Source organism: Muscardinus avellanarius (assembly GCF_963383645.1).
Source record: "Muscardinus avellanarius genome assembly, chromosome: 15".
NCBI classification, from domain to species: domain Eukaryota; kingdom Metazoa; phylum Chordata; class Mammalia; order Rodentia; family Gliridae; genus Muscardinus; species Muscardinus avellanarius.
In genome coordinates this window covers 15,052,446-15,103,023 of record NC_137801.1, presented here as the reverse complement: position 1 = coordinate 15,103,023, position 50,578 = coordinate 15,052,446, and the positions used below count along the sequence as shown (strand labels likewise).

Sequence of the window (50,578 nt, the reverse complement as noted above, 5' to 3'; positions counted from 1 at the left end):
CGGGGATTACAAGCGTGCGCCACCACGCCCGGCTATTTATTTATTTTTGTGGTATTGGGGATGGAATCCAGGGGCATTCTACCTCCGAGCTCCACCCCCAGCCCTATTTTTTATTCTTTATTTTGAAACAGGGTCTCACTGAGTTGCAAAGGGCCTCACTAAGTAGCTGAGGCTGGTCTCGAACCGCGATCCTCCTGTCTCAGCCTCCCAAGTGCTGGGATTACAAGTGTGCACCACTACGCTCGGCTTGACATTCTTTACTTTAAACACACACATATACATACACTACATATATGTTTTTAATAAACATATATGTGCATATACATCTCTTTTTCTCTCTATATATAGATATATAATAATATATATAGTATATAATATGTTAATAACTTATTTATTATACCATATATATATAATTTTGCTCTTTTTCACCTAAAAACGGGTTTTGGAAAAGTCTTGCCATAGCCAGGCGTGGTGGTGCATGCTTGTAATCCCAGCATTTGGGAGGCTGAGACAGGAGGATCGCGTGCGGTTCGAAGCCAGCCTCAGCTACTACTTAGTGAGGCCCTTTGCAACTCAGTGAGACCCTGTTTCAAAATAAAGAATAAAAAATAGGGCTGGGGGTGTACCTCGGAGGTAGCATGCCCCTGGCTTCCATGATCAGTACCACACACACACACACACACACCACACACACACACACACACACACACACACACACACACACACACAAAGTCTTGCCATGCCAGGACTTACCGTCCTCACTGACAAGGACTGTATGGTATTCCAGTGTGAGCACACTCGTTCCCTTATTCTCTAAGGATGGGAGTTCAGCTATGCCTCTTTGGATACTGTGGAAATGCTGGTGAGAAGAAAACGCGCCAGCACTCCTGGGTGAAAGGGCCTGTGCGGTCCAGCTCCATGGAAGCCGCCGACCTGCCCAGGGAACGCGGATGCCGGGGCAGGTGCCTGTCGCCTGGGCGGGCAGCCCCATACTTCTTTCTCCCTTCCCACCCTCTCTCCCCTGGCTGCCACCCTGGTCAAGAGCAGGCTTTTCTCCCAGAGTAAAGCCTGGTGTGTTCACAGGAATAATAGAAGAAAGGAGAGGAGGAGACTGGCTGTGCCTTCCAGTAAATTTCTTTCTCTCATTGGGAAGATAATACAGGGCTCCACCAGGACGAGATGGGAGTCTTTAATACCCCATGGCGAGGACACAAATGAGAGTGCAGCCTGCACGGAGGGGGCTGGCGGCTGGCTGCTGAGCCAGGCATTCACCCCTTTGGTGGCGAGGCCATGGGAGGGCTCAGGGTCTCTAGACAGAACTGGTGTGTCCAGACAGGAGGGCCAGTGCAGCACACGGGCACTGGAGGAGGTAGGCGGAGACAGGTCCCTGGGCTCCCCAGGCCTCAAATAGGAGACCGGAGGGAAAGCCTTTCTTGTACACATGGATAAATGGGCAGGGGTCTCTGGGCCAAAGGCAAGCCTGACCCTCTTCTCTTTTTCTCTAGATATCTGTAGGACCCCACCTCTTTGCAGCCTGCCCAGAAAACAGATTTATTGACCCGGGCAAATTTATTCAGCTTAAAAGAAACACCAAACTGGTGATGTGTGTGTGTGTGTGTGTGTGTGTGTGTGTGTGTGTGTGTGTTACTAGGGGTGGAACCCAGAGGCTTTCTACCACTGGGCTATACTCCCAGACCTATTTTATATTTTATTTGGAAACAGGGTCTCACTAAGTTGCTGAGAGCCTCACTAAGTAGCTGAGGCTGGCTTCGAACCTGTGTGATCTTCCTGTCTCAGCCTCCCAAGCGCAGGGATTACAAGCATGCGCCACCACACCCAGCTCAATTTTTAAAATATGAAAAGACCCCATCAAACCCATTCTCCTCAGTGTTGGGTTGAAAAGGCTGAAGAACTGATGTCAGACCCCTGGAGCCACCCTTGAGAGATATACTCAGGGCCTGCTCATTTTTTTTGTGGTTCTGGAGATTTAACCCCCAAGGAAGCCTTCTACTTCTGAGCTACACCTCTGTTTTTATTTTTTATGTTTTTTAATTTAATTTAATTTATTATTATTATTTTTTTTTTTTGGTGGTACTGGGGTTCCTGGAAGCCCTTCTACCTCTGGGCTACACTCCCAGACCTATTTTTACATTTTTATATTTGGAAACAGGGTCTCCTAAGCCAGCGCGCGTGGCTGGCTTCGATCCTCCTGTCTCTGCCTCCCAAGTGCGGGGATTACAAGCGTGCGCCACCACGTCCGGCTATTTTTTATTTTGAAATACGGTTTTACTAAGTTGTTGAGGTTGGCCTTGAACCTGTGATCCTCTGATCTCAGCCTCCCAAGTACTGGGATGAGAGGATGAGAGCCTGTGCCACCACACCCAGCTTTGTTTCTAAAGGAGATTACACACACACACACACACACACACACACACACACACACACACACACATACCACCCAGGGAAACTGAGGCCAGAGAGAAGAGAGGACAAGAAAGAATAGGATAGGGGAGAGAGAGAGAGAGAGAGAGAGAGAGAGAGAGAGAGAGAGAGAGCCTGCCTGATCACGTAGGTATGCTGGAGAAGGGGCAGGAGCAGGGTGCTGTGCGGTGGCCATCATCTCTGCGCACTCTGATGGAGGAGTGTGGCAGGTGGCAGGATGCAGGAGGCTGCCCGGCTCCAGGAACACTTGCTCAGTGGGTGCAGGGGCAACCAGGGCCCAGAGTTAATTCTCCTTCCAGCATGACCCAGGACTCAGGAAAGTTTAACCCTTTACCAAAGAGATCCCCTGGAGACTGCCTGAGAAGCCAAGGAGTCTTAGAGCTTCTAGGCTCTCAGTCCAGGTGGCCAAAGGCGGCCATTGCCCTCTGCCCAGGGAAGATGACCGAGGAAGCAGCCATCTTTGGTCTCCGGGTCCAGGGGCGAAGGTCCTTTGGCACAGGCAGACAGACCGTGGGCAGGGCGGGCCTGGTTCTTTCCCTTTGCTCTTAGGGTCATTGGCCCTACACCCGCAGACTCTCGGTGGCCTTTCTGGATTGAAATATCTGGTGGATGGATAGAAAGCCCGAGCTCTTGGACTCCCGCAAGGAATGGCAAAGGAGCAGGCAGTCCACCGGTGCTTCATTATGGGCATGTCCGAATCCATCTGGGAACAAAGCAGCTATTTTTCTTTTTAGCTCGAAGTATGGAGAGGGCACTGTCTCCTATAGAACGACGCTGAAAACTCCTTAAAAAAAAAAAAAGCAGTTCTGAGAGTCCAGCTGTTTAAGGTCCTGAGTTGCCAGCACTTTGTGGATGCTGGGGACGTGAACGCACGTGAGGACCGGTCCTGGCGGGAGCAGGGGGTCCTGTCCGCAGCCCCAGACATGGTGTGGGCGTGCGCGTCTGGAGTACGTCCAGCGGTTTGAGGTTCCATCCCCTCGGGGGTCTCCGGATGGACCCAGGACGCGTTCATCCCACCGGGATCTGGGAGTCCTATGCACCTGGGGGGCGCCCCGCGTCCAAGCCCAGAGGGCGCTGCACACTCGCGCCCACAGAGGACCAACTCCCGCCCCCTTCGCCCTTCTCCCGGGCAGCACCTCAGTACCCTGGGCCGAGGAGGTCGGGTGTGCTTCTCGGCCCCCATCAACTCCTGAGTGGCCCATCCACACAGTCGGGAGCCACAGATTCCAGGGGCGGGAGACTCGGGAGGCGAGCGCGGCTGTGCTGAGCCGAGCAGGATGGGGCGGGCTCGGACCCCGGGGCGGGGCCAGGCCCCGGGGGTGGGGCGCTCTGGGGGCCGGGCCGAGCAGCTCAGGGGGCGGGGTCCTGGGGGTGGGGACTGGGGCTGGCCCGGAGACCTGGCGGAGCTGGGGGTGGGGGGCCAGTTCTTGCAACGGCTAAGGGCCTGTGGGTTTATTATAAGGCGGAGCTCGGCGGGAGCGGCGAGGGCAGGAGCCGAGCGGAGCGCAGAGGAACCCGGCCATCCGGAGCGGGCTCCAGCCGGCGAACCCGCAGCCTTCGCTGGGACGGCGGCGCGCTGGGCAGGCGCCCGAGGAGCGGCGCGGAGCACTCTGCGGAGCCGGCCCGGAGCCCCGCGCACCCGCAGCCCGCCCCGCGCAGCCCGCCGAGCGCCCCGCAGGTCTGGGCAGCATGAGGCGCGCGGCGCTCTGCCTCTGGCTGTGCGCGCTGGCGCTGCGCCTGCAGCCGACGCTCCCGGTGAGTGCGGCCGGGAGGCGGCGGGAAGCGGGGATCGCCGAGGCCGGCCGCCGCACGTGGAGGGGGAGGGGAGCGAGGGCTCCTTCCCGCGCTGGCCAGGCGGGCCCGGGGGCGGCGGACCCCCCAACCCGGGCTCCCGCCCCCATTCTCTCCGCCGTCCCCGGGCGCGCACGGGTCCGCGGGCTTGCCGGGTGCCGGGCCCGGGGGCACCCCGCGGGGCAGAGCCTTCGCGGGGCCCCGCGCTGTTATGTAAAACGTCTCCGAAGGTCTCGGAGCCCGCCTGCCGTGGCGGCCCGGGGGGCGTCGCTCCCACCCCCGCGCCCCGGGCATCCCTCCGCCGGTGACCCAGAGGGATGCAGGGATCGAGGGTACCACGTCCCTCCCGCAGACTCTGATTCGAAGCAGACCGCGGGCGTGCGCCCCGAGCCCGAGCTGGGGGCCCTTTGCGCCCGCAAGTTTGGAGGCAGCGGCGTGGGCGCGGGCGCGCTGGCCCCGGAGCCGGCCCGGGCTGCGCGGGGACCCTGGCGGGAGGCCCGAGGCCCCGGGCTCTGCCCCGGCTGCCCGAGGTGAGCCGGCGGAGCTGGCAGCCCGAGGTTCCGGGAAGTTGGCCTCGGGACTCTAGAGACCCGGAGGAGCCCAACTTTTTTGGTTGTTGAAGTTGTGCCGCCCCCGCCAGGGCGCGATCCGGTGCCCGGCGCCGCAGAGGGTCGCCGGCGACTTCCACGCGAGTGGACCCCGGAACGGCTCTCCCCCTCCCCCGGCCCGGCTTTGTGCTGAAGCCGCGCGGAGGGAAGGCGGGTCCCTTGGCCCGCCCAGGACAAATGTGGACCTCGCGGCTGGGGGAGGCCTCTGGGTAGGATGCCCCATCCACCTCTGGCGGGGCTCGGGCTCCTCCACAGAGGGACGTGGCCGACAAAGAGCACGCGAGGGTCCCCAGAAAGTGGCTCTCCCGCCCCAGCCGCCGTCCGCTAGCCCGCCTTCCCCAATGGGGGCGCTTTGTTCTCGGCCCCGTAACCCTTGCTGGGAACCGCCCCGCAGCGCCGGCTCCTGGCGTGGGCTGGGTCCTGGGCAGCCGCCAGGTGTCAGTCTGGCCGCCGGGTGCCCACGCCCCCAGTCCCCGCACGGGGTCCGGGGTCCCGGGGGGCTCCCCAGGCCAGCCGGCTGCGCCTTCCCCTGGGAGGCAGAGGGGAGGGAGGTGCGGAGCCAGGGGCTCTTCCCCTTCCGGAAGTGGCGGTCTCTCGCCACCACATCTGGACAGCTCGACTTCCCTAGCTCGGGCTAAGGGAGGCACGTGGGCAGGGAAGGATTGCCGGGCTCGGGTGGGCACCTGGGTGCTGAACTTCTCCTGTGGCATCTGTTCAAGGCCCTGAGCAGCGCTGGTCCCCTGCGGACGTTCCCCTTTGTAATAATAGTGGCCACCGGTTATGGAGAGCTGGGGGTGGGGGGGGGTGAGGTACAGTTTTGAGGCTGATGTGTAAAAGCGCTTTTGCTGGCTCCCAGGACTTGAGCTTCCAGGCACGCTGAAGTCCCGATACCTAGTGAATTGCAGATGGTTGGACTGTGTTGGCGCTCCATCTAGGGCGAGATATGGTTTCTCCGCTGGATTTTTCTAGCGCACTCCTGGCTCTCAGGTCCAAGACGTCGCTCTTAAGGGTTGTGGTTTCTGTGGGACTCAGTACTCTGGGATTCATAGTTACCACTCCCGAGAAGAGAGTGGAGTCACTTGGCCCAGCTCCCTGACCCGCCTGGCATTACATCCCACCCCACTCTGGTCTCTCCAGGCTCAGGATGGGGCCCCAGCAGGGGCTGCAGAGGTGGAGTGCTACAACAGGATCCAGAGGGCTGCGGAGGTTCCTTTCCTCCTGCCTTGGGTGAGGCAGACATTCCTAAAAACTGGGATCCCGGGGCACCCATTAAAGGGGAGGCAGCTGGAAAGGGTGACTCTATGGGCTATGTTTCCTGGAGTTCTCTGTGTGCTGGGTAGAGCAGATGCTGCAGTTGCACCCATTGTTTCTGCTCCACAAACTTCCCAATTGTAGGTAGATCTAAGGCCCAGGGGGGCAGGAATCGCAGTGGGTAAAAAAGGGAAGGAAAGTTCTCAGAGCTGCAGTGCTTGGAAGGGCCTCCAGGAGGTGAGCCGAGTCTGCACACAGCCTGAGCTTTGGGGTCCGTCACACTCTAGCTTGAGCCCAAGCTTAGTGTTTGCTTTTTCTTATTTTGTGAAGTTTAGCTGGCATCCTCTTTCTCTGGCCTGCTGCCCCTCTCCCTTTCCCAGCGAATGTTTGTGTTTGGTTCATAGTGGGTACATTACGTGGCATAAGGTACCTTCCCCTAGCCCCCCTCTTCCTTTTTCCTAAAAGAAATAAGGGCGTTGGGGATTGGCTTCACATGGGGTGAGGTGTCCACAGGTTGCTGAGATCTGACCCTCTCTAAAGGGAAGCTCACTTTGGCTCCCGTGGGAAGCAGGTCAGAACCCCCCTGGGGACCTGGGAGGTCGGGAGTGACTGCTGGGTGCCCGGTTTTCAATGGACAGGGGAGACTGCTGGGCAAGAGTTTGCTCAAAGCCACTCCCCAGAGACCCAAACAGGTTTGTCTAAAAAGTCTGTGTGTGTGTGTCTGTGTGTGTGTGCGCGCGCGTGCGTGTTCTGTGGTCTTTTGTTTTCTGTCATGTCAGAAAAATGACTTGCTCTGAACCAGTTATTTGCTATTTTTCTCTTTCTTTTTTTTCTCCTTCTTGAAGGGCATAAAATCCCTTTTGCCTTAATTATGGAGACTAGTAGAGACATTTCCCCAGCCCAGGGAAGGGGGGCGGGCGGCCTCTGCCTGGGCTCAGCCTTCTAAGGGTGATCTCACCGCTGGCTTTAGCTCCCCAGGGAGGGTGGAGCCAGTCTTAAGTCTCTACCTGTGGCCCTTGATGGGGTCCAATAAAACCACTAACTCACATTGGTAGGGAGGGGGTGAGAACGGGGAGGGGTCTGGAAAGAATGACGGAAAAGACCGAGGAGTGTAGCATTTTATACAGCAGTCTATTTTCTGTGGCAGCAGATTTTTGGATTCCTGAAATCCTTGGAGAAGGAGGTATCCTTGGTATCCAGGCTTTTCTAAGAATCTGTATTACCCTACAAAGTAGTCTTACTTTGGGCAGGACTCGCTGAAATATTTATGTCCCTTCCTTTATCAACAGCAAAATGCTGACATAATTTAATCTCCGCTGGATGCCAGGGCCCTCCTCCTCATCCCTGCGGCAGCGCCTGGCATCGTGTGCGGGGCCTGTTGGGTTCCGCAGGGCACTGTGCCTGGTCGCTGCCGGCCCCAGTTGCTCTGTTTTAAATTCCGATCGGCTCTTTTTCCTCTTCCATCCCGGTCTGCTAGGCAGAAGTAACATTTGTGGGCTGCCAGACAGACAGTAGCAGCTTCTCTGTTCAATTACTTTTTTGTTTGTTTGTTTATTTATTTATTTTTGTGGCACCGGCGATTGAACCCAGAGGCATTTACCTCTGAGCTAAACACCCAGCCCGATTTTATTTCTTATTTGGAAACAGGGTCTCACTAAGTTGCGGAGGGCCTTCGAACCTGCAATCCTCCTGTCTCAGCCTCCCACGTACTGGGATTACAAGTGTGCGTGCGCCACTACGCCGGACTCTTTAATTTTGAGTTGTTACTTTTTCTCGGACAGGACTGAGAAACCAGTCATATGAGTTAGAATTATTTCCAAAGCCAGAGTCCTAGGCTCTGAGTAAAGGCTCTCACCTGTGAATGACCCTCGTGAGACCTGGATTTGGTGTCCCTCACAGGACCTCAGCCCAGTGGGGGGACGTCTTCATCCCATCCCCCTGCCTCGCCCCTGGGACCTAGAATAACAAAGAGATGCCGATTGGGTGAGATGCCTGGGGGCCTCCCTCAGTAAGGAGACTGAAGGTCTCCTGGGAGAAGCACCCCAGGAGCCCATCTTCCCAGGTCCTCAGCCTGGTTTGATCCGCAAGTAACCTGTAGTCTGGGCTGGGTAGGCAGCTCCCAGGAGCAGAGGTCCTCACACTTTTGTTTTGCCTGTGACTCTAGGCTTCAGTCCTGTCTCCCTTTCTTCTTCACTCTTTGTTCTAGTTGAGTTTTGGTTCACTTTTCTCTATAATCTGTGCCCATACCCCGGGGCGGGCCAGAAACAACTTTGGATTAAGGAGAGCCCCGGTGCGGAGCCTCAACTCTGCCACGAATTTACTGCGTAATCTTGGGCAAGTCACTTTCCTTCTTCTTCTGTATCATGAACATCAAAATACCTCCCTGCCCTCATTCTGTCACTGTCCGCCTTCATTTCATAATGGATGTGTGACAGGCCTTTGTACTGAAAGCGCCCAAGGAAAGCTAGCTGTCGATACCATTAAGGTTACCTTTTACTGAGTACTGACCGTGGAATGCTTGGGGTGTGTGTGTGTGTGTGTGTGTGTGTGTGTGTGTGTGTGTGTGTGTTACTAGGGATTGAATTTAAGGACATTCTACCTCCAAGCTTCATCCTCAGCCCTGTCTTTGGTTGATGAGAGTCTCACTACTTGCTGAGGCTGACTTCGAACCTGTGATCCTCCTGTCTCAGCCTCTCAAGTACTGGGATCACAGGCATGTGCCTCCATACACATCTTTCCCTATGTTCTTATTTAATCTTTACCAGAAACTTTTATGATATATATCATTGCCCCATATTTTAAATTTTTTATTATTTATTTATTTACTTATTTATTTATTTTTATAGTACTGGGGATGAAACCCACAGGCATTCTACCTCTGAGCTACATCCCCAGCCCTATTTGTGTGTGTTTGTGTGTGTGTGTGTGTGTGTGTGTGTGTGTGTGTGTGTTACTGGGAATGAAACCCAGGGCCATTCTATCTCCGGGGTACACTCCCAGACCTATTTTATATTTTATTCAGAAACAGGGTCTCACTAAGTTGCCGAGAGCCTCTCTAAGTAGCTGAGGCTGGCTTCGAACCTGTGCGATCCTCCTGACTCAGCCTCCCATGTACTGAGGTTACAAGCGTGCACCACCACGGCCGGCTCCCAGCCCTATTTTTTTATTCTTTATTTTGAAACAGGGTCTCACTAAGTAGCTGAGGCTGTCCGCGAACCTGCGATCCTCCTGTCTCAGCTTCCCAAGTACTGGGATTACAAGCGTGTGCCACCACGCCCGGCTCACCCCATTATTTTGATTTGGTTTGGATGAGGAAGCAAAGGCCTAAGGAGGTGAGCCCTTCCAAGAAACTCAAGTGGCAGAGCCAGGATTGTGATGTATGCGCTGTGTGTCTGTAACATGAACATATTTGTAGGCTGTCAAGTATCCTGGAGAAGCCCAGCCCATGTGGGCTGGCTGAACCCTTCAGAGCCCTCCCTGGTGGGTGTTTGCTGGTCTACTCCTGAGGCCCCTGGGCCTGGGGATTTTATTATTATTATTATTATTATTATTATTATTATTATTTTTTATTTTTTGGTGGTACTGGGGTTCCTGGAAGCCCTTCTACCTCCGGGCTACACTCCCAGACCTATTTTTTACATTTTTATTTGGAAACAGGGTTTCTTAAGCCAGCGCGCGTGGCTGGCTTCGAACCTGCGCGATCCTCCTGTCTCTGCCTACCAAGCGCGGGGATTACAAGCGTGCACCGCCACGCCCGGTTTGGGCCTGGGGATTTTAGATGGAGGGGACATTGGGCTGGCCTGCACCATGCGTTTGGGTAAACCCTGAGCCTTGGGCTTCAGTTGTGTGTACCTGACGTTGCTCAGGAACAGGCAAGGTCTGGAAACAGCGGGACAGGGAGCAGCTGGGAGATGTGGGTGCTGGGGCTGGTGCCTCCATCGGCTCCTGGGTGGTTGGCTAGGTATGTATGGAGCAGCCTTTGTGCACAGGGCCCTGTGTGCATCCCAGACAGCTCACAACATGCGCTCTCTATTCACCCTGGGTTCTAGGAAAACAATTGCAGAATTAATAGATCCTTTCATCAGCCTGGGAGGCGGGCAGCATGGCACATCTGGGTGACCAGAACCTGGGATTGCTGGCCCCTGTGCCACATTACCCTCCTGGTCCCCTCCAACGCCAGTCCCACTAGGGGAGCAGCCTCGTGGGCGTTGGTCATGGAATGATTTCCTAGTCCAAGTGCGCAAAGCAGTTTCTGGATATCATCCACCCCTGAACTTTTTTTTTTTTTTTTTTTAGTTTTCTTTTGAAACAGGGTCTCACCAAGTGGCTGGGGGTCTTGCTGAATTGTTGAGGCTGTCCTCAAACTTGCAATCTTCCTACTCCCAATAAGTGGTAGGATTGTAGGCATGCACCACCACACCCAGTGAAGCCCTCTGGTGTCAGGATGCTGTACCCTGGAACAAAGTTGGCACAGTGTCATTTCCCTCCTAGCTGTTGAGCAGAGGTTTGGTTTGGGGTGGGAGTGTGCCTTCTAGAACCTTCCACTCAGTGTTACTTAGTGTTCTGACTCATGTCCGAGGGAGGACAGGCCTGTGTATATCCCTCACCCCAAGGAGATAAGTTGGTGTGCAGACCATGGTTCTGAGGCTTCAGAGGCAAGCCCCTGGGCCCAGGGCCACTTCGGCAGCTGTGCAGTTTCCCACTCCAGGCGGGCCTGGGAGGCCCCCACACGGCCTTCCCGGGAGGCCCGGGAGGCCTGCCCTCAGGAGGCTCACAGGCGGATCCCCAGAGCCAACACAGGCACAGCAGGTCACCCGCTGTGGTCAGTGCTGGGGGCGTCCACAGGAGGGTGTCCTGTTGCCTGTCACGCCCTGAATGTTAGAGGTCTGGCGGAGCCTGCAAATGTAGAGGCAAGCTTAACAGGTCCTGGGGAGTGTGGTAGGAAATCTGGGCACCCCTGAGTCAGGAGAGGGAAAGGGGCGGTGGCGGGCCTGGTCCTCCTCCCAGCCATTTGTCCCGTGAGCATTCCTGTTGATTCATGAACTTGGCGGAGGCTTCAGATGTGCCCCCTCCTACACCGGGGGGCTCCTCGAGGGGCTCCAACCTTCTGCCCTTGGTAGCTCCCTGGGCCGCCTAAGTATACGGAGATGCTCTCCTCTGGCCTTTGCCATGGGAAAAAATCCTTAGCCCAGAGACACACCTGAGCTCGTGGGGCCCTGTGTGTGGCGGGTGGGCCGCAGCCCTCTGGCCCTGGCCTGGGGAGTCCTGACACTTTCCCTTTGGGGTTCCGACATGTGAGAATATCGCCCTAATTTCTGGGGAAACTGGTCGCTACCTGTCTGCGTCCTCCCCAGCAGCCAAGAGGCTTGCTTCCCTCTGTTTCCCTTTCTGGCTGGTTTTCCTCATCCTGAATGCAGCTCAGACACTCTTGTGTCCCTGGCTAAGGAGTCTGGGAGTTTTGCCTGCAGAGGCCAGCAGCTAGAATACTTGTTCTTCCTAGAGTTCTCTTTGCAGCTTGGGCAGGCCATTGCCCCTCTAGGTGGCCTCCTCCTCCTCTTCCCCTCCTCCCTCCTCCTCCTCCCTCTTCTTCCTCCTCCTCCTCCTCCTCCTCCTCTTCCTCCTCCTCTTCTTTATCTCCTCCTCCTCCTCCTCTTCTTTTTCTCCTTCTCCTCCTTCTCCTCCTCCTCCTTCTTCTTCTTCTGTACTGGGGATGGAACCCAGGGACATTCTACCTCTGAGTGACACTCCCAGCCCTATTTTTTATTCTTTATTTTGAAACAAAAAGTCTCACTGCATTGCAAAGGGTCTCACTAAGTAGCTGAGGCTGGCCGCAAACCGCAGTCCTCCTGTCTCAGCCTCCCAGATGCTGAGATTACAAGCATGCACCACCACACCCGGCTTTTTATTCTTTATTTTGGAACAGGGTCTCACTGAGTTGCAAAGAGCCTCACTAAGTAGTAGCTGAGGCTGTCCTTGAACTGTGATCCTCCTGTCTCAGACTCCCAAATGCTGGGATTACAAGTGTGTGGCACTGTGCCCGGCCTTTCGCTCCTTGTCTTCTTGAGGGGCCTTCTTTTCCTCTTTTGATCCCAAGGGCTACGTGGTGGCAGAGAGACCTTGTCCTGGGAAGGGGAAGGAGACACTGAAGATCTCTACCTAATTCTTCCTTCCCCCGGGTACCCGAGAGAACTAGCTGCCCCGGGTCTTGGGAGGATGGACCGTGCCAGCAGAGGCTGCCTGGAGGGGTGGACTTGGCGCTCAGTGTGGGAACCGGGTGGACGGAGGCCCCTGGGCAAGGTCAGGCTGGGGCTGGGGCTGGGCGGCGTTCTCTGCACACACACCCAGGCCTCCTGGCACCTGCCTGAGGTCCGCTCATCAGCAGGAACGAAAGCCGGGCCGGGCAGGTTGGGGCAGCGGGAGGCGGGTGTGTTTATCGCTCCATTCATCAGCTGAGTCATGGTGCCAGGCCCACGGGTCCTCCCTGGAGACTCACCCAACCAGCCTTGACCCACTGGAGCCCGCTGTGTGCTGGGTACGGGGTGGGTTAGCACAGCGAGGCGCAGTTGAGGCCCCAGGGCCTGGCTCCCAGCCCCTGCTGCTGAATGACATTGGACTCGGGCTTTTCCTCAGTGAGTCTGTGAAGTGGGGAATAGGGCCGAGAGGTAGAGGGGAGGCCATGATTTTGGTGTTGATGGCCTCCTGTGGCTGCATCACGTGACTGGGTGTCTGGGGGCTGCTTCTGCTGCTCCAGGATGATTCTGCCTCAGTCCTGGGAGAATCTTGAGCCCTGCTTGGCTGGGCTAGATCCAGAATCTTGCACCTGCTGGGCGTGCAGCCCTGTGCAGGGGGCGGGTCCACACCTGGCCCCCGGAGAATGTCCTAAGAGAGGGAGCCCATCAGTGGAACCACACCAGAGAGTTTTGGCCCCTGCACACAGCCCAGGGGCCAGTGGCGGCAAGTGACATTCGTGATTCAGCCCTGACCCGTCTCTCCAACCAGAGGAAGGGTTTGTCCCAGAGTGGCACCAGATAGCAGTTTCCACTGGGGGCTTGGGCGCTAAGGCAGGTTGTTTGCTGAACCTCAGACACATAGACTATTTTTTGGATGTGGGAAGTGTTTGGGCAGGGGTCTCCCTAGTGGAGGCGGCCAGGCCTGCCCTGGGACTAATCCTGGGAACACTGGTCTCCACAGATGGTAAGAGAACCCTCCCAGCTCAATGACATTTACCAGAATGGTAACCAGAATTGGTTATCTTATCTGTGTGGGGTCACGGGTGCCTTCTTTCTTTCCCATATAAGGGCAGCTACCTGGGCGAGGATGCCTGGGTCTGCCCACATTTGGGGACCCAGTCTGGGGTCCTGAAGCCTTGGGACTGGGCAGGGGAGGGGGGACCCAGACCTGGCAGGTTGAAGAGACAGGGTTCTGGCACCAGGCCGAGAGCAGGTGGTGGGATGAGGACCACATTCTCCTGGGATGGGATGTGGGATGGGGAGGGACTTGTGGAGAGCAGGGTGCTCGTGTCCATCCCTGGCATCTGGCATGTGCTGGTACCAAGAGGTCCCAGAAAGGCCATTGGGACTTGGGCTCCGGACTTGCTTTTTCATACCACCCATACCAGTGGTGGCTGAGCAGTGCCCCGGCAGGGCCACAGAGGGGCAGCGGCTCTTTCCCTTACCAGCAGCTTCTTGGCACCCTGCTGCCTGGGATGCTCTGGGCCTTGGAGGCCCTGTCTCCTGGGAGTGTTCCGGACACACATGGCGGTCAGGTTGGGGCTCGTAAGGCCTGAGGCTCTGGCTGACGTCACTTCAGCGTCTCCTGCAGAAAACCGCGGGGGCCACATCTCCTCCAGGATGGGGTGTGGGGTAGGGCTCCTTGTGTGCAGACTTCCTGGTGGTCAAGGCCTGCCAAGCTGTGGGCCCCCTGCGGTTTGCCCCTTGGGCTCTGTCTCCAGCCCCTGCCCCAGCCCTGCAGGCTGCTGAGGGGACCTGCAGGTGGGGCCGACCTGGGTGATGCAGAGTCCTGGAAGCTGGTACCTGAGGCCCCTGTGGGTACATCTGAGGCGGGACTGGAGTCCTGGGTGCATGGAATCATGTGAGGAGCAGACCCCACACACAGCCTGTCCAAGGGCACACGGACAACCTGCTATCTCTGTGGAAGGGCCGCCTGGGCCCGGATGCCTGGGGCTGCCTACCTCTGGGGATCCCAGTTTGGTGCCCAGAAGGCCTGGGGCTGGGCAGGTGAGGGGGATCCAGAACTAGCTGGCTAGGCTGTCTTGGCTAGTGCAGACCTGGGCTGGACCGAGAGAGATGTTGGTGAGGCCTGTCCTACCTGGATCACATCTGGGTCTCCATTTCCTGTGTAAGTTTGGGTACCATTCTTTACCTCTAAATCTTGGGGACTATAAAGTGGAGTTTCTCATTTCTTGCCCGAGGAGACTTTTGAAAAGATATTTTTCTTTTTTTTAAGTACTGGGGATAGAAGCCAGGGGCATTCTACCTCCGAGCAACACCCCAGCCCTATTCTTTTATTTATTTTATTTATTTATTTATTTATTTATTTATTTATTTATTTATTTATTTTTGCGGGTCTGGGGACGGGGCCCACGAGCATTCGACCTCCGAGCTACACCCCCTGCCCTACTTTTTATTCTTTATTTTGAAACAGGGTCTCGCTGAGTTGCAAATGGGCCTCACTGAGTAGCCAAGTCTGTCCGCAAACCGTGATCCTCCTGTCTCAGCCTCCCCAGTGCTGAGATTACAAGGGTGCGACACCGCTCCTGGCCCTTAAAACGATTTAAGGAAGCAGCAGGTGACTGGGAAGCCATCTTGGGGAGCATTGAATCTGCCTGGCTGCGGGAGAGCCATGTGGCCGGGGCAGGGGTGATCACCACCTGTGAATGGCCAGCTACAGATGTTAACAGGGTTTGCAAACCTGGCTCTTCCCCCTCTGGGAAGCCTGAGCGCTCACTGGCCGGCCATCCCAGGTCTCCTCCTGAGCCTGTGCTGGGGCTGGCTCCTGACCTGGCTCCTGGGTGGGCAGGTGGGGAAGAGGCCAGGTAAATCCCAATACGGGGGCACCTGGGTGGGGCTCACGCCAGCCTAGCTGGACCCCAGTTGTGGGGCACCGTGGCCTGTGCAGAGGAAACAGGTTCTCTATGGCACTGAATTGCTGGGACAGGCTGCAGGGCAAGGAGGACCCTCTCCTCCTGATGGCTGCTTTCAGGAATGCCCATGGATTCACTGTGACTCGCCAGCCGGGCCTCTCTCCCTCAGTGGTGGGGTCCCCGGACAAGTGACTGTCCCTTTGCCTCAGCTTCATATATAAAATGGGCATGGTCGAAGGTGGGTGAGGAGAGAATTAATTCAGCGAAAGTACTTAGGCTAGTTCCGGGCACATTGTATGCAGCTAACATGAACTGTGATTACTTCTGTGAGTGTGGCCCTGGGAACTGAACCCAGGGCTGCTCTACCTCTGTGCTTTACACTCCAGAATTTTTTTTTTTTTAACTTTTGAAACAGGGAGGGTCTTGCTAAGCTAGCACGCGCTGGCCTTCAATTCTCCTGTCTCAGCTTCCCAAGTACTGGGACTACCGGCATGAGCCCCAGTGATGGACTTTAAACACCATAGGATCTTCTCTCGCCCTGGACTGGTCCAGAGTCCTGGACAAGCTATTATGACTGCCTGGCTTTCCTGGAGTCTCTGAGCTGCCCAGACTGGGGTTTCTTCCACAGCCTCCTTTTCAGCAGAGGCCACAGGGGCTTACTTAGGAGGTCAGCCCTGGGCATCCAATTGAGCTGTTAGTACAAGGACCTGGATACCTTGCTTCGATTGGGCTGGGGTCCGTCCAATAGTCCGGGGCCTCTATAGAAGATCCCGTCTCTGCTACTCAGGCCAGAAGGTGTCAGCCCCTCCCTGCGGGACCCCTTCAAGAATACTGTACCTTCTCTAGGCTTCCCAGGGGCCTCAGTACTGACTCAGTTTGAATTGTTCTTTATCTGAGACACAGATCCCCAGACTGGCCTTGGAGAAGCCAGAATCTGTGGCTTAAAGGGAGAGCAAAGGGAATTTAGTTTGTTTTGCCTGGGTGTGGCTGGCATCCACAGTCTGATAAAGGTTAAAACATTTTTTTTTTACATCTTCCAGTCTCCGTTTTGTAATCCTTCCCTATCTTCTGTAGTTCCTACCCAACCCGTGTCCCAGTTCCATAATTAGGCTCTCTCCCATAGGGAGGGTCCTGAGGCCCCTAGGGAGCTCATTTATGCTATAGGGTGAATGACTAGCACCCCGTAGCTCTCCCGGAGGCATTCTTGTTTTCAAAGGGATATTGTGCAACCGTAGGGACACTGGGAAGAGAGATTTGGGTGATAAAAGTTGGAACAGGCCCCCACCTCTGTCCACGCACACCTGAAACCCTGGCTGGCTGCAGGTGTGTCAAGAACAGTAGTTTCTGCCTCTGTGAAACTTGATGATACTTTATTTAGCCAGTGCAGGGGAAGAATGTCACTAGAAGTTCATACGTCACCCCGTCAGTCCCCCAAGCCTGGTAGAGTCTGGGGAATGATCAGCTAGATAGCAGTTCTAGGGGCCCTAGGTGGGGATCCCTGGGGCTGGGCCTGTAGGATAGGCTGAATGGTCTTAGAATAGCCAGGGCTGGGGAACAATAATGTTCTGGATGTCTTGGAAGCCCTTCCCTTTATCCCCAGAGGTGCTAGTTGTCACCCTCGGGGTCCCCTGGATTTGGGACATTTCCAGCATCCTTCCTGGATGGACCATGACCTTCCTTGATTTCCAGCATCCTTCCTGGATGGACCATGACCTTCCTTGATTTCCAGCATCCTTCCTGGATGGACCATGACCTTCCTTGATTTCCAGCATCCTTCCTGGACCATGACCTTCCTTGGGAGGCTGAGAGGGAGGATACAGAGTCCTTGTCCTCCACGTGCCTGCCGTGGTCTTGTCACTGCTGAGCACCCCGTGTGCAGCTTGCAGCCTGGACTCCCACTCGGATAGCAGGAGAGCAAAGGACAGGCTCACCTGGGGCCTCTTCTTTCAGTGGGCCAAACCCACATCCGGTCAATGGGCCACGCGAGCAGCCTTGTTCCAAGGTCACGCACAGAACAAGCCACGTGTTCCCCGGGCCAGGCCTGATCATCTTCCCCCAGCCTTCCCCCGGTGGTGGTCAGTTTCTGAGGAGGGCTGCTGGCCTGGGCCAGGCGCCTTGCTCTCCACTGAGTGAAATCTTGCCCTGCTTGGCTCTGCTGGCTCCTGGCAGGTGCGGAGCCGCAGAAGAACTGGCCTTCCAGCTCGGCAGCAGCTCCACCCCGTTCTCAGCTGAGCCTGGGCTGAGACTAGTCCTGGCATGTGGGGGTAGCAAGGCAGGCGCCAGCCCCGCGGAGGGGTGGGGCTGGGGCACCGCTGACCTGTCGTGGCACTGGGGCTGCCAGGGTCCCCTCCCTCCACAGGTACCCCTTCAGAGCAGGCAATGTGGTGCGGGGAAGGGGCCCAGGGCTGAGAGTTTGGATCTGTGACTTTGACCTCAGGTGCCCCACGTGATATTCGAAAGGAAAATGCCATAGGAAAGGGGTCTTTTAAAAAGAGGGGTGTACCCAGGCGTGGGGTGCACGCTTGTAATCCCCGCGCTTGGGAGGCGGAGACAGGAGGATTGCGCAGGTTCAAAGCCAGCCGCGCTGGCTTAAGAGACCCTGTTTCCAAAAATAAAAATAGGTCTGGGAGTGTAACCCGGAAGGAGAAGGGCTTCCAGGAACCCCAGTAACACCAAAAAAAAAAAAAAAAAAAAAAAAAATTAAAAAAAAAATAAAATAAAAAGAGGGGTGTAGCCGGGCGTGGTGACGCACGCTTGTAATCCCTGAGCTTGGGAGGCTGAGACAGGAGGAATGCACAGGTTCGAAGCCAGCCTCAGCTACTTAGTGAGGCTCTCAGCAACTTAGTGAGACGCTATTTCCAAAAAATATATAAAATAGGTCTGGGAGTATAGGGTGAAAGTAGAAAGCCTCTGGGTTCCACTCCTAGTACCACCAAAAAATAAATAAATAAATACATTTTAAAAGGAGGGGTGTAAGCCGGGCGTGGTGGCGCAGGCTTGTAATCCCAGCATTTGGGAGGCTGAGACCTGAGGATCGCGGTTCGCGGACAGCCTCAGCTACTTAGTGAGGCCCTCCGCAACTTATTGAGACTCTGTTTCAAAATAAAGAATAAAAAATAGGGCAGGTGGTGTAGCTCGGAGGTCTAATGCCCCTGGGTTCCATCCCCAGACCCACACAAAAATAAATAAAAATAAAAAGAGGGGTGTAAAACCCATTAGGAATACTGTCCCTTCACCTCTAGCTCTTCCAGGAGTCTCCTAGGACAGCCAGGTACCTGTCTCTATAAGCGGTACCCTAGGGAGTGCTGAGGAAGGAGTGTGACCCCAGGGGTCCCTGGATAGGTGATCTTCTTAATGGAAGTGCTGCCGGGGTGGGGTCTCATAGGATCCTCAGGGTCTGCTGTTCTTCACAGAGCCGTTGCCACCACCTGCCCGGTCCCTGGCCCCCACCCTGGGCCGGGCCCATCACTCCCTGCCCGTCATCCTAGGCAGGTCCCAGCTTGACTCTTGGTGGAGAGACAGTGGGCTGATAAATCACTGGGCACGCCATTCGTCAGCCGGAAATGCTGCAGCTGGGGCCCTCCCTCCTGGGCGCAGCTTCACGGGGAGATCTCAGGGTCCTGAGGCCCAGGGCTGGAGACCATGGCCTCCGCCGCCAGCCTCCCTGGCAGGCTGTAGCTGTCCCATTCCCAGGCCAGGGGGCCAGACTTCTGCCACAGCATCAGGGGCCAGCTGGGAGTCCTATGTGTCCAGGCCTTGGGCTGTGTCCCGCCCCAGGCAGTCTGTGGCCTTCTTTTAGCAGCACATGCTGCCCTGCTTAGCCCGTGAGAGCCATAAAGCAATTCAGGATAATCCAGCCAAACCACTTCCATTTCCCACCTGGACCAGAGGTCTAGACAGACAGGGCTGCCCAGGGAACTCAGCAGGGAGGGGTGGGGCCAGAGCTGGCGCTTTCCCTGAGAATTTGCCCAAGATGCTTTGGAACAGATGTACCCTGCCTGGCCACGCTCTAGCCATAGCTGAAGAGAGGGCGCAGTGATTCCCCATGGAGGGAGAACGGTGGCAAGCCCCAAGCTTCAGGATGCCGGGGTCTGAGGCCACAGGGACTGGCTTTCTGCAGCTTCTCCCCTTTTGCCTCCCATGCTCCTAAAAGACCTCCCCTGGCCTGCAGCGGCGCTCTGGCCCGCCTGGGCCTCTTAGCTCCAGCTGGGCTTGGCTCTGGTGTCAGCCAGGTCATGATGGCAAGGAGCTGGCCAGGGAGACCGCTGCCCAGGAAGCAGGGCTGTCCCGGTTCAGCCCCTGGAGGGAAGGCGTCTCTGCCCAACTTGGGCCAAGTTGAGGGTTCGCAGTGCTCATGGCTGGGGACATTGGGCCGCCACGCTAGTGTACCATCTGCCAAGAGTGAACGCACAGAAAGTATGGAGAGAATTATGCACTCGGCCCCAGGGCTTGTTCATGAGTCTCTGTTGCTATTTGGTGCTTTTTGTTTGTTTTTATGGCACTGGGGATAGAACCCAGGGGCATTCTACCGCTGAGCTATACCCTAGCTCTAATTTATTTATTTATCTTCTTTGAAACAAGGGCTCACTGAGTTGCTGAGGCTGGCCATGAGCCCGCGATCCTCCCGTCTCAGCCTCCCAAGTCCTGGGATTACAAATGTGGGCCACCACGCCCGGCTTTGGGGCCTTGTCTCAAGGGGCCTGAGTGGCTCTCTTGTCTCTCCTGGCCCCCTGGCCCCAGCCCCTGGGGTGAGGCCTTTCCTTCTTCTCTAAACCATTGCCTTCGAGGTGCAGGACCTGGGTGCTTCTTAAGTCAGCCGCTGTGGGTGGTGCTCTGTATCTTTAATTCCTCACGACTCTTAGTGACTCTTGGGGCCCTGGGCACGGGTGATGGCTTGATATGGTCCTCAGTTGGTATTGCGTCTTGTGCAGAAGTCAGAAAGTGGGGGTAGTGGAGGGCGTGAGACCAGCTCAGAGGTTCTGCAGCTCAGAAACCTCAGCCCTCTAGTATGGTGGAGTCCAGGGGAAAGGAAGTCATCCTGTATTTTATAGATCCACAGATCTGACCAAGAAACAGAGGGCTAAAAAGATTTCCTTCCTTCCTTCCTTCCTTCCTTCCTTCCTTCCTTCCTTCCTTCTTTCTCTTTCTCTCTTTCTTTCTTTCTTTCTTTCTTTCTTTCTTTCTTTCTTTCTTTCTTTCTTTCTTTCTTTCTTAGTACTGGGATGGAATCCAGGGCTATACTCCCAGACCTATTTTATACTTTATTTGGAAACAGGGTCTCACTAAGTTGCTGAAAGCCTCACTAAAGTAGCTGAGGCTGGCTTCCAACCTGTGCGATCCTCCTGTCTCAGCCTCCCAAATGCTGGGATTACAAGTGTGCGCTACCACACCTGGCTGCTAAAAAAGATTTCTAAAACTGAATCTGGTTTTTTTTTTTTTTTTTTTTTGTGGTACTGGGGTTCCTGGAAACCCTTCTACCTCTGGGCTACACTCCCAGACCTATTTTTAAAAATATTTTTATTTGGAAACAGGGTCTCAAGCCAGCAAGGTTGCCTTCAAACCTGCGTGATCCTCCTGTCTCCGCCTCCCAAGCGCGGGGATTACAAGTGTGCGCCATCACGCCCTTCTTGCCAGGGATATGCTACCTCCAAGCTATACCCACAGCCCTATTTTCTTTCTTTTTTATTTTTTATTTTTGTATTTTTTGTTTTGCGGTACTGAGGATGGAACCCAAGGGAATTCTACCTCCGAGCTACACCCTCAGCCCTATTATTTTTAGTCTTTTTAATTTTGAAACAGGGTCTCACTAAAGTAGCCGTGAAGGGTCTCGCTAAGTAGCTGAGACTGTCTGTGAACCACAATCCTCTGGTCTCTGCCTCCCGAATGCTGGGATTACAAGTGTGCACCACCATGCCTGGTTGTTTCTTATTTTTGAAATAGGATCTTGCTATGTTGCTGAGGGGCTTACTAAATTGCCAAGAACGGCCTCAAACCTGCGATCCTCCTGTCACAGCTTCACTAGTACCGGGATCATAGGCTTGCCCCACTATGGTGGGCTAAACAGAATCTGTTTTAAGCCTTCCCAGGATGTTTGCTGTGGTGTAGAATCTACCTAGGATAGAACTGATAGGTGTTTGTCCTGGGGTGACTGTGGTTCCCTCCTGCCTTGGGACTCTGAGCCCTGGGCTCGGGGGACACATCTGGGACCCTGCTGACTGCCAGCCATAGAATGGGTCCACCAAGGTCCAGGATCTAGGCTGTTTGGGAATGGCTGGGACCCGGCTCCTTTGATAAGGACAGCTCTTTGTTTCTGGTGTTGTGACTAAGGGACTTGTTGATTCAGTGACTGGGCTCCCACCCACAGAAGCGGGGGTTCATTACCACACAGGCACTGACAGCCAGCACACAGTTCACCCTCCCTCCCTTTCCTACTGCATGAGGTGATCCCAGCGCCGCCCAGGTCAGTGCCTCTGTCGGCAGCATCATAGCCTGTCCTGGGCTGGCGGGGGCTTCAAGGCTCTCCATAAGGTGGTCCTTTATACCCAGCCTCTGCAGCTTCCCTTCCTGGAGCCCCGGAGAGGGGCACCTGGGTGTGTGGGGTTAGGAGGCTGGAAGGAAATGCTGCTGGGGCTGGGACCAGACTTTTTTTTTACCCTGCATTCTCCTCAAGGTCCCTGGATAATGGTCCCAGGTTTTGGAAGTTGACTGGGATTGCAGACATGTGCCACCGCGCCCAGCTGCGGACTCTGTTTAATATCAAACTTCCATGTCCTGCTTTCATGCCATTGCACGTTTAGAACACATTGGTTGAAAAAGCAACATGACTCTGTGCACTCAGTCATATTTTTAACAGATTTGTGTCATTTATTTATTTTGGTACAGGGGATTGAACCCAGGGGCTTTCTATCTCTGAGCTACACCCTCCAGCCCTATTTTATCCTTATTTGGAAATAGGATCTTGCTGGGTTGATGAGAGCCTCACTACTTGCTGAGGCTGTCCTCGAACCTGAAATCCTCATGTCTCAGCCTCCCAAGTACTAGGAGCTTGTGCCACCACGCCCGGCTGGGCTTTGATGTTTTATCCATCATTTGAGTCAAGCAGCAGCGGATACATTAGCGTTTGGGGTACTAGTTGGGAACCACAGGCCTTTGGACCTGGTGGCTGCAGTTGGATTTGGGGGTGGGGGGTGGAGAGATAGACACCCTCTCTAGCTAGTGACTGTGACCAGCATACTCACTTGAGCCTCTTGGAGATGCCCACCTGATGACCTGGCTTGTGACTGAGCTGAGACGTTTTGGTGCCCAGTATGTCTGCGACACAGACATATAAGGCGGTTCACCTTATAGCAAGTATGATCGTTTCAGGCTGCCATCTTGAAGCTTCCCTGCCGGGCTTCTCCACCCACAGACTCCAGGTGTGCTCTTGGGCAAGGCTCACAGCAGGAGACAGAGGCTTTCCCTGACTGGTCCACGCCATACACTCTCTGGTGTGGTCCAGCGGGCCTGGATACCTTCAGCCACTGGGGATGCTCTAGGAGTCCTCGTGGCTACTGGAGCCTGCGGCTGCACTGAAAAATCTTCAGCGAGTGTTCCTTAACACAGATGAGCTCAGGGCAGGTGAGGAGACAGGCTGCGCAGCGCAGCGTGCCTGGGACATTGCTGGCTGCTGGCCTGGGGCAGGTCCCTCACCCTTGCTGAGGCTCAGTTCCTTATCTGCTGCAGATGCTAATCTCAGCCTACTTGCCTTTATGTAGGTGAGGTGCAGAAACCAAAGGGGACCAGGTAGAAAGTGTTTCCAGCCTCAGGGAGGGTCCCTGCCTCTGCACCCTTTCTCCTGCTGGGCCAGAGCTGCCTAGGCCTCTGGCCAGGGCCCTTCCCACGCAGCCTCAGGGTGTGGCCAGGAACCTGCCTGAAGACAGGGATGGGTTGACCATTCCGCTTTTCACTTCCTGTGGCCCAGACTCCCCGTGTCTGCTTCCTGATCCCCCACCTGCCATTGAGCCAAACCTTCTGACTTTGGTTTTCAAATCATTGCACTTCTGGGGTCTGTGCTGTTGGTGGGGAGAGAGCAAATTGGCCCTTGCTCTGCAAAAAGAAAATGTGTGAAAGTGTAGGCTTTCCTTACTACAAGGGTTTTTGTTGTTTTTTTTTAATGGTATTGGGGATTGAACCCAGGAACATTCTACCTCCAAGCTACACCCACAGCCTTATTTCACTTTATTTTTTATTTTTTTATTTTTATTTTTGCAGTACTGGGGATGGAACCCAGGGGCATTCTACCCCTGAGCTACACCCCCAGCCCTATTTTTTATTCTGTATTTAGAAACAGGGTCTCACCTCGATCCTCCTGCCTCAGCTTCCCAAATGCTGGGATTACAAGCGTGCACCACCACGCCTGGCTTATTCTTCATTTTTGAAATAGGGTCTCACTAAGTCGTAGAGGGCCTCACAGAGTACTGAGGCTGGTCTGGAACCTGTGATCTTCCTGTCTCAGCCTCTCTCGAGTACTGGGATTACAAGTGTGTGCCACCATGGCCAGCTTACCACAAGGGTTTTGATTTGTTCCCTGGATGCCTGGTTTTCTTGGGACCTAGAGAGGTGACAAATGGGGTGGGCTCCCCTTCTGCCTCCTCAGGTGGCAGCTCCAGGCTGAGCCCACCTGCCCCTGGGCAGCCCTGAGCAGTGGCCAGACAGTCTCAAAAGAAGCCAGGGTGGAAGCTGGGTGTGATGGCACATGCCTGTAGCATGTACTTGTAGGGCTGAGACAGGAGGATCACAGGTTCAAGGACAGCCTCAGGAATTTATGAGACTCTTAGCAACCTAGTGAGACCCTGTTTCAAAACAAAAAATAAAAAGTGCTGGAAGCCGGGTGTGGTGGCACACGCTTGTAATCCCCGTGCTTGGGAGGCGGAGACAGGAGGATCCTGCAGGTTCGAAGTCAGCCACGCTGGCTTAAGAGATCCTGTTTCCAAATAAAAATGTATAAAAAAAAATAGGTCTGGGAGTGTAGCCTAGAGGTAGAAGGGCTTCCAGGAACCCTAGTACCACCAAAAAAAAAAAAAAAAAAAAAAGTGCTGGAATTGTAGCTTAGAAATAAAATGCTCCTGGGTTGAATCAATCCCTTGTCTGTCTGTATGTCTGTCTGTCTGTCTGTCTCTCTCTCTCTCTCTCTCTCAGGCAATGCTAAGGAGACCACATCGAGGTCTTGGGCTGGGAGCAAGCAGCCTTCTGAATGAATCCAGGACTTACACCCCAAGCTCAATCTCAGTGTCTGCTAATTTCCTCCCCTGAGGGCTTAAGCTTCCCCTTTAACTCATCTGAGATGCAATCGCAGCCCAGCTGGAGGGGATTTGAGGGGTCAGAAAGCTTCTCCCTTAGGGGAGACTAGGGGATTGGCTTCCCCTGGGCCAGGGAGCTATTTGCTGGTGTCAGTGGGAGAAAAGCTTGTTGTGTAAATAAGATTGAAGAGGGATAAGTGGGGAGGAGAGGAAAGGAACAAATTGTTTCTGGGCTGTGCTGGGCAGACGCAGAGTCTTATCTGGCCTGTGGGAGAGGCTCTGCTCTTGGGGAACTGTCAGCCTGTTAGGGCTTCCCTGTGTAGCTGAGAGTCTGCCCCGCGTTCACCTGGGGACCCTGGGCGGTGCCTTCGAGGTTGTACCTGGGCCTTAGAGTGTGTCTTTCGGCCTGAGCTGCTTCATCTATAGAGCAGGTCCTAGGCCTCATGGCTCTGGCTTCTGCTGGAAGATTCTTGGCAGTCAGGCCTTGCTGGTTGGTGCCCGATCCGATCCCCCTGCCCATCTCGAGCTTTCTTTCCAAGGGAGGGTGTCGGTGCCTCAGGAGAGGGTGGGGCAGAGGCCTTGGCCCAGGGTGACGTTGCGATTTTGGGCAGGTGGGCAGCATTCTCTGTTGCTGAAGGGGGCAGGCTTGGGGGGGCGGGGTCTGGGGCAGCTTCAAAGCTCTGCAAAGGCAGCACAGGCCTTTACACCACCCGGATGGTATAGACAGGATGCCATCTGTTGCGGGGTGAGGGGATGGACTGTACATCTGGTATAGTATAGACAGGATACCGAGTAAGAGGGATGGGCCATACTGTTCCTTACAGATGGGCCACGACAGGTTGTCCCTGGTGGATGGGACACGAGAGGCCGTTCTAAGGTTAGACTTTCTTCTGGGGAGGAGGAGAGTAGTTTTACTTTTGTACTTTCAAAGGAAGTTCAGTGTTATTTCTGGTCTTGCGGTTTCTACACGTGGCTGATGCGTACCTTGGATCTGGGCCCCTGAACGTGAAGTTTCTACCTGGTCCTCTCTGCCCGTGTGTCTGTTCTCTGGAGCCCAGGCTCTGGCGAGCCCTGCACCTGCTGTCCCGGGGCCATTGTTGGGACATGTGGTCCTCACTTTCTGCCGCCTCGGGTTCCCACGCTTCAGCCCCTGCCTTGGGAACTTGTGAACCCAGACCTATGGCCTCTCCTCCACATTCCTGAGCCCTCTACTGGGCCTCTATTCCTAAGCCCAGCACACACTGACTGGATCCTCATCAGCACAAACCCCCTTCCAGATTAGCCTCAGTGGTCCCAGTCTGATGGGCACCCTGGCCTTCCTTCCCCAAGGAGGACAATACCCTGACCAGAAGGCCAGGACCCAGCCCTCGCTGGGGGTGAGAGTGGCTGTGTGGCGGGCTGGGCTGCCCTGTAGGAGCAAAGGTGCCTTGACAGACAGCTGAGCCCCGTGCCCAACCTGCCCATACACCTGCGGCCTCCCTGGTGTCCACACCCTCCAAGGCTGCTTGGCTAGGTCCGGGTTGTCTTGAGATTGTTCTGGGGGCTCTTGAAAGCTCCCTGGCTGACTCTCAGTGTAGGATGGGCTGATGAGGTCCGAAGGGGCCATGTCTATGTTCCCAGTAATAGCTTGTCTGCCCTTTTGAGAGGCCTGGGGCTCCCCAACTGAACTGAACTTCTCAGGGTAAGGATCCTGCCCCCTCTCAGCTTCCCCAGCACCCAGCACTGGGCTGTGTCGTCAGCGCGTTTGGGGCACAGGGTGAAGCAGAGGGCGGGCTGCTCAGAGCTGTGGGTTGCAGAGCCACGTGGGAGGCCTCCTGTGCTGTGTGGGGTAGGTGAGGCACTGAGCTGTCTGGAACAGGGGCCCAGGAACAGCAGGGCTCCCACCATTCTCTCACTCATACCCTTTTCTGATCCTTTTTCAGCAAATTGTGGCCACGAATGTACCTCCGGAAGATCAGGATGGCTCGGGGGATGATTCTGACAACTTCTCTGGCTCAGGCGCAGGTGAGCGAGGCTGGCGTGGGGCTGTGGCCGGGGGCGGCAGTCAGGTGGGCTCCTGGGTTTGGTGACTCCTGTCTCTGTCCCCACTGGTCCCCTCCCTGCTGGGTTGGAAGGACAGTGCTGAGGGAGGGAATGGGGTCCATGCTGCAAGGGGCTGCCTCGTTAGGGGGCAGGCCTCCGGGGAGTGGAATAAAGGCTGAGGCTCCTGAGGCCCAGGGAGGAGGGCATCCTCTTCTCATCTTCAGAACCGACCTTTGAAAGCCTCTGTGTCTCCCATCTGCAAAATCCTTTGATTTGGACCTGGGCGTGGTGGCGCACGCTTGTAATCCCAGCATTTGGGAGGCCAAGACAGGAGGATCGCGGTTCACAGACAGCCTCAGCTACTTAGTGAGGCCCTCTGCAACTCAGTGAGAACCTGTTTCAAAATTAAGAAAAAAAAAAATAGGGCTGGGGGTGTGGCTCAGAGGCAGAATGCCCCTGGGTTCCATCTCCAGTACTGAAAAAAAAAAAAAAATCCTTTGATTTGTAAGGTTGTTGGGAGCTGCAGGCAGCAGAGCCTGCTGGGTGTAGACCTTCCAGTCCCCTCTCTTCCCCATTTCCCCTTTCCCTGGGGGAGGGAAGCTCCAAGCTGGAGCTGGTCAGGGAAGCCTCAGGCCAGGTGGCTTTGGGGGACCTCAGACGAGAGGTGAGAGGTCATAAAGGCCTGGAATATCAGTGGGAAAGGCTGGGGCAGAGAGCTGGGAGGTACACAGATGCAGAGGTGTGTGCCCTGGAAAAGCCACTTGTGTCCCTGAGGTTGCCTACCCACCGTGGTCATAGGAAAGCACCTTTCCAGCTTCCCCGGGGTCTTTCTCATGGAGCCCAGGCTGCCCCCAGGCACCGTGGGAGAGGCAGCATTCCTAGTCCATTTTCTAAATGGAAGTTAGTTTCAGCTGGTTCCACGCTGGGAATGCGGCCTCTCAAGAGAGGAAGGCTGTCCTTGCTGGCCGGGGCGTCAGAGCCTGAGCCCTTGTGCAGCCCCTCCCCGCCCCCAGCTGGAGTGTGGCTGGCAAGGTGTGCTGGGCTGTCTCTCACCTGATGTGTTCTGTTGTTGGCCCTGCAGGTCCTTTGCAAGATCTCTCCTTGTCCCATCAGACCCCCTCCACGCAGAAGGACATGTGGCTCCTGACAACCACACCTAGGGCTTCGGAGCCCACCGCCAGGGCTGCCGAGCCTGCCTCCACCTCCGCCCTGCCAGCCGGAGAGAGGCCCAAGGAGGGCGAGGCTGTGGTCCTCTCAGAGGCAGAGCCTGGCCTCACTGCCCAGGAGAAGGAGGTCACCCCCAAACCCAGGGAGACCACACAGCTCCCGACCACCCCGCGGGCCTCTACTGCCAGAACCAGCACGGCCCAGGCCCCCGCCACCTCTCCTCCCCACCGGGACATGCAGCCCGGTCGCCATGAGACGTCAGCTCCCGCCACAGCCGGCCAGCCTGGCGCTCACGCTCCTGGCGTGGAAGATGGAGGCCCTTCTGCCACCAAGAGTACTGCTGAGGATGGAGATCTCGCCAGTCAGCTCCCGGGAGAGGGCTCTGGGGAGCCGGTGAGCCTCCTCTCTCTGTTTTATGGGAAATTGGGTGTCCCCAGGTATCTGGCACTGGACAAGCCCAGCACCGGGTGAGCACATCGTAGTCCCGGCTATGAAGACAAAGTCACAGGGCCCCACCTCCCCCCTACTACGAGAGCTTGTCCAGGCAGGACAGACCAACTTTAAGATCAGAGAGCCGGGCGTGGTGGCGCACGCTTGTAATCTCAGCATTTGGGAGGCTGAGACAGGAGGATCCCAGTTCCCGGACAGCCTCAGCAATTTAGTGAGGCCTTCTGCAATTTGATGAAGCTTTGTTTCAAAATAAAAAAAAAATAAAAGCCAGGTGTGGTAGCACACACTTGTAATCCCAGTAATTGGGAGGCTGAGGCAGGATTTCAGGTTCGTGGCCAGCCTCAGCAACTTACTTAGTAAGGCCCTCCACAAGTTAGTGAGACCCTATTTCAAAATAAAGGATAGGCCGGGCGTGGTGGCGCACACTTGTAATCCCCGCGCTTGGGAGGCGGAGACAGGAGGATCACGCAGGTTCGAAGCCAGCCGCGCTGGCGTAAGAGACCCTGTTTCAAAAATATAAAATAGGTCTGGGAGTGTAGCTCGGAGGTAGAAGGGCTTCCAGGAACCCCAGTACCACCAAAAAAAAAAAAAAAAAAAAAAAAACAAAAAACAAAAAACAAAATAAAGGATAAAAAAAATAGGGCTGGGCTTATAGCTCAGAGGTAGAATGTTCCTGGATTCAATCCTCAGTTCTATACACAATAAATAAATAAATATCAGCAAGAGTCCTTGAAGGGTCACTCAAACTTATGTAGGGTAGACAGGGCTTCCCAAATTTATGTAAGGGTAAAAGTTCTACCAAGGTTTATTTTTTGGTCTTATAGGGTCATACTTTATCCTAAAATTTTATACTTTATCCTAAAAATAAGCCCATTTATTTTTATACTAAAATGTGTGCTTTGTCCCCTGGAGTGCCACGGTCCAGCCAGCTTGATGGGCTCCGGGGTCCCGGTGGTCCAGGCTGGGGTGTATCCCACCGGCTCTGGCAGGAAGTGCTTGAGGGATAGATGTCACCGCGGCAGTGGCCCTGGCCTCACTCAATGTCCAACCCTCCCTTAGGACTTCACCTTTGACACAGTCACGGAGAACACACCCCGGGGCGCCGTGGAGTCAGAACTCCGAAATCAGCCGCCAGTGGATCCGGGGGCCTCGCAGGGCCTCCTGGACAGGAAAGAAGTGCTGGGAGGTGAGTCTTCCCTTGGGGCGTGGAGGGCGAAGGGCCTGTGCTGCCCATGGGGGCTGAGTCACTGCTCAGCCATTAGCCACTGAGCTGAGCTGGCCCCGTCTACCTGCCCTAGGGGTCATCGCCGGAGGCCTCGTGGGACTCATCTTCGCCGTGTGCCTGGTGGGCTTCATGCTGTACCGGATGAAGAAGAAGGACGAGGGCAGCTACTCCTTGGAGGAGCCCAAACAGGCCAACGGAGGCGCCTACCAGAAGCCTACCAAGCAGGAGGAGTTCTACGCCTGATGGGGTGACGCCCTGCGGCTCCCTGCCACTCACTAGACCCCCCTCGCTGCCTCTCCGTGAAGAACTGTAGGCCCTGGCTTCCCTGCCGCCTGGCCGCCTCTCCAGCACCCTGACCCTCGGGCCGCTCCCGCCACGGGGGCCTGGGGTGTGCTGGGGGGCTTGCTCCGCTTCTCTGACTCCTGCCTGGACTTGGGCACAAAGGGTTTCTCGAATCTGACCTTCCCACCATGGCCACCCCTGGTGTTCTGCCATTCCTGCTGGCGTTCCCACTTGGTTGCTTCAAACCGGAGCATCTCCCAGACCCAACCCTGGGGAGAGAGAGAGAGAGAGAGAGAGAGAGAGAGAGAGAGAGAGAGATATGGATGGGGGCCCGCCATGGCTCTGGACCTGAACGGCCTGCTGTGGCCCGGAGCCCCCAGAGGCGGGCCTTCGGCTGACACACCATAGCACTTACTGTAGAGACAGCAGGCCGGGGGTGGCCTCCCGGGGAGGAGACCAGAGTTCAGGGCTCCATCTGAACTCACTTTGCCTGGCGGGGAGGTCTAACTTAGATACCAACTTGTCTTTGCACATGTTTGCTCTAGTTTCTCTGTTCATAGCCCCAGTAGACTTTGTTACTTCCGAGGTAAGTTAAGTCAGTTGATTTTGGTATCCCGCCTCTCGCATCCCTAATCTACGTTCGGGAGAAAGCATCAGGGTTAAGACTGTGTTTGTTCGTTTGTTTGTTGTTCTGTTTTGTTTTTGTTTTTTGTTTTTTTTTGTGTTTTTTTTTTTTTTTTAACTAGGAGAACCAAATCTGGAAGCCAAAAACGTAGGCTTAGTTTGTGTGTTGTCTCTGAGTGTGCGGCTCATGTGTACAACAGGGTATGGACTATCTGTCTGGTGGTCGGTTGGTGGGCTGGCCAGTCCAGGCTGCCACGGGGCGGCCACCTCTAGTTGGGCCTGTGTCCCTGAACCGAGGCCGTGGCCCCGGGCCGCTGTGACATTGGAGGAGCCTGCGTAAGAATTGACTCCCGGCCCTCAGGCTGGGGAGAGAGGACTGTGGGGTGGATGGCAGGGGACCCAGAGACTCTCCTGCCCTTTGGCGCCGTCTCCAGGGGACACTTTCTCCTGGAAGTTGACAAGCAGCGTCTCGGGTGGAGCGGGCACAGGCTCCTCCATCAAGAACCAAGTTCTCCTGTCGCGCCTGCGGCCCTGGCCCCAGGCTGGAGTCAGGAATGTTTTCCAAAGAGTGATAGTCTTTTGCTTTTGGCAAAACTCTACTTAATCCAATGGGTTTTTCCCTGTACAGTAGATTTTCCAAATGTAATAAACTTTAATATAAAGGAGTCACGTGAAGCCCACTGCCTTTGATTCCTCTCTGAGCCGGTTATGTGGATTTGTCGACCTTTTCTGCAAACACTCGTGGTTTCAGGAAGCCTGAACACTAGGGGCTCTGTCTACGTCTCTCTTGAGGGAGGAATTCTGGGTCCGGAGCCCCTCTGGTTTATTTGGTTTTGTGTTTTGGCTGAAAATCTTCTGAAGGTGTGCAGGTTGAGCCAAGGTTTTATAAGGCCTGATGTAAGTCCTCCTAAATGTTTAAATTCTCGGAGGCTCCTCACAGCTTGACAGGAGCCACCGCCCCGCCGGAGGTGTGGAGCCAGGCCTGCCCTGAAGACGCCTCAGGAGCACCCTTCTGCCACATCTCTTGCCCCTGGGAACTCCTGTCCTTGCCTATTTAGCTTGGTAAAGTCCTAGCTGCGCGGCTGGCAACTCCCAGAGGTGGGTTGGCTCGTGGTGTAGAAAGACACCCATCGCATGAAGGGAGAACATGAACGTGCTGCATCCTGGGACTTTCCATAGGAGCACGATGACTGGGCGCAAGGCAGGATGGGAGGAGAGGACCGGGACTGTGCTCAGCTGCCGGTCGGTGGGACAGAGTCCAGGCCTCTGCCTCGGCCCGGTCCTGTAACTGCAGTAGATGGTGCTCGCGAGCAGACACTACACTGCTGGTAGAGTCTCTTCCTGGCTTGGCAAGGGCCTCCCCTGCCTCCTTGGGTGGGAGCCTGGCTCTGGGTGTGCTGTGCCTTGGGGTTGGGGTTGGTCCCAGTCCTATGAGGGGAGACTGAGCCTCTGACCTGCTGACCCTAGCCCTGGGCAAGGCCTGCCTTTCCAGGCTGCTGGCCTTGCATCTGCTCAGAGCCTCCTGGACCCTTTCCTCAGGGACACCAGGGGCTCCTTGGTGCCATCTCTTCTGTTTGCTCATCCTGAAAACTCATTAGCCAACAGTTGAGTGCTAAAGGCCTAAGGATATTGTCTGCACCTTAGGGAAAAAAAAGATAGTGAGACATCTGGGTGATTTTGAATTTTGTTTTGTCTTCATAGTACTGGGGGATTCAATCGATCCCCAACACTTTTTATTTTTTATTTTATTTTGAAACAAACTCTTGCTAGGTTGCTAAGAGTCTGGATATATTGCTAAGACTGTCTTCGAACCTGGATCCTCCTGTTTCAGCCTTCCAATTACTGGGATTACAGGTGTGTACCACCATGCCTAGCTAAGATCTGGGGGTTTATTTTTATTATTTTTATATTTATTTTTTTGTGCTACTGGAGTTCCTGGAAGCCCTTCTACCTCCGGGCTACACTCCCAGACCTATTTTTTATATTTTTATTTAGAAACAGGGTCTCTTAAGCCAGCACACCTGGTTTCGAACCTGCGCGATCCTCCTGTCTCCGCCTCCCAAGCGCGGGGATTACAAGCGTGCCCCACCACGCCAGGCAGATCTGGGGTTTTAAATAGCACGCTGCAGCTGGGCATGTTGGCGCATGTCGGTAATCCATGTACTTGGGAGGCTGAGACAGGAGGATCACAGGTTCGAGAACAGCCTCAGTGAGCAGTGAGACACTCATCAACCTAGCAAGACCCTGATTCCAAAAAAGAAATAAAATTGGGCTGGTGTAGAGATTGAAGGTAGAATGTCTCTGGGATCAATCCCCAGCAGCACGAGATAAATAAGTGAATGAATGAATGAATGAATGGATGAATGAATGACTATCACACTGCACCGAGATAGCCCCCCATATTCTGGGACATCCAGCTGCTTCCTGTCAGTCTTGGCCAGGCTGCTGGCCCACTCTCATCCCTGGGTACAGGCCAGCCCTTACCCAGGCCCCGGGCACATCCTGGGCAGTGCAGAGCTGGTCGACCCTTCCTGGCTGCCACAGCTGCTGATGGGGCAGGGACTGCAGGGTGATGGGTTCTAGCCTCCGCTAGCACATGGTGCCCTGCGGGGTTTAGATGCTGAGACAAAGCCTTCTGGCTGATTCATTCATTAAACAAACCTTGAAAACCGAGCATTTCTTTTCTGCCAGTCCCGGGGCTGGATAGTGAGGAGACCGTCGTAGAATTTGGTCACCCTGATTTTTATTAGTTTCATTCATAACATCCATTCCCCGCAGGACCTGCAGAGTTCAAGACCTCGGCCTCCAGCACCCTGGCTCGCATCCAAATAGATTACACTACCTTCCTCCCACGGGTCTTGCTCATCATTCCAATCTGGGTCACCCCCACCTCGGGACACTGGGAGGACAGCGTGGTGCCCTAAAACAGACCTTGTTTACCAGACCAACCTCTGAGAAGCTAAGACGCGGTGTATGAACATCAAGTTCCGGGACAGCCTGCCTCCTGCGATCTCTCTCCATCTCTCCTCCCCTTAGCTCTCTGCCCCTGTCTGCAACCTCCCCTCTTCCTCCCTCTCCTCTGCTTCCCCGAGACCCCCTCCTCTTGCGAGGGAGCAACTGAGCGCCATTTCAGGTGTTCCCCACCCGCTCCGGTGGTGGCGGGAAGAGACCTTGTTTAAAAATAAATAAATAGCCGGGGCCGTGGGGGCTGTGGTGGCGCACGCTTGTAATCCCCACACTTGGGAGGCGGAGACAGGAGGATTGAAGCCAGGTCTGAAGCCAACCGTGCTGGCTTAAGAGACCCTGTTTCCAAATAAAAAGTATAAAATAGGTCTGGGAGTGTAGCCCGGAGGCAGAAGGGCTTCCAGGAACCCCGGTACAATAAATACATAAATAAATAAATAAATAAATAAATAAATAAATAAATAAATAAATAGGGTTGGGGATCAAATGGCCCTGGGTTCAATCCTCAGTGCCACAGCAACAAAATACAAAACACTCAGATCTTTCATGATCCTTTTCCCCGAAGGTGCATGATTGGTACTCTGGGCCGGAGTGGGGGACTCAGACTCCACCCCCCACTCCCCAGAGTTCTTTCAAGGTATTTTCTAAACCACTGAGCCATCTTCTCTTCAGTTTATTGTGCTGCAGTCTTTGCAGCTGGCTTCTGTTGCAATTGCATCGGGGGTCTTGCTGGCCTCTGGGGCTAGGCTCCTCATGTGGCCGTCTCTGGCGCAGATCAGGGACCTCTGTTCTGCTCTCGGGGAAGTTGTGGCCTGGGGCGACAGACAAATCTGAGAGTGGTGTGGGTGACAGAGTCCCCGCGGGCTGGAGGAGTCTAGAGGGTCAGAGTGAAGCCGTTCTCTACAGCTTGGCACCTCTACAGCTTGGCACCGCTGGGCCACAGGCAGGCCATGACCTGCGCACAGTCCCCGGTCCCTGTTGGATGTGGCGGAGGTGGCAAAGTTGTGACTAGCCCCTGGGGCCTGTTCTGAGGCCAGGGAGGAGCCTGGAGACCCTGCTGGGACTTGGGGAAGGATGAAGGCTGGTGGAGGCAGGAGCAAGCCCAGCCAGAGCAAAGAAGGAGGATGGGGGAGGGCTGGGTTTGAGAGCTCAGAGCAAAAGTAGCACAGCACCTTGCTCCCCACGGGTACACGTGTCCACGGGGAGCCCGAGGTGAAAGGTGCCCGTGATGAGCGTGTCCTCTGAGCCTATGGTCAAGGGCAGGGGCTCCTAGAAGAAGTCAGGGATGAAGCCCTTGAGATGGGCGACCTTGCCCCCTCCCAGGGAGGGCACTGGTGCTTGAAGGGGGGGCTTCAAAACAGCACGTGGGAGAAAAAGCCTTCTTTAAATGTGTCTGCAGGTGACAACCATGTCCACCCTGGGGTGCCCCATCCACCTGTATGCTCAGCAAGCCCATCATGACCCTTCTCCCCCGCCTGGCAGGGGAGTGGTCCCGAGCTCTGGTGGGAGGAGCGAGCTGGTCCCTGCAGCAGGGCGAGCAGGAGCCGGGGACCCGTGCCAGGGTCTAGAGGGGCTTCAGATTCAATCTGGGCCCCCAACCCTAATGCTGTGGAGGGGCCCATCCTGCCAGTTCTGCCTGGCTGTTCCTCCTCACCTATCCTGGGCCATGCCTGCGTGTACATGAGTGTGCGAGGAGGGATGTGCCTGTGCCACGCCAGGTCCTGGGGTTCTGCCCCATGCCTGTCTGATCAGCCTCAAGGCGAGAGACATGTGAGTTCTCTGTGCTCTTGAACTTTGGGGTCACTCCTTCCCCCGATCCCCTGGTGGTACTGGGGATTGAACCCAGGGGCCTTCTACCTCTGAGCTACACCCCCAACCCTTTTAATTTTTTATTGTGAAATAGGGTTACTAGGTTGCTAGGTTACTGAGAGTCTCACTACGTTGCTGAGGCTGTCCTCAAACCTGCGATCCTCCTGCCTCAGCCTCCTAGGATTATAGGTGTGCGCCACCCCGTCTGGCTTGGGCGACTCTTCAGGCTGTCTCACCACTTTAGTGCAGATGTCTGTGTCCGGATAGCTTTTGAGTGTCCCTGGCAGGTAGACACTTATACAGCCCCTGGGAGCCACAGCCCAGGGCTCCAGGCAAGAGCGGGCGTCTCTGTCTTCAGGAGCTCATGGGGGCGCTGGCTGCTATCTTGGCCTTAGGAACGTATTAAGCAAACATGACAGTCTCCCGCAGAAAGGCTAGAATCAGAGGACAATATGGTGTTGGAGGGGAGGCGGGGCCTCCGAGCACACCAGGCTATCAGAGGGTACGCCAGTCCAGGGGAGCACTCAGACATGTGCCCGACAATGCTCACTGAAGCTACACTCTCACCCCCGCTGTGATCCGAGCGAAAGGGAACCATTGTCTGCAGAGAGGGGGTTCATAGCGGCTTTAAGTCACCAAAGCCCCAAACATGGAAACGAGAGCGGACACACGCACATTGCAGTGTAGTCCCAGGATGGAATACTACTCAGCAATAAACAGAACAAAATACGGACGTGTGCACAGCAGAGATGAACGTCCCTGGCAATTTCCTGGGTGCAGGAAGCCAGGTACCAAAGAGCTTGGGCGCATCTTTGTCGCCCTGACGCTCAGAGGCAGGCATGGCTGATGATGATACGAGGGGCACCGCTGGCCAAGGGTGTGGTATTGACCAGGCGAAGACACCCAGGGACCTTCTGGGGTGCCGGAAATGTCCTGTGGCTTGATGTGGGTGGTGATTCCAAGGGTGGATGTGTCTGCAAATAAACCATCAAGCGCCACGCTTAGATGAATGTACTTTGTACGTTATTCCACAATAGGAATTTTTTTTTTTTTTTTGCAGTACTGGGGATGGAACCCAGGGGCTTCCTACCTCTGAGCAACACCCCCAGCCCCTCTTTTTTATTCTTTATTTTTGAAACAGGGTCTTACTGAGTTGCAAAGGGCCTCACTAGGTAGTAGCTGAGGCTGTCCTCGAACCATGATCCCCCTGTCTCAGCCTCCCAAATGCTGGGATTACAAGAGTGTGCCACCGTGCCCGGCTCACAATAGGAAAGTTAAAGGAACACCCCCCCACACACACACACACTTATAAAAGGCTTCTGAGATTCTAATTAGTTTCTTTAAATCCCACTGCAGCTTTCTCAGCAGAAATGAGCGAGGCCCACATGGTCCACGTTGTCTTCAGGATCCCAGAGGATTCTAATTTATGGGCAGAGAAGCCCAGGGCCAAAGCCTCTCACTTCGGCTTGTCTGGGCCTGTCTGGGAAGGTGGAGGCCCCCTCCTCACATGGCCAGGAGGTGGGCACCGCCAGAGGGCAGCCCTGGTGACCCTCTTCCCCCAGCGACAGACAGCCCGGCCCCGGGGTCCTCTGGTTCCTGGAACCTGCCCTACCCAGCCGCTGTTTCCAGTACTTCAGACTGGGAGCTATGCCGTTCCTCCACTCCAGGAAAATATTTATTCAGGGACTTGGCACCCGCAGAAGAGGAAATAAAAGCCACCTTGGAGCGAGGCTGGCGGCCCCGCGGCGGCCTGTTCTGTCTGCCCCTGAAGATTGCCTCCGTTGGCTGGCGTCTAGGGCCAGGCCCGGGAGCGCCACCCCACAACCAGGCCCGAGTTAGGGAAAGCCTGGAGCACCAGCATCTCACTCGCTCTTCTGCCATCTTCCAGATTAGCCAACAAGGGCCTAAGAGGCCTACGGTGTGCGGCACTGTGCTGGGCTCCGAGGCCTGGACGGCACAGTAGGGATGCTGGCCTGGCAGAGGCAAAGTGGGGTGCTGGGACTCAGCCGGCAGGGCGATGCTGCTCCTGGGGCAGGCTTGGTGTGTGCACCCAGAGGGGAGCTGCATGAGGAGCAAGGTCTAGGGGCAGTCTGAAAGGGAGAAGTGCTCTGGGCAGATGGGCAGCGCAGACAGACTCCAGGGCCAGCACCCCAGGGGCTTTGCAGCGGAGAAAGTTGATAGGGTTGCCTCTGGTTAGGGCCAGGAGTCCAGAGAGAGGAAGTCGGAGGGAAAGTGGTTACTGGTGCAATGGACCTCCCAGGGCGCCCTGCCTGGGAGCGTGGACTTTGCCCCAGGCCAGCCAAGTGTGTGTTTGTTCTAAAACATTTAAACACATTGATTTCGATTCTTTTTTAATATAGCAAAGTATAAAGAAGAAAGCTAATGGTCTCAAATCCCATCATCCTGATATTTCTTGATAACATCTAAAACATTAAAATATGAGCCAGACATGGTGGTACAACCCCGTAATCCCAGTACTTGGGAGGCCAAGACAGGAGGATCATAGGTTCACAGCCAGCCTCAGCAACTTAGTGAGGCCCTCTGCAATTTAGCGAGACTTTGTTTCAAAATAAAGATATAAGGTTGGAGCTAGGTGTTGTGGAGTATGATTGTAATCCCAGTATTTGGGAGGCTGAGGCTGGAGGATCGTGGTTCAAGGACAGCTTCAGCTACTTAGTGAGGCCTTTTGCAAGTGGGGCCTCCCCTCTTAAGACAGGACAGTTTTGAGACATAGGTGGTCAAGGATGAGTCGGCCTCCCTGTGATAGGCCTACTGGGGTCTTCTGGGCTGTCTCAAGAGCATCCCACGGGCATCTGGACCTCAGAGAGACCTTGCCAGGACAGCATCTTCAGTTCCAAACTTGTGTAACCCTTCTTAGCAGAGAACCCTGACCAACTGGGGCCTGCATTGACCCCAGCCAGGGAGCTGCGCCAGCTGCCTGGGCCCAAAGCAAAGGGCGTGTGGGGAAGGAGAGGTGGCCACCCCATCAGAGCTCACAGAAGAGGCGGGATAGCATGGCGGTTCAGAGAAGGACTCTGGAGCCGGATGGCTGGGCTCGAGGTCCTGCTTCTGCCATTGATTTACTCATTACTTTTAAAATTTATTTTTGTGTTACTGGGGATGGATTCCAGAGAGAGGCATTCTACCTCCGAGCTACACCCCCAGCCCTATTTTACTTTTATTTCGAAGCAGGGTGTCATTAGGTTGATGAGAGCCTCTCTACTTGCTGAGCCTGTTCTCGAACCTAGGATCATCCTGTCTCAGCCTCCCAGGTACTGGAATCGCAGGTGTGCACCACAACGCCCGGCTCTGCTTTTGCCATTTACAGCCCTGTGCCCTAGCTCCCAGGGTGTCGTGGGACTAAGCGAGGTGCAAATAGACAGTGCTGGTCTCCTGCAAACAATGCACATTGCTGTTGAACCTGAGATCATACAAGGGCGGGGAAGGCATCAGGGACCCAGGAGAGCCATACACGCCCTAGTGTGCTCTCCCCTGGACCTCAGACTTACTGACACCCAGGCCCAGGGGCTTTGACGACAGGGACCCTAGCACCTCCCTCCTGACGGGGTGGTCCCTGCAGCCCGTCAGAAAGAGGGTCAGTGCAGAAGCCACCTGAGCCCTCCCTGGGGGTCCAGCCCCGCCATTCACAAGCCAGGACTTGGGTGTGTCTAAATTCCAGAGTGGTTGCCTGGTCAGAGTCCTCCTGAGGAGGAAGAATTTTATCAGCGATTCTTTTCTGTACTTAAGGCTATATATTCATCTACTTGTCTTTCTTCTAATGAAGCAGTTCCCGCCCCACACACCAGATGTGCTACCTTTTGAGCCCATTAGAAACATTCCTTGATCTGGGCGTGGTGGTGCACACCTGTAATCCCAGTACTTGAGAGGCTGAGACAGGAGAAGCACGGATTCAAGGACAGCCTCAGCAATGTGGCAAGACTCAGCAACCTAGTGAGACCCTGTTTCAAAATAAAAATAAAAAAATAAAAAATAAAGAGGCTAGGGATATAACTTGGAGGTAGAATAGCTTGTACAAAAAATAAAAAAGAATAAAAAGTTAGGGCCGGGGGTGTAGCTCAGAGGTAGAATGCCCCTGGGTTCCATCCCCAGTACTGCAAAAAAAAAAAAAATTAAAATAATATATAAAATAAAGAGAGGAAAAGTCAGTCTCTAGCCGTCCAGCTATCGTGGTCTCTTACGTGTCTAGAACATGCCAGCCCCTAGATGCACCGATCCTCCAGTTTCAGGAACACGGAGTGACCACCAGTAGGAGCAGGTGCTCTGGAGTTCAACTTCATGCAACTTGCTGTCCGACCCCGATCTCCTCAGAACCGTTGTGTTCTTATCTGAGAAATGGGGCTCACAGCGCTGCCCTCGGAATCAGGGCCGGAGGGGGCGTTAGAGAAGGCGATGTTTGTGAGCTGATTGGCAGGTTGCTGCGGCACCTTGTGAGTCCTCAGTGTGCAGTGGGGTGCAGTGGGGTGCAGTGGGGTGTCGCCGCCCCTGCTCTGCAAGAGCCAGGATGTTACTTTCTACGGCTACTGAGCCACGAGCTGCTAGGTCCTCTCCGCCCCGGGTGCAGTGCTGAACTTGTTCACCTGTTTGATGCAGAGGCTGCTGGACAGGCCTAGGGCAGGCTCTTCCCAGCTGGAGCTGCCTCCCTAGGTACTCAGGCACAGAAAAGGATAGTTGCTCTGAAAGGCCTGGGTGCACCAAGAGTCGAAAATGACACTGTAGCCGGCCATGGTGGTGCACACTTGAAGTCCCAGTACTTGGGAGGATGAGACAGGAGGATCGCAGGTTCAAAGTCAAGCCAGCCTCAGCAACGTCGTGAGGGTCTCAGCAACTTGGCTAGACCTTGTTTCAAAATAAAAATTAAAATGGACTGGGGGTGTAGTTCGGAAGCAGAATGCCCAGCACCAGGAAAAAAAAAATGACCCATGGTCAAGGACCAAGGACCCATGGTCTTGAGCGCACAGCTGTCGGGGGAGCTGTTGGCTCTTGACTCATTTCTGCCCCAGACCAAGCAGCCCCTGTGTGCCTTCCAGGCTGGTGGAGGGTGTCACTTGGCATATCTCAGATCCAGAAGCTGGAGGCCATGCCCTTCCCGATAGTGAGGTGAATATGGGCAGTGCCCTCTGTCCTGCAGCCTCTGAGGAAGGTGGCCCAGAAGGCAGCACTGGGCTCTGCTGGGACGTTTAAGAAAGTGGCCTTTCCCCTGGGACTCTGCACCCTGAGCGTACCCTACCTGCACCCCATTCCCTCAGCATGGTCACTGAGTCTCCTCTGGGAATGGGTCTGGATCCCAGAAACCAACAAGGACACAACCTGGCCTCTAAAGAGCCCACAGTTCAGTAGCAAGGACACAATGCATTATTAAACAATACAGGGGCCCAAGGGCAGGATTGTAGGGGCATAAAGGGGGGGTACCTCATCTAGCTTGGGGAGCTGGAAGAATCTTCCTGGAGGAGACACCTGAACAGGGGACTCTCCGGCAAAGAGTGGAGAGGTGCCTCTGCAAAGGGCTGGGTGTACTCAGAGACCCCCAGGGACCACCCAGGTCAAGGGTGAAGGGGTAGAGGTGATGGGGGGCTAGAGTCGGCTCCTACCGGCTCATGAGAACCGACTGTGGACTTGCACTCATCGACCCCACACTGGTGGTGTGAAATTGGCCATGGCGGGAATATTTACACCAGAGAAATGAGGAGGTGCGCCCAAATCAGAGTCTGTTGTTTTAAAAAAGTGTATGTGAAGGGAGGGAGGGAGCAGCTTTGCTGGGCTTCAAAGTTAAGGCGGAGGTGGATGACTGTTTTCTAGGATGCTCTGGCTCTTGCAGTGGAAGGTTGGGCGGAGTAGGGGAAGCTCGGCTGACCTCCCGGAGCGGTCTGGGTGGTGGGAGAGGACAGGCCCAGGGTAACCTGACTCCCGCTGCTCGGGCTCGGCCTGGGGGTGGGGCAGAGGATTAGGTAGCTCTCTCAGCCTTCTCTAGCAGAGCCTGAGAATCTGCAATAAAACAAGCCCATAATAAGAAACACCTGGGCTGTGCCCCAGAGCCCGGCGCTGAGAAGGGGATGGGAAGGGGGTTAGGGGATTGGAAGTGTGGTGGAGAGAGAGCACGGGCTCCATCCGCTCCATCCGCTTACTAAGTCCTGTCTCCCCTAGCTCTGGCACCTGGTCCTAGGTGAGAAGAACAGGGAGCCCAGAAAAGAGGAGCCAGAGAATCGCAGAGCAGGGGCCCCAGGGTCACAGGCACCAGGGCACCTCATGTAGGCGTGCTATCCTATGGGGGCTTCTGGACACAGTGAGGACCAGGTCCCGGGTCTCCCAGGTGTTGCCCGCAGAGTCCCGTTGCTGTGTGCTGGGGTGGTTGGCGAGACTGGGGGAAGGATGAAGGCTGACCCCCGCCCCCCAGCTTCCCAGGACATTTTGCAGAGGAGACTTGCTGATCCCAACGCCCACTGACCCAGCCTGACCTCCAGATCAGAACCAGTCCGCGGGCTTTTACAGCCTGAAAGCCTGGGGGACTTTGGGAGGGCTTGCAGCCGTGGGTTCCCAGGTACTTGTCAACTGGCTAAGTACTCAGGTTCCCAGCTGGAAGCGTCCACAATCACCAGCCGGGTGGGGTGGCTGGGAACAGGTGCGGGGCTGGCCGGGAGATGTTAGTTTAGAGTTCCCACCTGTCTCTCTGCACTCCCGAGCCCTTCTCTCCCCCTGAATTCTGCCTGGGATTGGTGACCCCCAGGCACAGTCTCAGTGCCTGTGGGGGCACATGAGCATCTCTGAGCGCCCTGTCTGGGAAGCACACAGTTTTCTTTGCAACTTAGCAGACATTTCCTTAGCCGGCAGCCCTGGTGTGGCGACCAGCCTGCACTGTTGCACCCGGTGGTGTGTCCGCTAGTGGCTATCGGGAGGGCTCACTGTGCACACACAATCACCATCCACAGCTCCTTTACCTCTGCCCTTCCCCCACCCACGGGCCACCCCATTCCCAGTTAATAAACACCCCTTAAAAAGATGTGAGGGACTGGGAGGGTGAGGAGGGGTGTTGTGAAAATGCTCAAGCTTCAGGGACTCCGGGAGGCAGCTGGAGGCGTAGCCCCCTGCTGTCGGCGCGGCCACTGACAGCTTCCAGCCCGGGAAGCCTCCCCATCCTGTCTGGGCACCATGTGCGAGGGAGGCCCAGCATCTGGAGATGAAAGGCCCGAGAGCAGTCGCAGCCCACCACCTCCCGGGAGGCGGCCCAGCCCATCTTCCTGGGGCTCCCCTCCGGGGCCATGTGGTCCCGTCTGCATCCCCTCCCCAAGATGCACGTGCGTCTGTTCCACATCCCCACACTCTCCTGTGTAGAACAGGCCTCGGTTGCCAGGCTGGAGTGAGGCAAGACTGCGTTTCAGCCCTTGAAAAGCCAGCACCACTGGCCCTTCAGGGCAAGTCTTTGGGGCAGAGCACAGGGCTGTGGTCAGCAGCCCAGACTGAGCACTGAAATTGTGGCTGCTGTCCTTTCCTCCTGGGACCTTGGGTTTCCTCATTTGTAAAAATCTTACATTGTGCTAGTAAACTGCAGAGGCCAGAGAAGAACCCAGAGCTGCCTGACTTCCAAGCGTCCCCAGGTACTACTGGGTCCTTCCGGGGACCAGGGCAGATGGATGCTAACTGGGATGTTGCCTGACTGGTATCCTTTAGGCTGGCCCCTCAGTACTCTGCATATGTGGACTTCTGGAGGTCACAAAGATATGAAGCTCCTTAGGCGCACACCCTCAAAATTGAGGTTCAGAAAAGAGAAATGAACTGGGCTTGGTGGAGCACTCTTGTAATCCCAGCATTTGGGAGGCTGAGACAGGAGGATGGCGGTTCGCGGACAGCCTCAGCTACTTAGTGAGGCCCTTTGCAACTCAGTGAGACCCTGTTTCAAAATAAAGAATAAAAAAATAGGGCTGGGAGTGTCACTAGGAGGTAGAATGCCCCTGAGTTACATCCCCAGTACCAGAGAGAGAGAGAGAGAGAGAGAGAGAGAAAAGAAGAAGAAGAAGAAGAAGAAGAAGAAGAAGAAGAAGAAGAGGAAGAGGAGGAGGAGGAGGAGGAGGAGGAGGAGGAGAGGAGAGAAGCAATTTGACCCCTAGGCAGAGGAGGCTGGGGGAGGAGGAGGGGGAGGGAAGCCCAGACTCACTGCATCTCCATGCTCCCAGCTCAGTGCTCTTTCTGCTTAGGGTGGCTGTCTAGAGACCCATCCAGGTTAGACTTCACAAATATGGAGCCCACACAGGTGGGGGCTCCATTTCAGGGAAGAAGACTGTCCCCAAAGAGAAGAGACAGCAGGGACGCTTCCCCTTCCATAACTGTGACCACGACAAGAGGCCACCCCCTCCCTCTGCCCTCAATTACAAACTCAGAACAGCAGTTGGTTCCCGAGAGGACAGGAGCAGCGCCCGAGACTGAGACCGGCAGGAAGAAGTCGCAGGGGCCCCGCGCGTTGGGTCCCTAGGCCTGAGCCCAACTGGAGGGAGCTGGGGCTGAGCCCTCAGGCAGGAGCCCCGGGGCTCCTGGCTGTACCACATCCCAGAGGCAGAGGCTGCAGGACGGCAGAGGCCAGAGGGGCTGGCTGAAGAGTCAGTGCATTGCTAAGCATCATCAACTGAATATATATATCCTGCTCTGGCTCCCCTCTGCAATGGGACCCTGTCCTTGGAGAAGCACAGTCCTGCTGGGAAGGTACACAGCGGACTTCAGGGGCTTGGCCACCAAGAACTGGACTCGGGCCTGCAGGAGCAGGCACTGAAGGTACCAGGTTTAGCTGTGTTAGGGAGCAGCTCTGGGGCTGGCCTGGGAAGATGGGAAAAGACTGAGACCTGTCAGCCAGGTGCAGTGGCTCACACCTGCAATCCCAGTACTTGAGAGGCTGAGACGGTAGGATTTCCCAGATTGAGGCCAGCCTCAGCAACTTAGTGACACCCAGTTTCAAAACTTAACACTGAAATAGGGCTGGGGGTGTAAAACCCCGCAGTGCCACAAGAAGAAAAATAAAAATAGTAAAGAGATGAAAAAATAGGATACCAAGGTCAGGCAGGGGTGAGTTGGGGTGGAGGATGGAGCTGGGTGGCGCCAGCTCTCCAGAGACAGCTTTTCTGCAGCAGACAGTGTTGGTCAGAGCAGCCACCCCCGAGGGACAGCACCGGCTTCAGGGACTGGGATGACAGGGGCTCCTGTGAGTCAAGGGCCTTGCTGGGAATCACCCACGGGTCCCCTGATTCCCAGCCGCCTTCCCGTCATCCCCTGACTTTCCACCAAGGTTAGTCACTTGGCCAGGGTCCCGGGTGGGGGGACTCAGATGGCACAGCTAATTGGTGTGCCCCCCCACCACTTGGTGCCCCCTTTTTGCAGAGACAGCTGTCTTGAGCCTTCTGGACGCTTCCTTTGTCCCACACAGGAAAGCCTTCCCTCTCACTCACTGCCACAGCTCCAGAGAGTCCCCCTGGGAAAGGGCATCCTCAGGAGCCAGCCCTCTGGCTGAGCCCCAGGGATGGGCTTCTCCTCCTTCCCTCCCTCTCCTCCACCCACCATGGGCAGCTCCCTCTGGCTTCTGCATTTCCCAGTTATGTTCTTAGCAGCTGCCTTTCAATTCTGGGACCATCGCAGGAGGAGGTGGTCACTGAGCTGGATTTCTGAGTGCTAGGAGGACCTAACTGTGACCCCAGAAACTCCCAGGAACCAGGGGGCCTGTGATGGGGACAGTCCTGGAAGCTGCTAGCCAAGCAGCTGGACCCCTCCTTGCCTGCCCTCCCCTCTGACCCTCGGAGTCTCTTCAGGCACCACTGGGGGAAGGGCAAGGGCTTGGAGACCACCCTCTGCCTGGTGGGGTCTCCAAATTGAACCAGCTGCTGCAGGTCACACCAGGAGGATTTAGAACCCAGCAAGAGGGAGGGAGAGGGAGAGGGAGAGAGAGAGAGAGAGAGAGAGAGAGAGAGAGAGAGAGAGAGAGAGAGAGGATTGTGCACAGAGAGAGAGGATTGTGCACAGAAAGAAGGCGGGAGACCCCTCACCCCTCATTGCCTCCACCATCCCAAAGGTAGGAGCATTTCTGGCTCTCCACCTGCCTGCTGGGGTCTGTGGCCACAGACACCCCCCTCTGCTTTCCCTGGAGCCCCTGGTGATTTGGGGGTCCTCTCTCCCTGTGATGGGTCATCAGGGGTGGCCCTGGGGGGCCCAGCCCTGGGTGGCTGGTGCATACAGCTGGTGCTTGAGCCAAGCGCTTGGAACGGGGGGGGGGGGCTGCTGGATGCTTGGGGACATGTGACCATTACACTACCGGCCCCTCCCCCAGCCCACTGGTGACACTGCCGACTTCCTGGAAAGGGGTTAAATGGAGGGTTTGTGACATGGAACATTTGATGTGACCTGAGAGCTTCCTGTTCAGATGACCCCGGGGGCCCCTAACAACCTCCCTGAAAGTGTCCTGTGCAAGGTTCTCCAAGCAGAGCTGCCCACAGGGCGTGCCCACACTGGGCCCCGGGAATCCAGGTCCCCACTTCTCCTGGGAGAAGCTCCTTGGCTGGCTGGGGAATCCCCACAGGAAGCGGCTCCTCCCACCCAAGGCTTCTGGCTCTCCTCCTCCCTCCTCCCTCCTCCCAACACATGAAAACCAGCGGGAAAGGGCCCTGGAGGCTCCAGGCTCCTGCTCAGATACCCTGGAAAGACCTGAGCAATCTACTCTGTAGGGACCTCTGTCCTTTGTGAACGGGATCCTGCTGGATCGTATAGGCTCAGCTCAGGCCCTCCCTCCACAGCAAGGAGCCTGGGATGCTCCTCTCAGTATCTTCTTGTCTGTGTAAGATGTCCATGCCTTGCTTTAAGAGTTTCTACCAAGCCAGGCATGGTGGCACATGCCTGTAATTCCAACTACTCAGGAGGCGGAGGCAGGAGGATCACAAGTTTGAGGCCAGCTGGGGCAACTTAGCAAGACCCTGTCTCAAAAATAAAATAAAAATTTCAAAACTGGCTTGGGTGTAACTGAGCCCAGGGCTCATTCCCCAGTACCAAAATAGTCTCTACCTAATTATCTCCATGGAGACTCTGTCCCCTGCAGCTCTGCAGTACCCTGGCTGTTCTGATATAATCTGAGCCCTGTGGATGCAGTCTGCGGAAACCATCATCCTACCCCCACGTCAATGGGGACTTTCATAGTGGGAAGACCGCCTTCCTGCGTGGAGTTTGGGTAGGGAAAGGCTTTGGCAGAAGCACAGGTATCTTACTTCTGGCATATAGCAACATTAAATTCCAACCTCTAAACAGGGAAGAGAGATCCGGATCACAGTTCTCAAATGATTAACACGTCCTACGCGTGTGAAGGAGCAGTCGCCGGGGTGCACGAAGGAGAGGTCTGGACCTGAGAGTAGAATCAGGAAACCCTGGGAAGAAAAGTGTTTGCATCTCCTGGTGAGTCAGGGCAGGTTGGGGAACTGTCCCCTGGGCCCGCCTCCTTTCAGCTTTCGGAGGCTGAAGTCTACCCAGCGGTTTCTGTTAGAGGCACGACCTTCTGACTTGGCCAACAGGTTGGCCAGGCCTGGGTCACCCCAGGCATGAGCTGTCGGGCCAGCTGGGCTGCCATGTGGCTGAATCAGATCTTGACCAGACAGTCATGAATACCAGCCCTGCGGACTAGGGCGAGAGGAGGCGGGATGGGGGTTTGACGGTGGGCCAACCTCTCAGGAGCAGGAGATGTGGCAACGATTGTGGGCAAAGGGAGAGAGGCATTGTGCAAACTACCGCCCCCTCAAAGGCAACGACTGTGCACTGGACTGGACGGGCCCTGCCCCCCTGGGGACTGGCTGCGGGCTGTTCTGAGGAGCTGAGAAGCTTGAAAACCCATCCCAGGAGAGGGGAGTGCGTGACTGTGGTCTATGAGGAGGCGAAGGCTGAGTGTGTTTGAGTTCCTGGGAGAATGCAAACGGAACACTGCCTCAGTTGAGAAATACCCAATCAAGTGTTTGCTTTTGGAAGGACAAGGTAAAGCAGCCCAATTATAAAAGCGTTTAACACCCCCCCACACCCCTAGGCCCGATACGCACTCTTGCCGTAGGACCTAGACCAACCCCCCAGGAAAGTCTAGCTCTGTCCTCTGCCTCTTGGAAGCCAGGGAGATTTCTTTCTTTCTTTCTTTCTTTCTTTCTTTCTTTCTTTCTTTCTTTCTTTCTTCTTTCTTTCTTTCTTCCTTTCTATTTATTTTTGGTGGTACTGGGGTTCCTGGAAACCCTTCTACCTCCGAGCTACACTCCCAGACTGATTTTATACTTTTTATATTCTATTTTATACTCCTGTCTCCACCTCCCAAGCGCAGGGATTACAAGCATGCGCCACCACGCCCAGTTTATTTATTTATGTATTTATTTATTTACTTATTTATTTACTTATTTACTTTTGCGGTACTGGGATGGAACCCAGGGGCATTCTACCTCTGAGCTACACCCCTTAGCCCTATTTTTTTATTCTTTATTTTGAAACAGGGTCTCACTAAGTAGCTAAGACTGTGTGCGATCCCTCTGTCTCAGCCTCCCAAGTACTGGGATTACAAGCGTGTGCCACCACACCTGGCTTTTATTCTTTGTTTTAAAACAAGGTCTTCACTAAGTTGCAAAGGGCTTCACTAAATAGCTGAGACTGTCCACGAACCTGCGATCGTCCTGTCTCAGCCTCCCAAGCACTGGGATTACAAGTGTGCAAGGGGAGAGGTTAAATACCACGTACCTCCCAAATGGAAGCCTGCCACTGTGCCCGGCTTTCCGAAAGCTGATGGATCTCCATGGAGACTATGTCCCCTGCATCTCTTGTTAATGTCACTGATTGGCTGCTTTGGTTTTATTTGCTGGAGGGTCCCTCTGGGGTTAGAGTCCTCCCAAGCTTCCCCTAGGAGCCCCAGCATGCCCCTGTCACTCCTAAGCTCATGTGTCTGAGAGCCTTCTCCACACATCTGAAAGAGAAGGCAAGGGCCACCAACCTTAATTCAGCGACCATCTCCAAGGGTATCAGGCTAATCGTCTCATGGATGGGTCACCCGGGAGAACTGGTGGGTCACAGCTAAGCATCTGGTAGGAAATCAGGGTTCCAAGAACACTTGGGTGCACCTGCGTATTTGTCTACCTGGGCACCAGCTCAAACTCTCCCCTCTGCCTGGTTGCCCCCGTATTGCTTATCTGTCTGAAGAACTCCCATGATGCTCCAGCCCAATTCCACCACCGCCAGCTAGGAGGCTGAGCCGCCACGCCTCCTTGTGCACGCCGGCCCCAAGGCAGCATTGCACGGCAGCCTGCTACCTACTGGTTGTACATCTCTGGGCAAGTTGTTGAATATCTTCATGCTTCCGTTTTCTTTTCTTCTCTAAGGTGGTGTGCTTTGTAGGATTCCTATGGAGGTGTTTTATTTTTTATTTTTGGTAGTACTGGGGATGAAACCCAGGGGCTTTCTACTTCCAGGCTACACTCCTATTTTTATATTTTATTTGGAAACAGGGTCTCACTAAGTTGCTGAGAGCCTCACTAAGTAGCTGAGGCTGGCTTCGAACCTGTGCGATCCTCCTGTCTCAGCCTCCCAAGTGCGGGGATTACGAGCTTGGGCCGCCACGCCTGGCTAGGATTCTTGTGGAATTTATGTGATAAAATAAGTAAACACCCATGAACTGCTTAGAGCAGGCGTGGCACAGACACAGAAGGCGCCGTTACAGAGGCCAGCACAGGCCTCTGTGGGCTACTCAAGTGTCTGGCTCCTACCCAGGTACAGGCCAGAGGGCAGTGAGAAGAATAGAAATTCTCCTTAGAAGCTGGGCGTGGTGCCGCACGCTTGTGATCCCAGCATTCGGGAGGCTGAGGCAGGAGGATCGCAGTTCGTGGACAGCCTCAGCTACTTAGTGAGGCCCTTTGCAACTCAGTGAGACCCTGTTTCAAAATAACGAATAAAAAATTGGGCTGGGGTATAGCTTGGAGGTAGAATGCCCCTGGGTTCCATCCCCAATACTGCAAAACAAAAATAAAAACAAAAAACAAAAAACTCCTTATATCTTCAACAGCTTAGTGACACCCTCACCAACTTAGAGACACCCTATTTCAAAATAAAAAGGGCTAGGGGTATAGCTTGGAGGCAGAATGCTCCTGGGTTCAATCCTTAGAGAAAAGAAAGAAAAAAAGAAAAAAGAAAGAAAGAAAGAAAGGGAAAGAAGGAAAGAAAGAAAGAAAGAAAGAAAGGGAAAAAAGAAATTCTCTCCATCCCAGAGCTTAGTCCAGAGAGGCCTCAGTAAGCGCAGGGAGGCATTGTAGGAGGCCGGGGTGGGAGAGGCCAAGTCTCCAGTGTCCTGGAAGAGGAGGACTCTGAGGACCCAGAAGACCTTGGTCTTCCCAGTCTGAGTTTGAAGGAAATAAACAGGATATGATGCCCCAAGTATATGGGGCAGAACTCGGTACCTGTGGCTGAGTGGGTGAATTTAGGGCAAAAATAAGGTACAACTCTCAGTCGTGAGGGGCTTGCCCTATTTTTTGTTGCTGTTGAAAGTCCCTGGAAGCGGGGTGTGGTGACACACGCTTGTGATCCCAGCGTTCGGGAGGCTGAGACAAGAGGATTGCGGTTTGCAAACAGCCTCAGCTACTTAGTGAGATCCCTTTGCAACTCAGGGGACCCTGGTTCAAAATAAGGAATAAAAAATAGGGCTGGGGGTGTAGCTCAAAGGTAGAATGCCCCCGTTTTCCATCCCCAGTGCTTAAAAGAAAAGAAAAAAGAAAAGAAAAGAAAAGAAAAAAGAGAAGCCCCTGGAGAGTCATAGGCGACAAGTTCTTGGGCTGTGCAGAAGGGCCCAGCAGCCCAGGATCCTGGGCTCTTGGAGGGGACACCAGATCTGCTAGCACCCCTGTCAGACGCACAGGGAGGACCTTGTAGGTGGCCCCTACCACTCCCATCTGCATGGGAAATTCTCTCATCACCTTGACCCCCAACACCATCCTTTCCTGAACCTTCCAGCTTCTAAAGCCACAAAGCCCAAGCCGGACCTGAAATGGCACAGGGTTTTATATTTAGGGCAAAGGACTTTACTGTTTCATCCAACAAACAAACAAGAGGCCGGGCCTGGGGCGAGGCGGCATGGGCAGGTGTGGAGACGGGGGAATCTGGAGACGAACTTGGCTCCGTGGGAGCCTGGGGTTCAGCTCAGCTGCAGCTGCTCTGTGGGCTGGTCCCCCCACAGCGCTGGAGACCTGCGCAGGCATGGGGGACACAGAGTGTGGTTGTCACGTCCGGTCAGGCTGTCCTTCATCCCTTCCCAGGGCCGTTTCCCCAGCTTCTGGGAGCCTGCCTGGCCCTGCCCTACTGGTCCGGCCCCAGTCGGGCGGGCGGCACGACTGCCATTGTGCAAGGGGTGAGCTCACCCAGTATCCCGCCCCGGCCTGCACCAGCCTGCCCGCTGCTGGTTAATCATTGTTCAAACACCCTGGCGGGCTCACAGGCTGCAGAGGAAGACGTGACAGGGCAGGGCCGCCTCTGCCAGGTCTCAGCGAAGCTCCAGCAGCAAGCCTGGGATCGAGCTGTTTCC

At 55.2% G+C, this 50,578-nt stretch overlaps 1 protein-coding gene across 1 annotated transcript; it reads left to right on the top strand.

Moving 5' to 3' along the window:
- Positions 1 to 4,131: 4,131 nt before the first annotated feature.
- Positions 4,132 to 29,580, top strand: SDC1 (syndecan 1; the record flags this gene model as incomplete). The annotated part of the gene is made up of 5 exons (XM_080711225.1): positions 4,132 to 4,197; positions 26,396 to 26,477; positions 27,577 to 28,055; positions 29,172 to 29,298; positions 29,411 to 29,580. The coding sequence occupies 5 exons, from the start codon at positions 4,132 to 4,134 to the stop codon at positions 29,578 to 29,580; spliced, it is 924 nt and encodes a 307-aa protein (XP_080567351.1).
- Between the last annotated feature and the right edge of the window lie 20,998 nt (positions 29,581 to 50,578).